Source organism: Hordeum vulgare, chromosome 2H (genome assembly GCF_904849725.1).
Source record: "Hordeum vulgare subsp. vulgare chromosome 2H, MorexV3_pseudomolecules_assembly, whole genome shotgun sequence".
NCBI classification, from domain to species: Eukaryota; Viridiplantae; Streptophyta; class Magnoliopsida; order Poales; family Poaceae; genus Hordeum; species Hordeum vulgare.
This window is the reverse complement of record NC_058519.1, coordinates 402571637-402643725: the sequence shown is the minus strand read 5'-3', so window position 1 is coordinate 402643725 and position 72089 is coordinate 402571637. Positions and strand designations below refer to the sequence as shown.

General features: G+C 45.6%; 1 protein-coding gene, 1 long non-coding RNA gene and 1 pseudogene across 3 annotated transcripts; 1 reads left to right on the top strand and 2 right to left on the bottom strand.

The window, feature by feature from the left end:
• Positions 1-3147: 3147 nt before the first annotated feature.
• Positions 3148-4529, bottom strand: LOC123430160. The gene is made up of 2 exons (XR_006622878.1): positions 3488-4529; positions 3148-3403 (listed from the first exon to the last, which is right to left on the bottom strand). It is a non-coding gene; the product is annotated as an uncharacterized LOC123430160 (long non-coding RNA).
• A 9098-nt stretch (positions 4530-13627) lies between these two features.
• On the bottom strand, positions 13628-27986 carry LOC123427625 (annotated as a pseudogene).
• A 28839-nt stretch (positions 27987-56825) lies between these two features.
• On the top strand, positions 56826-65065 carry LOC123430159 (transcription factor BHLH6-like). Of its 2 annotated transcripts, none has more exons than XM_045114056.1 (5): positions 56826-56987; positions 57090-57312; positions 57418-57663; positions 57774-57944; positions 64811-65065. In XM_045114056.1, exons 1-5 carry the CDS (start codon positions 56896-56898, stop codon positions 64877-64879), a joined length of 801 nt encoding a protein of 266 aa, XP_044969991.1. In that variant the 5' UTR covers positions 56826-56895; the 3' UTR covers positions 64880-65065. The 2 variants fall into 2 exon arrangements, with proteins under 2 accessions (XP_044969991.1, XP_044969993.1); XM_045114058.1 differs by having other exon boundaries at positions 56840-56987; positions 57108-57312.
• The last annotated feature ends 7024 nt before the right edge of the window (positions 65066-72089 follow it).

The window sequence follows — 72089 nt, the reverse complement described above, 5'->3', positions numbered from 1 at the left end:
TTTTACGTATTAAATAAGACAAAATTTATGGAACATAAAATTACGTTACACTGATGTTAAAATAGAGGGGTGAAGAATAACTATTCCTCACCAAGGGTGTATATATATATACAACCGCTCTATTCCGCTAATATTAGGAGAATAGTTATTCTCCTAACACTTCTCAACTGCACGATTAATGGTAGTGCACGGCATCCCTATCAAAACGAGCACTACAATATCACAAGAAAAAACTGCACGCGGCTTTTTGACACAGTTTTGGCTCCTGTTTTTAAACCGTCTGTTGGAACAAGGTGTTGTTGGAAATATGCCCTAGAGGCAATAATAATTAGTTATTATTATATTTCTTTGTTCATGATAATCGTTTATTATCCATGCTATAATTGTATTGATTGGAAACACAATACTTGTGTGGATACATAGACAAAACACTGTCCCTAGTAAGCCTCTAGTTGACTAGCTCGTTGATCAAAGATGGTCAAGGTTTCCTGGCCATAGGCAAGTGTTGTTACTTGATAACGGGATCACATCATTAGGAGAATCATGTGATGGACTAGACCCAAACTAATAGACGTAGCATGTTGATCGTGTCATTTTGTTGCTACTGTTTTCTGCGTGTCAAGTATTTGTTCCTATGACCATGAGATCATATAACTCACTGACACCGGAGGAATGCTTTGTGTGTGTCAAACGTCACAACGTAACTGGGTGACTATAAAGATGCTTTACAGGTATCTCCGAAGGTGTTCGTTGAGTTAGTATGGATCAAGACTGGGATTTGTCACTCCGTATGACGGAGAGGTATCTCGGGGCCCACTTGGTAATACAACATCACACACAAGCCTTGCAAGCAATGTGACTTAGTGTAAGTTGCGGTATCTTGTATTACGGAACGAGTAAAGAGACTTGCCGGTAAACAAGATTGAAATAGGTATGCGGATACTGACGATCGAATCTCAGGCAAGTAACATACCGAAGGACAAAGGGAATGACATACGGGATTATATGAATCCTTGGCACTGAAGTTCAAAGGATAAGATCTTCGTAGAATATGTAGGATCCAATATGGGCATCCAGCTCCTGCTATTGGATATTGACCGAGGAGTCTCTCGGGCCATGTCTACATAGTTCTCGAACCCGCAGGGTCTGCACACTTAAGGTTCGACGTTGTTTTATGCGTATTTGAGTTATATGGTTGGTTACCGAATGCTGTTCGGAGTCCCGAATTAGATCACGGACGTCACGAGGGTTTCCGGAATGGTCCGGAAACGAAGATTGATATATAGGATGACCTCATTTGGTTACCGGAAGGTTTTCGTGCATTAACGGAAAAGTTTCGGGCTCATCGGTAGTGTACTGGGAGTGCCGGGAGGGGCCGGGGACCATCAGGAGGGGTGTCACGCCCCAAGGGGTCTCATGAGCTATGGGAAGAGATAAGCCAGCCCCTAGTGGGCTAGAATAAGTTCACACTAAGGCCCATAAGGTTTGAGAAGGAAAAAACACAAGGTGGAAAGAGTTTCCAAGTGGGAAGGTGGAATCCTACTCCAAGTAGGGTTGAAGTAGGACTCCTCCACCTCCAATTTCGGCCAAACCTTTAGGTCTTGAGGCTGCCTCCTCCCCTCCCTCCCTCCTATATATAGTGGGGTTTTAGGGCTGATTTGAGACAACTTTTGCCACGGCAGCCCAACCACATACCTCCGCGGTTTTACCTCTAGATCGCGTTTCTGCGGAGCTCGGGCGGAGCCCTGCTGAGATTAGATCACCACCAACCTCCGGAGCGCCTTCATGCTGCCGGAGAACTCATCTACCTCTCCGTCTCTCTTGCTGGATCAAGAAGGCCGAGATCATCGTCGAGTTGTACGTGTGCTGAACGCGGAGGTGCCGTCCGTTCGGCACTAGATCAGAGCGGATCCTGGGACGGATCGTGGGACGGTTCGCGGGGCGGATCGAGGGACGTGAGGACGTTCCACTACATCAACCGCGTTTCTTAACGCTTCTGCTGTGCGATCTACAAGGGTACGTAGATCGGAAATCCCCTCTCGTAGATGGACATCACCATGATAGGTCTTCGTGCGCGTAGGAAAATTTTTGTTTTCCATGCGACGTTCCCCAACAGGTGTATAATATACCGTTGGATTGCTACAAAAATTCCCAACTTCGTATTGTTGAACACTTTTCGATATTCTTCGCAGTTTGAGAGCAGTTTCGAAAATAGTGGGCGCATGACGGTTTGCAGGGAGCATATTTTCGCATTTTTTTCTAATCCGCTCGTAGAAATGAAGCAAACAATATATGGAGTTGGAAAGACATCATTGAGATGCATATTTTTCATGTAGATTACTCTCTGTAATTCCTTACGGTTTGAGTGTAATTTCAAATTTACTAAAAAACGGCATTCTGTTTTTCAATTTTTTTGATTTTTTCTGTACGTTTTTTGCTGCAGTTTTTAAAGCGTTTGTTGGAATGAGGCGTATGATACGACGTTGAAAAGCTATGAAATAGGTGCAACTTTCATATGTTGGACATTTGTTGACATTCCTCGCGGGTTTAAATGAATTTTGAAAATGGTGTGGCTGCCTACTAGTGGAAGCGAGCGTATTTTCGTAAATTTGTCCAAACCGCTCGTTGGAACGATGCGAATGATATGTCATTGGAATGGTATTGACGGGTCACAACTTTTTCATGTAGAACTCCCTCCTAATTCCTTACGGTTTAAGAGCAGTTTTGAATTTACCAAAATGCGGACACTGTTTTTTGCGGCACCCAAATCGACACGTGAACTGTATTAGACAGAAGAACGCACAGTGTAGGACTGAAGGCTGCACTGCATCAAATGGGAAAATAAACTTCATGGTTTCTTTTATTCAGACAAGAAATTTTCCAAACGGAAAAGTTGGGTGCGCTTCACATCGGGCATAAGTGAACCGCAACACTATAAGAAGTGAACCTCGCAAGTTTATGTGTCGTTTTCGTAACATTACTTTTTGTTGTCTTTTTTCACACATAATATTTTTTACGCGTGTTGGCTGATTGAGTGGACTGCATAATTTCGGATTTATTTTTCTTTCTTACTACATGGGCAAAGATAGTGAGCTGCTCGGTGAGGAGTGTTTACACAGATGAAAAACATGAACCACACGGTCGAGAGAATTGAACCACAACACGGTGTTGGGAGGACTTCTTTTAAAACAAAATCATATACATGCACCTGAAAACAACACACAGTGTGCCTAAAAAATAAATTCCCAGAACCCTACAACTCAGCCCGTCGGCCGACTACAAATGGCTTGGTAACCGAACAAGGGCCGCCAAACTAAAACTAGTCTGCAATGACACTTCAAGTAGATTGCCCAAGAACAAAATAAGCTAGCTGCTCGTCCAGGGCTGCCAAATCGCAAGCGCACTGCAAATGAATGATAGCAAATAGTGAGCAACATTGCGCTTTGATTTTTCCAATATAAAGCACAAACAATGTTGTGTGCCACACCAAACCACACAAGGGCCATGACGAAGCATCTCGTCGATGTTTTGGAGTCTAGCCAGACGAGGTGCCCACCCCTGCTCTCGTTCTAGCCATGTTTACCACCACAACGAAGCACCTGCAGGTGTTCAGAGTGCCAAACCGCATTGCACGCCCTGCCACACCGCATGGCACGCCCAATCAAACTACACATTGGTTCCAGCGAACCCAAAAATGAGAAAATAAAATACTATTGCATGCATAGGAAACGAACTGCAACGATCCCTGTATGTGGATGGCGTAAATGGTGACTAAAACGAACTTCAAAGTGGGTGCATGGCGCCGTGGGTGAACTGCAAGGGTATGGAGTGAGATGCTCAAGTAGCAGGTGGGCTTGATGAGCTTCATGGCCGTGACCCCATATCGATGGGCGCACGTGGGGGATCCGGCTTCCTGGGCACAGATGCGACCACCGGCCCTCTCCCAACGCACGATCAGACCTTCACGGGCACGCGGGGCCGCTCGACGATGCGAAGCATGGCATGGGTGGGGCAAAGTTGTGGTCCATGATGACGACACAGCCGCCGCCATCCCTCCCGCGCACGCACAGCCTCAGATCCAGTCCCTCCCCCTGCCCATCCGCCTCCTCCTGCACCGCGATGAACGGGGCCGTCGACTGGTACTATTGCTTCTCCAGGGGTTGGTGGATGATGGGTGTAGGGGGGAGGGTGCGGGTGGGCGTTGGGGTCGATGAGGGAGACGTGGCCCTGGGAGAGGATCCGACACGGGTAGTCGTCGCTTCCGTGTGCCCTCACCGGCGAGGGATCCTAGCGCTGCTCCTTGCACTCGTTGGGGAGGGAGCGATGGTGGAGGGTGCGGTGATCGGGGCTGGGAGGGACGCCAGTGAAGGAGATGCACCAGCTGGCGACAGGGCCGCGGCGGTAGAGGTGGTCGAGGGGTGGTGGCGCGGGGAAGAGTGAGGGTGGTGAGGCGCCGTGGGGATGGGAGGTGGTGGCGCGTTGGAGGGGTTAGGGTGGTGCAACACCGCGGGCAGAGAGGTGGTTGTGAGTGGGAGATCGTGGGAGAGACAGGGAGGGGATAAGGTGGGGCAAAAATGATAGACTCACGGATTTGTTTTACAAAAAGTTACGGGCCTATATTTTTCCCTTCGGTAATCTTCCCCTTTGATTTTTACCGTGGGACCGGCCTCATCTAATCACCAATTAAAATAACCCAGCTCAGCCTCGTCCGTAGAAGTCCTGTAAAGCATCCGTAGATGTAGCAAAGCTCTAAGGTGGGGTGTTTTTTTTGCCTCATGCACTGCGGGTTAGATCGTGGACGAGAGGATAAGGTATCGTGGAAGTGTTAGCAGAATAAGAAAAGTGTTCTGAGAATAAGGTCTTAAGGGGATATATATATATATATATACATACATACATATATATATATATATATATATATATATATATATATATATATATATATATATATGTGTGTGTGTGTGTATATATATATGAAAATAGGATAGTACTCCTAGGAGTATGTACTCTCATGCCACCTGTCACGCCTTGCTTCAATTCCTATTTAAATCTAGTCAGCATTTAATTATGAGATAACAACCGAATAATATCCACATGCATAGATTATGTTTGTTTGAAAGTTTGTTAGCCTGTCCATGTTAATCGGGATTCTGGCAGCTCAAAAATCCTACGTCATATCTATTATTAAAAGGTAGAAGCCCTTCACGATAACTCCTTTTGCCATTAGAATCTCGTAACAAATAGACAGAGACGACATCGGCACCAGCGATGGCGACGGGGACGGCGAGGACGACAGCAATCGGTGACAACGTACAACGTTTCTATCCGGCAGACGAACGATAATATCCGGCATCTGGCTGCGTTTCATCTCGGCATGACGCCGACAACCATCCCTCAGTCGGCAGCGAGATGGCAAGCCACTCACCCCAGCCATGGCTAGCCCCATAGAATTGGTTTAACTAGATATGTCACATCTTACAACATTCTTAACCTATATCGATGCATTCAATCCATTGATATTCCCATGCATACGTCCAGTCGGTGAGAGGCAAGGTTATGATGAAGAGTTACTAGTTGCATGTGCATGTAGCTGTAGTGTCGTTCCAAAGATTAGACAATACTACTAGGTTGATGCACAATAGCAAAGCGGAATGACAACTAAAAATTATTTTCTCTCATTCTTTTGGTGGCAGGATGTGCATTATCAGCTACATTCATCCAAGGTGCACGGTAACTGGTGCTACTGACGTTATTTATGAAAAATGCCGTCAGATTGTGCTGATCTCCCGCAGCGGCCGCCGATTCTCCTCTGACTACTATCGCGACGATGGCATCAACTTTGTTGTACACACCGTCGAGACACATGACTGCTACCTGCAGGCGTACAACAACGTAGTTCTCAGTGTACATGCACGACCACTCTACATTAGTGCGTCTACATATACAAAGCAATAGTATATGGTCCATCAAGAAAATGTTGTATATACTCCATTCATACTCCTTTATATGGTATATATTCCTTCAAAGAAATGCAGTATATAATCCTTCAACACATATACTCATTTTCACAAAATTTGGTATATACTTCTTTCACAAAAGAAAGGTATATACATCCCAACAAAAAGGTGTATATATATATTGTTTTTGTAGAGTAAGTATATATATTGCATAACAATTGGTATATACTACTTCTTACCAAGTAGCTAGCTTTGTAAGTTACCAACAAAAACTTGCAATCGATTGGTATATACTTCTTCTAAAAAAATGGTACATACTTCCCCACAAAAAAGGCATACATACATACTATAAAAAATGGTATATGATTCATCATGAAAAAGTAACATATGCTACATTGTGAAAGTTTAGTATATGTTGTCCTAAAATTTTAATACGGACATGCTAATAAACTATAGACCACTTCATAAAAATACGCATCTTCTTCAGAGAGTCACGAAGACATTCCACATTGAGGTAGTATATGTACTTGAACATATACTCATTAATATATATCTCTTTAAAATATGGGCAGTATATAATCCCACAAACAGGTATGTACTCGTAAAAAGTGCAGTATATGGTCCTTCAAAACATAGGAAGTACATCATCCTAAAAAGAGTTACTATATGAGTATGTGTGTTCTTGAAATAATGATACGGTGTATAATATACTTCAAACGGAATGCAGTAGTATAAAATTGATATGACCCTCCTGCTGGTTTGTTATGCATGAAGTGGATTAAAACAAAAATATATTATTTCTTATAACAAATGAAGCCATTAGTTAAATCTAACTGATCGTGCCCATGCCTTATCGGTTAGGGTGTGTTTGGTTTGAGAACCAAAAGGCATGGCATGTCATGGTGTCGTTTTGAAGGAATGGGTTGGTTCCATTCTTGTGTTCGGTTGAAGATAAAAAACGTCACGGGTTCGTTCCATTCTTGTGTTTGGTCGGAGATATGAAATGAGAAAAATATGACTCAACTCACCTTGTGGGGTTTTTATTTTTCCTTTATCGATATATATTATATAAATTCCAGCAACATTTCCATTGTATTTTTGGTTTTAACAATTAGCAGGGGTATTTTCTTTTTTTCTTCTATCAATAAGAGAAGAATAACCAAGTGATTCCTTGGATTTAGTGGAATCGCTTGATGAAGCATATATAGGGAATATTCCTTTTCTGAGGATCACCCAGTTCCGGTTCCATCCTCAACTAAACACTGGAATGGTGGACTGGGGACGGAATGAACCAGTCTCGTGCCACTATATCCTCAAAGCAAACACACCCTTAGAGGGTGGGAATATGTACTCCTGGGAGTACGGAAAATGTATATATATATATATATATATATATATATATATATATATATATATATATATATGTATATATATATATATATATGTATATGTATATGTATATATATGTATATATATATATATACATCAACACTATTATGATCCTGGGATGAGAATAACTATTTTGATCCCACGCTGACTCATCCCAGAAGTAGCACTTGAACTTCCGAGGGTGCTCATTTAAACTTCCGTGAAAAGTGTCCAAATGGGGCTTGCGATATACCATTTGAAAGCTATGGACACCCTCGTAACGGCGTAGATTGAATTTTTATCAAAATGTTCACGGTTTAAGAGCGGTTTTGAAAACCGTGTTTGTTCATACAAAAAAACGTGAATCGTATTTTCGATCCTATTATAAACCATTTGTGGAAATGAGGCAAATGAGATGGCATTGAATAACTGTCGCAAATCCCCTTATTTCATATGTTAAAAGTTGTTCCAAATTCCCTACACTTAAAGAGGAATTTAAAAAATAACAGAATTTATGAAACAGGAGCAGTTGGGTTAGCATTTCGGGCTTAATTTCAAAATGGCTAGTCCAATTGATGCAAATGATATGGTGTTTCAAAACTTATGAAAATGCACAATTTTTCATATAAAAAATTTCTTCCAACTATTTACGGTTTAAAAGTAATTTAGAAAACACCAGAAGTTGTAGCAAGTTCGTATTTTTGCTTTAATTTCTCAATAGTTTGTTGGAATGGAGAATGGTATGGCTTTGGAAAGCTTGAGAAAATGGGAAAATTTTATATGTAGATTATTTTTTCCAATTCGTTACGGCTTTAGGTCAGTTTTAAAAATAACCAAAAACATTTTTTGGCCGTAGTTTTTACAAACTATATCAGAATGGAGCAAATAATATACCGTTCAAAAGCTATGAAAAATGTGAAACTTTTTTATGTAGATAGTTTCCTGTGATTCCTAAACATTTTGAAGCAATAACGAAAATAGCGAGATCACGTGTTCTGCCTTTTTCACGAAATGCATCCTTCAAAAATGTACCGCATAAAGAACTTGACTTTCTCGCCATGTCCACTTGAACTTCACTCTGTTTTCCACATGTTGTTTTTTGCTCGTAACACTCCATCCACTCACCCTGGTAATATTCTCCAAATGGGCTTGCGATATACCGTTTGAAAGACATGGACACCCTCGTAACATCCTAGGTTGAATTTGTGTAAAAATGTTCATGGTGTAAGAGCAGTTTCGAAAACCGTTTTTGTTAATACAAAAAAATGTAAATCATTTTTTTATCCTATTTCTAAACCGTTTTTGAGAATGAGGCGAATGAGATGGCATTGAATAGCTGCTGCAAATACTCACATTTCATAAGTTGAAAGTTTTACCAAAATGGCAGGATTTGTGAAACCAAATAGCCGGATTCGTATTTCGGGGTTAATTTGAAAACGGCTAGTCCGATCGATGCAAATGATATGGCGTTGGAAAGCTTATGAAAATGTGTAGTTTTTCATATAAAAAGTTTCTTCCAATTATTTACGATTTAAAAGTTAAATTGGAGAAATTGAACCGAGTTCGTATTTTCATGTTAATTTCTTAATGATTACTCGGAATGGAGCAAATGATATGGCGTTCGAAAGCTTGAACAAATGCAAAACTTTTATATGTATATTATTTTCCCAATTCATTACGGTTTTATGTCAGTTTTAAAAATGCCTAAAAATGTTTTTTGGTCGTAGTTTTTACAAACTTTATAGGAATGGGGCAGATAATATACCATTCAAAAGCTACGGCAAATGCAAAACATTTTCATGTAGAAGGTTTTCTCTGATTCCCAACCGTTTTCAAGCAGTTTCGAAAACACCGAGATCATGCGTTCTGCGTATAGCATGAAACAGATTCTTCGAAAATGCACCGCGTGAAGAACTTGACCTTCTCGGCTTGTCTCCAAGAATTTCACTCTGTTTTATTTTGGGTCGCTTTACACAACGAACTACTCCGTGTAAAGAATTTTGAACTTCTATGTATTTGTTTTATAAGTAGGGAAAATAAGCAAGGAAAATAATACTGGTCTGTTTTTCGTGTAAAGAATATCATGAGTTTAATTTCAACTTTTTTATTCTAACTTCTTCATTTTAATCTTTACTAACGAGAGAAAAAAACTGTTTTTTTACAAACTTTGAACTTCTATGCTATTTTAATTTTAACTTCTCAGCCTTTTTTATTTCAACTTCTTAAATTTTTTGTTTAGTAAAGAGAAAAAATCTGAGTTTTTTACATCCTTCAAACTTCTTTGTTATTTTAATTTGAACATCTTAGTCTTATTCTTGGGTAGGAAATATGTTTTCAATTAAGCGTCAATCATTTAAAAAAAATTGAACTTGTAGTTTTCTTTTTTCCTAAAAATGGAAATAATTTGAATTTTCCATTTACATCAAACTACTCCTTAATTTAATTTGAACTTCTACATTTCAATTCTTTAGTACCAAGGAAAATCTAAGTTTCTTATAAATATCGAACTTCTCTATTTTTGTAATTTGAACTTCTTGGTTTTCTTATTAGCATCAAATATCCTAGTTTTATAATACATATTGGACCGTTCATTATTTAAATTTGAACTTTTTTTAATTTTAGAAATGATAACAACCCTTTTTATGATTTTGGAATTTCTCTATTTTTAAAATTTAAACTTCTTGTTTTTTTATTGTTGAACTTCTCGGTTTTCATTTGGATTTTGTATAAATATTCAACTACTCCTTTGTTTATTTGGATTTCTTGGTGCCTTTTCAATTATTTATTTTTACATATAACTACTCATATTTATTTATTGGAACTTCAACGGAAAATTAATTATTGAACGAGTCCGTTATTAAATATGAACTTTTATATTTTTTTTCTTTAGAAATGGTGGAATATCTTTATGAATTTTGAGCTCCTCCATTTATAAAATTTCAACTTATTGGTTTTTTATTTATTTTTGACCATCTTGCACATGACACAGAACACATTCACACCCCTGCACACACGTTGCACACCAACTCAAGTGCTTTCGTACAGTAGCAAATCTCGGAGCTTCTTTTACAGATTGAACCTTTCACAATGTTAAGGGTGGACTTCATTGTTATACAACACACACTGGAAGAAGAGCACACAAACAATCATTTTTCCTGTTTGAGGGCATCTGGTGCTACACCGAAAGAGCAGAGCAAGAACAATTTCCATCAGTGAACCCCTTCTCATTTGCATTAATCGGTGAATCCAATCATGATGCCTAAGGACAAGAGAAATAACAGATCTTTAACGCATGAGGATCCAAAAAAAGAAGAAATCATGTGTATAAAACCAGAAAGAAAGAAAGGCACCTATAGTTTAGACGCTGGAGGAGGACGGACTTGGAGCCGTGTAGTGAGGCCAGCGACGACCTTGTTGAGGTAGATTAATGTGAGACTCAGAAACGATATAGATCACGGACTAATCGAATATAGTGGGAAAATCATGGCAGTTCATACATCATCTGGGTACAGGGGATGGTCTATAGCCACAGGCCCTGAATTACAGAGGAATCTGGGTTTCTATCTACTCCCTCCGTCTTAAAATAAGTGTCTCAAGCTTAGTACAAAGTTGAGACACTTATTTTGAGACGGAGGGAGTATTAGCTAAGGATAAGAATGAAATGGTAGATGCTCTCCCGATGCTGACCGAGTTGCCTTAAGGTGGTACTGGTAAAGCTACGGTAGTTTCTATAAAAGTAACTTTAATGACTGCTGGAACAGTAAGTAACAGTGAAGCCATGGTGACTGAATCTCGGGTGTTGATCATCTGTGAGGTTGTATCTTTTGATCTAGGCCGTTGCTTAATTTTGTCTTGGGTTCAGGTCCTGACAATGTCGCCGCCATGACAATCGTCTTGTCCTCGAGGCGAAAAATCTTGTGCCCTCGGAATGTCTTGTTCAGAAATGCAGCGTCTTCCCATGTTGCATCATCTGGTGCTAGGCTTTCCCATTGGACTAAACATTGCCCCACTGGTGCTTTGTTGCGTTGTATGACTCTTCTGTCCAAGACTGCCACTCGAATAGTCTTAACATACCCTTCAGGAGTGACTAGAGGTACAAATGGTAGTGGAACTGCTTGTAGTCCTACATGTTTCTTGAGCTGGCTTATGAGAAACACAGGATGAATGTTAGCCCCTTCAGGTAAGAGGAGTTTGTAAGACACTTCTCCCACTTTATCTATTACTTTGAAAGGCCCATAGAACTTTGATCTGAGTTTCAACGATCCAAGTTGATGACCTATATTACGTATGTTTTGTTCTCACAAGTGGCAGTTTCATCTGAGTTTTGAGTGTGGGCTGTTTGTTAAAAGTTCATATTCTCTTATGTAGGTAAAGAAAAATGGTCCTGCAGCAGCAACAAAGATGAACACTTGCACGGTCATGAAGTTGGAAGTTTGCAAATATGGTGAGAGTGGAGGTTGGGGCCCCATCAATAATGTAATGTCCAAAAGCATGTTGTAAGTTCAAGCACCTTTGTTCTATATTCAAAACTACAACAAATGTTAATCTAAAATGTTACATGTTTGTTTATTCTTCAACAAATTGTTTCTTCCATGATTAGTAAAGCTCAATTATAACAAGGCCATCTTTTGCATTTATCTTTAGTAAACTTTAGATCATATCAAGTTAATTTATTTGCTCTATAATGTGCAAGCTCATCTCTTTTTATTGTGTGTATAATGGATTTCTTTCCTGCTAGCATGTACACCTACTTGTTGCTAGTATAAACACCTATTTGCTCCTAGCGTATATGATGTACAAGTTACTGGTAGAAAATTTATGTCAAAGTGAGTTTCATGTGCACTTTCAAAAGGTATGCATGTTATAATATTGTGCTTTTGTTATCTTGTTTTTGTGTACTTTCACATTTTTCATTTCTTCATCATTTTAGCTGTGTGGGGACATGACGTGTGCTCATGGACGTTTTTTCACACAAGCACAAGTGGCGCTCCTCAAAAGTTACTTGCAGGCTTGCAACAATACATTCTGGATCCACATCCAGGCGACATCAACCATCATTGTGGCCATGTCTCGGCCCTTGATGGTGCCCTATCACTTTGTTGCGTCCAGCGGGGCATTGCTGGATCCGAGTTTAAATGTAGGCTGCCATTGTCGTGGACTGAACCAAGCTATTCTCAGGCTGTAATGGGATGTTAACGCTTCAGCTGTCAATTTAGGAGTCAAACAGAGTGTCTTTTGGACTTGCTTTCATATGATAAAATATAGTTGCAGCTCCCGCCGAGTTAAGAATTTTGTGAATTGGATGTGATCTTGTGAACATTGCGATATCAATAGATGTATTGTGATCTTGTGAACTATGAATGTCCTTTGACGTATTTGTTTGTGCAATAATATGAATGGCCATGACAAATGTTTGTTAGTTTTCATCTATTCTTTTGTACTGAATTTTGAATAATATTTCGACTTGTGGGTTGATAATCATACCTGAAGGTGATCACTAATCAGCTACAAGACAGTTAGGAGCATGTTTTTTTCCCTAACGGTCAAGTTTGTGACTGATGTTCCTGACAGTTGTGCCGTCAGGACAAGGAGTTCCATTGGCTCAGAGAGACCGTCAGGAATGTTATTCCTCAAGGTTACCTTTAGGAATGATGAATGTTCTTGATGAGATATTGCATACGGGAAATTCCCGACGGTAGAAAAAGTCTGTTTGGGGTAGTGATCGCATGCGAGCCGATGCCTCCAGTTGCAAACACATCGATGACATGGGCTCTTATTGGGATCACATGGGCGTCATTGCCACTGCCGATACGTCGGCATGACTAGTGCAATTTGAGGGCACTTTACATACTTGTTTCAGTTGGGTCTGGTTGGAAAAATAGACACTAAAAATCAATATTTGCATATAGTTTGGTTGTTTGCATTAGGCCTCTGTATGAGGGAATCAACTCGTCAACATGTTGTTTGGATGCCTGCATCGCTGTTGTTAAACAAGCAACACATTGTTTGGATGCATGCATCGCTGTTGTTAAACAAGCAACCATTGTTTGGTTGCAAACGGCTAAAGATGTGATCACCACTTCTCACAAGTGGTGATCTTACCACACACACACCGAACATTGTTTTGTCCTAGATAGAAAACAAATGGTAGTTTATCCTAGCTACTAGCAAATGATAGTACAAGTTATTAAGAGCCGGCATGGCTGAATAAGGATAGTTCAATGATACTAACTAAGGTGCTTCCTCTTCCTCGCTTCGGCTGTTGCTGCCTCTTTCTTCTTCTTTCTCTTAGTTCTTCTCCTTCAGATCCTTGGCTGACCTCTGTTATCCCACATTGCCTGAGCCCACTCCAACGTTTTGTTCTTCCATGCATCATTGTCGAACGCCTCCACACCATGGCCGGAGCTGATCACCTCATCAGGAATCACATCTTCCTCCTCCGGCACAAATTCATCAACTCTCGTTTGCAAGATCGAGTTGTGAATGATGCAACATGCAAGAACAAGCTTCACTTGGGTAGGGTAAGGGTGGAATGGCTTCTGATCCAGGATCTTAAACGCGTTCTTCACAGCTCCAAAGGCGCTCTCAACAGTCACTCTAAGGCTGGAGTGTCTGAGGTTGAACAGTTGCTGAGGAATCCTAGGATAGTTCCTACCAGCAAACTCATTCAGATGGTACCTGGTTTTCCTCAAGGGTGGAACAACATGTGGCCGACATGCATAGCCATCATCTCCAAGGTAGAACTTTCCATCGGGGATGTTGATGCCATCATGACGAATCATGTTGTCACTGAGAATGTTAGCATCATGTGCTGAACCTTCCCACCCAGCCAACACATATGTGAACTTCAGATTAAAGTCAACATGAGCTAGCACATTCTCACTTGTGTAGTGCTTCCTCCCCCTATATATTGCAGCTTGTGGCCTCGACACTTTGGCAGTGACGTCAGTACCATCTATTGCTCCAATGCAATCCTAGAATGCCATTACAATATGTTGTTACTCCACAGAAGGACGATAACAACATATCAAGGCATGAACTACATACTGTATAAGTGCTCACCTTGAAGTATGGGTACCATCTTAGGCTAGTGAGAATCTTGGTAGGAGTTCGCTCGGTTGGTGACCTGATCATCTCTTGTCTGAGCTCCCCAACAAGATACAACACTTGCCTGAAGTACGTGGAGATGGTCTCCATTGACTCCTAAAGGTGTTGTATACAACCCTGAACTTCTGGTTATGACCAACAACATGGAGGAACATGGCCACTTTCTCATCCACAATGGTGTTGATGCTATCTTGTAGCAGCCCCCCTACTCCTAAACGTATGCACACGTGTGTTGAAAGGAGCTCTTTTCATTCTAAGCATCCACAAAGCATGTGTGTCATTGCAGTTGTAGATGTATTTCAGATTGGCCATCCTCTCCTAATCCCGGATGAACATCGGACCATACCGGATGAGAGGTTCCTCATTCCGATGAACAACTCTCTTATGGACCAACAGGATCCAGGCCTAAATCACAGCTATCACCGATGCTGCCTGAACTAGAAGCTTCGTCCGTTCATCCACAACCTAAGCCACATCCATGATGCGTTCAGGGCGGGCGCTATTGCTCCTAAATGCTCCTATCGAACGACCTATCACATAACAGAGGAGAGGGAGGGGTAGCTTACCAGCTTCGGTGTCGGTGGATACATGGCGGAGACGAGGATGGCCAGACGGAGTCGAGGTAGAAGGGGAGAAGCACTTGCCACTGCCAGGGAAGGGTATTGCCGCTGCAGGTCATATCTTAGTCACAGCCGCCATCGAAGCCGCATATCTGAGTCGCCACCGCCATCAGTGTCACCAACAACAGAGGAGGGTTTATCCTAAAGCTAGAGGTGAGAAATTAAATGGGATGGTGAGGGTGTATTTAGTGCCACCTGATACGTCTCCAACGTATCTACTTTTCCAAACTCTTTTGCCCTTGTCTTGGACTCTAATTTGCATGATTTGAATGAAACTAACCCGGACTGACGCTGTTTTCAGCAGAACTGCAAGGGTGTTGTTTTTGTGCAGAAATAAAAGTTCTCGGAATGACCTGGAAACTTCCGAGGACTTTTATGGAATTTACAAAAAATACCAGAGAAAGAATCAATTGAAGATACGCTGCCAGTGGGCCACTAGCCCTGCACGCGCCCCCCCTAGGGCGCGCCTAGCAGGCTCGTGGAGCCCACATGGCTCCCCCGACTTCATATCCAACTCCATATAACCTCTCTCGCCCAGAAAAAAATAGGAGAGAAGAGTTCATCGCGTTTCATGATACGGAGCCGCCGCCACCACCTATTCTTCCTCGGGAGGGCAGATCTGGAGTCCGTTCTGGGCTCCGGAGAGGGGAAATCGACGCCGTTGTCATCATCAACCATTCTCCATCGCCAATTCCATGATGCTCTCCATCGTTCGTGAGTAATTTTATCGTAGGCTTGCTGGACGGTGATGGGTTGGATGAGATCAATCATGTAATCGAGTTAGTTTTGACGGGGTTCGATCCCTAGTATCCACTATGTTCTAAGATTGATGTTGCTACTACTTTGCTATGCTTAATGCTTGTCACTAGGGCCCGAGTGCCATGATTTCAGATCTGAACCTATTATGTTTTCATCAATATATGTGTGTTCTTGATCCTATCTTGCAAGTTGTAGTCACCTACTATGTGTTATGACCTGGCAACCCCGGAGTGACAATAGCCGGAACCACTCCCGGAGATGACCATAGTATGAGGATCCCATGTATTCACTATGTGCTAATGCTTTGTTCCGGTTCTCTATTGAAAGGAGACCTTAATATCCCTTAGTTTCCATTAGGATCCGGCTGCCACGGGAGGGTAGGACTAAATACGGAATACATGCCTACATTACATTGATGAACTGGAGCTAGTTACATATAACCCTATGTTACAACTGTTACATGATGAATGCCATTCGACATAATTATCCATCACCGATCCAATGCCTCCGAGCTTTTCCTATACTGGTCCTTGCTAAGTTACTTTACCGCTACTGCTGTCACACTTGCTATACAAATTACTATTGCTACTGTTACCGCCGCTACCATTACTATCATACTATTTTGCTACTAAAACTTTGCTGCTGATACTAAGTCTTTCAGGTGTGGTTGAATTGACAATTCAACTGCTAATACTCGAGAGTATTCTTTGGCTTCCCTTGTGTCGAATCAATAAATTTGGGTTGCATACTCTACCCTCAAAAACTGTTGCGATCCCCTATACTTGAGGGTTATCAAGACCTTTTTCTGGCGCCGTTGCCGGGGAGCATAGTTCTATTCTCTGAGTCACTTGGGATTTATATCTGTTGATCACTATGAGGAATCCGAGATATCCAAAAACTAAAGTCTTGCCCTCAACTACGAGGACAGGTAAGGAACTTCCATCTAGCTCTGCACTTGATTCACCTTCTGTTATGAGTAAATTTGCGACACCACCATCTACTAGTAATTCTGATATGTCGCATGTGCTTGATGATGCTACTTCTTCTATCCATGATGCTTATGATGATGCTTTGCTTGATAATGATATGCCACTGGGTGAATTTCTTGATGCACAAATTGCTAGAGTTATTGCTGAATCTGATGATACTTCTGAAACTGATGAAATTATTGAAGTTGAACCTGCTGTGACACCTGTTAGACCTAGCTCTCATAGATATGAATTTCCTAATATACCTAAGGGTTATGTTATGGAGGGAGAGGTAGTTCAAGACTTTCTTGCTTGTAAGGATAGCTATGATCTTGAGAATTTATTACGCAAGTGGAAATAAAAATCTCTAAATGCTAGAATAAAATATGATCTTAAGTTTGCTACTTCACTCATCTTTGTTACTGATAAGGATTATGAATTTTCTGTCGATCTTGAGTTAATCACTTTGGTTGAATCTGATCCTTTTCATGGTTATGAATCTAAAACTGTTGTAGCACATCTTACTAAACTGAATGATATAGCCACCCTATTCACTAATGAGGAAACAATTCGCTATTACTATATCCTTAAGTTGTTTCCTTTCTCACTAAAGGGTGATGCGAAAACTTGGTTTACTTCTCTTGCTCCTCGTTGTGTGCGTAGTCCCCAGGATATGATATACTACTTCTCTGAGAAATATTTTCCTGCCCATAAGAAACAAGCTGCCTTGCAGGATATATCTAAGTTTGTGCAAATTGAAGAGGAGAGTCTCCCATAAGCTTGGGGGAGGCTTGTCCAGTTACTTAATGTTGTGCATGATCAACCTCTTAAGAAAAATGAAATACTTGATATGTTGTGCATGATCAACCTCTTAAGAAAAATGAAATACTTGATATCTTTTATAATGGACTAACCGATGCTTCTAGGGACCACCTAGATAGTTGTGTTGGTTGTGTTTTCAGGGAACAAACTGTGGAACAAGCTGAAATTCTATTGAATACTATCTTGAGCAATGATAATGCTTGGACTATTCCCGAACCACCTCCGAAGCCAACTCCGAAGAAAAGAGGTATTCTATTCCTCAGTCCTGAAGATATGCAAGAAGCCAAGAAATATATGCAAGAGAAAGGTATTAAATCTGAAGATGCTAAGAATCTACCACCTATTGAAGAAATACATGGTCTTGATAACCCGCCACAAGTAGTAGAGGTAAATTCTCTTTGTAGATTCAATGAGAGTGATATTCCTTATGATAAACCTGCTAGCTTATGCTTAGATCAATTTGATAACTTTGTTGCCAAACAACAAAGTTTTAATGATTATGTTAGCAGACAACTAAAACAAAATACTCGTATGATTAATCATATAAGTGCTTGTGTGGATAGAAATGTTAATGATCTTAAGCTTATTGGTAAACATGCTTCTATGGTCACTACTCAAGTAGAACAAGTACTTCAGGCTCAAAATGACTTGCTTAATGAATTGAATGATAATTCTGTTAGAGTTGTTACTAGAGGTGGTAGAATGACTCAGGGACCTTTGTATCCTGAGGGCCATCCTAAGAGAATTGAACAAGATTCTCAAGGAGTTAATACTGATGCACTTAGTCATCCTGGTAATAGGAAGAAAAAGAAAGATGATAGGAACTTGCATGCTAGTAAACTTGTTGCTATTACACCTGAGAATCCAAATGATGTTTCTATTTCTGATGCCGAAACACAATCTGGTGATGAACATGAGCCTAGTGATAATATTGATAATGGTGTTCATGTTGATGCTCAACCTAGTAATGATAATGATGTGGAGATTGAACCTGTTGTTGATCTTGATAACCCACAACCTAAGAACAAGAGATATGATAAGAATGATTTTATTGCTAGGAAGCATGGTAAAGAAAGAGAACCATGGGTTCAGAAACCCTTGCCCTTTCCTCCCAAACCATCGAAGAAAAAGGATGATGAGGATTTTGAGCGCCTTTTTGAAATGAATAGACCTATCTTTTTGCAAATGAGTTTGACTGATATGCTTAAAATGTCTCCTTTTCCTAAGTACATGAAAGATATTGTGACTAATAAAACAAAGATACCTGATGTTGAGATTTCCACCATGCTTGCTAATTACACTTTTAAGGGTGGGACTCCTAAGAAACTAGGTGATCCCGGAGTGCCCTCTATACCTTGCTCCATTAAAGGAAATCATGTTAGAACTGCTTTATGTGATCTTGGAGCCGGTGTTAGTGTTATGCCTATCTCTTTATATCGTAGACTTGAATTGGATAAGTTGACACCTACTGAAATTTCTTTGCAAATGACCGACAAATCAACTGCTTTACCTATCGACATTTGCGAGGATGTGCCTGTTGTGGTTGCGAACGTTACTATCTTAACGGACTTTGTTATTCTTGATATTCCCGAGGATGATGCCATGGTGGTCATCCTTGGAAGACCATTTTTAAACACTGCAGGGGATGTTATTGATTGCAACAAAGGCAATGTCACTTTCCATGTTAATGGTAATGAGCACACGGTGCACTTTCCGAAGAAACAATATCGAGTTAATTGCATTAATGCTATTGAAAAATCTTCAGCAATTATTATTGGAAGCTTTGAATTCCCTATACCTACTGTCAAGATGAAATATGATATACTTGTTATTGGGGATATGCACACCCCCGTTGAGGTAACCTAGTGATTATTCGAAAATTCTCCGGTTTTATGTGATTCGAAAAAAAGTTTGTCAAGGAGACTTGATCAACCTCATTGACGGATTTCTTTTGATGACCATGAGATGGATGAATCTAGAAGTCACAACCTTCTGTTCCCAACTTTTACTTTTTGTTATTTAGTAGAAAAATAATAAATATAACATTATTTTCCTGTTTACTGCATTATCCGTTCAATAAAAAATGACATGAAAATAAAAGTTCTCCAAATGCCCTGAAATTCAAGTATGATTTTTTCTGGAATATTTAAGAATTTCTGAGATAGATAACTAGTAAGGGGGATGCACCACTCGGCCACGAGCCGAGGAGCCCACCCCCCCCGGCGCGCCTGGCAGGCTCGTGGGTCCCACGTGGCCCCCTCCACTTATTCCAGCACCCATCTTCTTTGTCTACCTCTAGAAAAAATCATTCAACAGCTCAAACCCGTGTTCTTGCTCATTTTGCTGCATTTTTCGATCTCCTTGTGCAAAGCCCCAATCACCAAACTGTTTTGGGGAATTGTTCCTCGGTATGTGACCCCTCCATTGGTCCAATTAGTTTTTATTCTAGTGCTTTATTCATTGCATATTATTGCTGCCTTGGTGACCCTATTCTTGAGCTTTGCATGTTAATTTTAATTGGTCCCAAGTAGTTTTGATGCATGATATGGCCTCTACGCACTTGTAGGAGTAGTTGCTATGAGTTTTGTTAAACTTTGTTCGCTTTTATTTTGAGTCACTAAAAATTTTAGAATTATTTCGGAATAAGGAAGATGTGTAGGAAGAACTATAATGGTGGTTCCTCAAGCAAAAGGGGTCCCCGTCTCGCGATTCGGGAGCCCGATCCTTATCAGCCGAGGAACGCACCGGTGCAACCATGTGAATGGCCTTCCGATGAATTCATGATTGATGCAGGTTTCAAGGACGAGTTTGATACATTTGTTCGCAACGCCGGGCTCGAAGAATTCATCTCCAATAAATGTGAACAGTATACTACACTCACTGCCTCTTTTGTTCGTAGATTCAAATTTTCAGTTGGTCGTGACACATCCATACTGTTTGATCTTTATGACAAATCGTATACTATGGAATTAGAGGATTTTCATAGATTATGCAGGATACATGATTGGGGTAGTCCCAATGACCCTCCTAAGTCTTTGGTTAGAGATTTTATTTCCAGTATAACTGTTGGAGAAACTAGAGATATTACACAGGCTACCATGGGGAGCATTCATTTTCCTGCCTTACATTATTCTGCCCTCTTCATAGGTAGATGCATTAATGGCAAGCATGACCATAGTCACCTCTGCGCACCTGACCTTAGTATTCTTAAGAGCGCAATAACGGGTGATAGAAATTTCAACATGGGAGCTATAATTGCTAGGAGGCTAAATAATAATGTAATGAAGGGGATTTCTTCGGTGGGATCTATGCCACTTGCATAGCAAATTCTCTTGGAATACCCATCCGCACAAGAGATCCCCCGCTCCACACAGCTTTCCTTGATCGCGCCGCTATGATACGTTATGAGTTCCTTGAGAGGGATAATGAATCCCTCCTATACCGGTTAATATTTAACCGACATCGTGTTTTCCATATTACCCTTCTTGCTCCTGCCTTCTTTGACTTTCAGGGAAAACAGAGATATTACATAACCAGAGGAGAGGCAGAGGAGTATGAGAGGGAGGTGAAGGCTGCTCGCCTCCGTGAGGCAGCTATTCACACGGTAGCTGCCGCGTCCCAGTACAACCCCCATTATAATTTTGGATATCGCCCGGACCAGCCGTGGAACTAGACCAACTTAGGCCAAAAGCCTAAGCTTGGGGGAGTACGTGTCTCTCACCGACTTTATATTCATGCTCACACATTCACTTTGATAGTCGGTGTTCACACTCTTCCATTGTATCATCCATGCTAGTTTATTTCTTTTTCTTGCATTCTTCTCGTGTGTTTGTTTAAAAATGAGAAAACCAAAAAATTAAGTTGTAAGTTTACTTTCCAACATGCTTAGTGGTAATTAAAAAGAAAACCCAAAAATATTTCCCTTTTTCTTTTGCTTGTTGGGATCTTTCCCGTGTAAATAGTTTTCTTTTTCTTTGGGTCGAGGTAGAAGACCCTGATTAAAATGATTAGTGGCTTTCATATGCATTATGGTTTATCCGTCAAAGAGCCATATTACTTTGTCTTCTCCTATGAATTTGCTTGCAGATTCCAGCTTAGTCCAATGCACGAACACTCTTATTATTATTCACATCATTCGGTCATGCAAGTGAAAGGCAATAATGACAATATATGATGAAGTGACTGAACCTCAAAAAGTTGGTATGAACTCGACCTATTTCGTTTTTGTAAATGTGACTAGCTCATCGTTCCTAATTCTGCATTGTTATAAGAGAAACATGTTTGCAATGACAACTTAGAGATCATAGTTTCTGATGCCATGCTTAATTAGCTAGGAGCTTATAATGGTTTGTCTTGGATGCCAACTTGAATTTCAAGATGATTATGATGTAGTATGATAGGATGCTATCCTCCTTTGAATGATTCAAGTGGCTTGACTTGGCACATGTCCACGCATGTAGTTGAAACAAAATCAACATAGCCTCTACGATATTCATGTTTATGGTGATTTATATCCTACTCATGCTTGCACTCAACATTGGTTAATTTCAATGCATATTGATGACTGTTGTCGCTCTCTAGTTGGTCGCTTCCCAGTCTTTTGCTAGCCTTCACTTGTACTAAGCGGGAATACTGCTTGTGCATCCACTTCCATAAACACAAAGTTGTTCGATATGAGTCCACCATACCTACCTATATGTGGTATCTACCTGCCGTTCCAAGTAAATTTGCATGTGCCACTCTCTAAATCTTCAAATAATAATCTGTTTTGTATGCCCCAACCACTCATGTGGTGACAAGGGGCGGTCAGTATCTTCCATGCTAGGCGTGTTATCCTCGATACGTGTTTATTCACTATCACTCACGAGAAAGGGGCCGGTAATCAGAATGCCCAGTTCCATGCACAAATCAAATCAAAAATATAATTGCAAACAAAACTCCCCCTGGATTGTTGTTGGTATGGACGGCACCCGAGGATTCGGCTAGTCGTGGAGTGTGATTGATCGGTGGCGGGGGAGTCAAAACTTTACTATTCTGTTTGGGAACCGCCTATAATATATGTAGCATGGAAGATGGTGAAAACTCTTGGTCATCGCGTTGACAATGAAAGTATGCCACCCAAAATTATTTATCTCTATTTTTAAAAGCTTGAGCTCTGGCACCTCTGCAAATCAATGCTTCCCTCTCCGAAGGGCCTATCTATTTACGTTTCTGTTGAGTCATCCTCTTCTTATTAAAAAGCACGAGTTAGAGAGCACCTCCGTCATTTATATGCTTTATTATTAATTGATATTGAGTATGACTATGACTGGATCCTCTTTGCCATGAATTATAATTTCCAGTCGGCCTTTGGTCTTTGAAGGTGTTGTGCATTTTTGTTTTGCGCTCTCAGAAAGTGCTAGCGAGATACCATTTATTCATATTGTATCATGATTATTTCGATTGAAGTGTTGATGTTTCAAACTTATTATTATGGCTCGCTAGTTAATTACGCCATTGATATGAGTATACCATGAGACCTAAATGCCATTGCTTATGTGGTTAGCTTACGATCTTGCTGAAAATCTGAATATGAGTTAGACATAATTACAACAACAAGATCAAACAAAGTTCGTAAAAGTTTTTGTTTTGTCTCTTTCAGTTTATCAACTGAATTGCTTGTGGACAAGCAAGGCTTTAAGCTTAAGGGAGTTGATACGTCTCCAACGTATCTACTTTTCCAAACTCTTTTGCCCTTGTCATGGACTCTACTTTGCATGATTTGAATGAAACTAACCCGTACTGACGCTGTTTTCAGCAGAACTTCCATGATGTTGTTCTTGTGAAGAAGTAAAAGTTCTCGGAATGACCTGGAAACTTACGAGGATTTTTTATGGACTATATATAAAATATCAGAGAAAGAATCAACTGAAGATACGCTGCCAATGGGCGACGAGCCCTGCAGGAGCCCCCTAGGGCGCGCCTAGCAGGCTCGTGGAGCCCACGTGGCTCCCCCGACTTCATCTCCAACTCCATATAACCTCTCTCGCCCAGAAAAAATAGGAGAGAAGAGTTCATCGCGTTTCACGATACGGAGCCGCCGCCATCGCCTGTTCTTCCTCGGGAGGGAAGATCTGGAGTCCGTTCTGGGCTCCGAAGAGGGGAAATAGACGCCGTCGTCATCATCACCCATCCTCCATCGCAAATTCCATGATGCTCTCCATCCTTCGTGAGTAATCTTATCGTAGGCTTGCTGGACGGTGATGGGTTGGATGAGATCTATCATGTAATCGAGTTAGTTTTGACGGGGTTTGATCCCTAGTATCCACAATGTTTTAAGATTGATGTTGCTACTACTTTGCTATGCTTAATGCTTGTCACTAGGGCCCGAGTGCCATGATGTCAGATCTGAACCTATTATGTTTTCATGAATATATGTGTGTTCCTGATACTATCTTGCAAGTTGTAGTCACCTACTATGTGTTATGACCTGGCAACCCCGGAGTGACAATAGCCGGAACCACTCCCGGAGATGACCATAGTATGAGGATCCCATGTATTCACTATGTGCTAATGCTTTGTTCCGGTTCTCTATTGAAAGGAGACCTTAATATCCCTTAGTTTCCATTAGGATCCGGCTGCCACGGGAGGGTAGGACTAAATACGGAATACATGCCTACATTACATTGATGAACTGGAGCTAGTTACATATAACCCTATGTTACAACTGTTACATGATGAATGCCATTCGACATAATTATCCATCACCGATCCAATGCCTCCGAGCTTTTCCTATACTGGTCCTTGCTAAGTTATTTTACCGCTACTGCTGTCACACTTGCTATACAAATTACTATTGCTACTGTTACCGCCGCTACCGTTACTATCATACTACTTTGCTACTAAAACTTTGCTGCAGATACTAAGTCTTTCAGGTGTTGTTGAATTGACAACTCAACTGCTAATTCTCGAGAGTATTCTTTGGCTCCCCTTGTGTCGAATCAATAAATTTGGGTTGAATACTCTACCCTCGAAAACTGTTGCGACGCCCTATACTTGTGGGTTATCACCACCCCGCCTCGACCGATTTTCGTCTCGCGCCATCTCCGCCCGTTTCCCCCTGCACCGCGCCCTACGCCGCTTTTTCATTTTCCGCCCGACTCAGCCTCGCTCGCTGGAAACGGCCGATTCGACCGTTCCCAGCGAGCCACGCTCTGAGGTGCTTTAAGTTTCGTGCAGATGCGAGCTAGGCCGGCCTGCACGCAACCAAACAAGACATTTTCATCCCGTCCGGGTCTGGTTGGGCTGTATGCAGCCAATCAAACGCGTCATTGAGTCCTCATCTCGTCCACCACCATCGTGTCATCCCTCTTGACATCTGATCTGCCGTGGCGCTGCCACAACATATTTTATGCATATCTTCTCTAGCGAGATGCCATCTCCGTGCTGATCTTCTCGACACCACCGCCATGGGCGCATCTGTGCGAGGTGTGTCTTCTCATGGCTAGGTGCGCACCTTCAGCAAGTCTCAGCCAGATGCGAGTCGATGCCCATGTGGACGAACTTCTTTGGGATGCATGCCTTCTACAAGAAAGAAGATAAAGTAGAGGAAAAAATGCCCTATTATGCCTCTTCCAACACGGCGTTGCCGTCGCCGACGTGTCCGTCGAGCCAGGCATAGTACCTCCTTCTCATCGACCGTGTGACACCACCACCTTGGGTCCCGTCCTGGGTGTGCACCTTCTCCATGTGTCCCACAGACGCTTCTCATGTTGGCGCAGGTTGTCTCCCCAGTGCACTACTAATAGAAATGGGGTTAGAGCAAGTACAATAGAGTTGAGTCAGCTGGCTATAAGGAATAAACTAATATATTTTTGTTTAGTTAGAGGAAAGAGAAAATGAGAGAGAAGGTAAGCGGGCTCTTAGCTAAGAGTCAGCTCTAGCACGTGCTCCTAGGCATATTGTGAGTATGAAAGGTGGACCATATAATAAAGAAGTAGTACATTTTGGCAATGAACTATTGTACACGTTGGCTATAAGGTGAGCTATAGATGACATGGCAATGGCTTATAGCCAACAGCTGGCTATACTATTGTACTTGCTCTTAGGGGGCGTGTGTTTTCGAGTGAGTACGCCGCCACCGCAGGCTTGCCCTCCATGCTGCCATCATAGGCGAAACTCCTTGGTGCACGTGTCGCCGTTGGATAGGGCGAGCGCACGTGCATGCTATTCAGTGAGCGCGCTCCCGCCGTGGGTGCATCCTTTCTTGGAGAAGATGTGTATCATGCACCTCGCGCCCCCGCACATGAAGAAGGGTGGAGTTGAGGGTGGGAAGAACATGAAATTAGCCAGAACTGTGAACCATTGCTGGACATTAACTGTGCTTCGCTTTTGCGTGGACAATAAAGAGTGCTTGGCACGCATCTACAAGTTACCAAGCGTTTTTATTGTTGGAGGCGACTTTGCCTTTTAGTTAGGAACTTAGGGCATAGTCTGCCCTTGCTCCATAGATCCGCCTTTATGTATAGACGTCACCATCGTGCTCATGCAGCAACAAATGTCCCCGACAATAGCAACATCTCATGGACACGAATTTGGCCTCCAATTCCTGACGACGATGAGGCAAATTAAAATTGCACCCAAGGATTAACACCATCTCATATTATTGGAGAATAATTGAAGATGAATTCGACGACCAATGTTGCGCAGCAAAGATGGGAGGAGAACCATGTCCCATCGGGCGTGCAAATTTGTTTGACACGGGAAAAATATCTAAAAAAACTCCGAGAGAAAGAAAGGGGAAGTGCATTTCTCTCTTGTGTCGGGAAAGGGAAAATGTAGTTTGCGGGCATGCCAATGTACTGTAGTACACAAAGAAAATAAGGTACGAAAACAAGTATTTCATTAATCTCATTGGATTTGCGGGCATGCACCTCGCGCCCACGCTTTTGAGTCAGAACTGTCCATTTGGGGGTGTTTTCAAGTTTACATTGTCAAACTTGTCCAATGGAGCTCAAATTTGACACAGCATCCTACTTTTGCCTAAAACCCAAATCTATTAACTTTCAGCATCATTGGTGGAGGTTAGCTACCCCAAACCCATATCAAACACCTTCAGCCAGAATGGTCAAACACCACCTAACACTCTCTATACCCACTCTCTTCGCATTAAACTCTTAGCTCAGGATGCCAAGACCACTCCACAATTGCAGACGAGTGCCTCCTTTCTGGTTCCAAGCACGTATGGCAAAATCACCAATTTAGTCTCTGATTCAAAGCTGACAGCATCTCCCAAAGCACTTCCCATTGACCAGCAATGAGTCTCTCGGCTCCTAACAGCTGAGGGGCATCTAAGCCAACCCCCGGACATGCCACACAGGGCCAAAGCACCCCAGAGTGTGCCAACATGCCTTGGCATGCCAAATCTGCGCTCTGGGTGCGCTACAGGGCGCACCCGAGGCAAAGGAGGCTAGCCCCGACCGGTTCTCACCACCCCTCGGTGTCCCTCCGCGTCTCCGACAAACCTCTTGACTCAAGGAAGCCTCAAGTCCAAATCTCTCCCTCTCTACTGATCCAGGCGACGTGTGCCCGCGCATACCCGATTCGGTTAGTCGTGTGCGGCCCCGCAGTACGCGCGCACTTAGCCCCCTCTCCATCTCGTTGAGTCTCTGGAGTCTCAAACCACGTCCGTGAAATCATGGTATCAACCCCAAGCTCTCTCTCCCTCTCCTGCAGTCGCGGTGAAACCACACGCACTCCCCGCTCGGTGCATCGTTGCTGGCCTATAAATAGTCCCTCCCCCTTCACTCCCGCACCTCACCCACTCCTCCAGGCCCTCAATCGAGCCCCTAGACACTCCATTCAAGCAACTAGAGCTCCGGTGCTTGAGATCGACCAAGGCCCCGCCGCTTCGGAGCTTCGTCAATCTCGGGCTACAGGGCAGCTATCATGCCCTCTCACCTCCTCCGTGACCGTAGTGAGCTCAAGAAGCCTCTCCACCTCTTCCCCGAGCCTTTCCCTGTCCATAGCACCCATCTCCACCACCACCCAAATCAGCTCCTCCGCGGCCACGTCATTGCGGGTGACCGAGGACCTCCCCGTCATTCATTCGACCACCAGCAGGTACGCGTCGATGCCACGATGCCATTCCTGCCATCTCCTCGTCACGAGGGCGTCGGAATCGCCACCGGCGTACCTCCCCTCTGTCCAGAGGTGGAAGATGACCCCGGCATGCATGCACCAACTGTCGGTGGCAGTCTCTCCCCGTCTCTCCTCTCTCTGCCGCTGACCGCACGGGCCCGCACATCTGGTTTAAACCCGACGGCGCGCGCGCACCTGGGCTGCTGGCTGGCTAACTGGCCGGTTGGCCAGCTAGGCCAGCCCAGCCAGTGGCCGAGCGAGGCCATGGTTCAGCCCTTTTTCTTTTTTCCTTTTAAAGCTATTTTTAAATCATTTTTGTAAGGTTAAATATTTAATCAAATTTAAATATTTTTCCACCACAATTCTTCTAAAAATGTGTAGAATTTATTAGTGTTGTTGTACTAATTTTTATAAAAACTTTTATACATAAACTTAATTAAAATTCCTAGTTTAAATATTTTAGCTCCTGTTAATTAGGTTTTAAAAATACCTTTTTACATCAAAACCAAAGACAAACATTTTTACAACTATAGTTAAGATTTCTCAGAATAGGTTAACATTTTTAAAGTGAGTTTGTGCTCTGTTTTTGAATGTGCTTCTTATTATTATTACTACTATTACGGCGATAGATCCCATGTTCGACGAAGGAATTGGACCTGAAGACCCGGAAGACCTCGGATACCTAGCTGATCAAGGCAAGCACCCCTTTGGCCATGTGTGAGAAAATGTTTATGCATGACATATTGATTACCTTATTCTGATGCATATAGTTAAGATTATTCGGTGACCCGGTATGGTGTTTCCGATGGCTCCTCCGGAGCATTTTCATTTAGCATGACCATACCATCTATGAGGGTCATGCTGACAAAAGTTGACAAGTAGTAGTGGTGCTACGCATGATGATGGTAACACAGAGATGAAATCAAAGGTTTTACGAAAACCCTGTCGGGTGCCACTAATGCTGGGGTGATGATGTTGAGTCAGGTGACCACTTGTGAAAGAAGTGGTGCACCGGGAATGTTTTGTGTGAGTGGTTTCGGAAATGGGATTAGATTTATGATGTGTCGCTTGTCCCAACATTACATGTACGACCACGATACCCCTTTATGGGATGGGGATTTGTTGATTACTTTGGTCGGTGCTAGCAAAGAGCCACATTACTTGTGGCGGGAGTGATATGTGGTCACTCTTGTGACGGGGTCGTACCAGGTAGGTCGACTATGCTGTTTTTACGTGTTCCTGGCACACCTTTGGTCCCTGCATGGATGATACGGTCTAGAGTCGATGCTCGTAAGACATGCATCAAGTGGGTTGGGTACCAATCGAGTGGACTCTTTGTCTAGTGTCGTTAGAGAAAGGCAATGATCGGGTACTTACCTCGGGTATGTTATATACCGCGAGTCGTGGATGACACAGAAGTTTCCCGGATCTCGTGGCTACAGCGTACAACCTCTGCAAAGTGTAAAACTATTCGAATAGTCGTGTCCACGATCAAGGACAGTTGGGTAATCATACTTAAACTACGTCGAGTCATTTACGCATAAACCAAGTGTGTGAGTGTTCACAAGTGTTATCTGAAAGAGGTGATATTGTCAAGTTCGGTGACCTGGCATATAGGGTGAACCCGAAGTGTTCAACCCTCAACATATATGTTGATATCTGTAACCTGTTCTTATGATTACCATCTAGCTTAGGATGCATATCTATACAACTAATTGACCATGCATATTCCTAAGTACAAAACTTGCTTTCCACAAATGTTGCATATTACTTATTATCGTACCAACTGCATTATGCACATCATGGGCCATTTGCGAGTACATTCAAAGTACTCACTGGCTTGCCACTGGTTATGTTATATACCACAGATGGAGGAACCGGAGTTCGGAGAAGAATTCATCATCAGAGACGGACACACGAACTAGGATGCTTCCCAGTCAGAATGCCTGTTGGTGAAGGCTGATGGCATGGGTTCCTGTTTATTGCCAAGTTTTCCGCTAGTAGATGTATTGGCGTGATTGGCCTTATATGCCCTACCTATGTGGGACTCGACCATGATGGTCATTTGCTGTATCAAATGGTATGTGTCGGATTTCGGGCTCCGCAAAACCCTAAAGATTCGAACTCAGGGGCGTGTACGAAGATCTCTCGCGGGATCGCCTCACCTAACTCGCTACTCGCTGGGGATGACAGAGAACTCACCCGATGGTGAGGAAGACATAAAACACGACAGTTTACCCACGTTCGAGCCGCTGAGAAGCGTAATACCCTACTCCTCCTTTGTGGATTGCCTCTCGTGGAGGTTGGTGGATGAACTAGTATAGTGTTCGAGGGCCTCCGGAGGCTGGGTGGCCTTTTTGTGGTGCCCGTGGGCGAATGGATGGATCGAATCCCCCCTATGAAGTAACCTACTCTCTATGTATATAGTGGTTGCCCCGGTCCTCTTCCCTTGTCGTTTTGGCGGGAAGGGATCCCACAACGGCTAATTTTGAAGGGGAACATGGGAACATGCTCCCTTGCCCAAAGGTAGTCTTTGACTACAAAGTGGCTGTCAGCGTTGCAGGGACGGGTCCAGGGATGACTATGTCCTGCTGGCGGGCGGTGATGGCCTTGTTGCACCAAAAAGGAAACCTTTGGAAGATGCCGTGGGAACCCCAGTTCGTCCTTGCCCCCTTTGCACTAAAGGGGAAACTGCTCCGTCCTGGTGTCTGCTACTCGCTTGTCCTTCCTCCGCGTCATCCTTGACTCCTGAGGCGGGGTCTCACCTTGGAATATCCGCCGCTCCAGAGGGGTCCTGATGAGGCCCCCTGTGGGTCTTGATGTTGTTCCTCCTCGCGAGGCTTGGCCCCTCGGGAGGACCTTGCCTTGAGTGGTGCCACGCCCGATTGTGCTTGCTTGATGAAGTGGGCCAGCCCTGGGCCGCACGCAGGCAGGTCTGGGTACCCCCATTCCTAGCACGCCGACATTAGCCCCCGGGCCCAAGGCGCGCCTGGACTGGCATCTCGGCAAAGCCTTGAGGGCGTCCTGAAGCTTCGCGGGACCCAAATGCCTGCGGGACAGACCGGTGCGCGTCACGCAGCTGATGTCGGGTCTCCCTTGTCTTGTGCCTTCGCCCGGGTTATCGGGAATCTGACTCGTTGTGTTGGTCCCTTATTGCTTTCCTTTCTCCTGCACTCGATCTTGCTCCTTGGTCTCCAACTCCATCCGGCATATCCCTGATCCAGCGCCACGTCGTTCCCTCGTGACATTGCCTCCCTGATGACACCGCCCGCAACAGCACTAGAGACTCCTCAGGGGGAGATCCACAGGACTCCGGTATACGTCCAGGGCATCCTGAACAAGGCCTTCGATGCCCTGGGCAAGGTCGCGTCGTGGTGGCGGAGGGCGAGAAGGAGGCCAAGGTCGCTCACGCTGCGTGCGAGGAGGCGCTGGAGGAAGCCGAATCCGCTTGCGCCGTGCGTGAGGAGGAGATGAAGGAAGCCAAATCCGTTCGCGCCGCGCATGAGGATGCGATCAAAGGAGTTGCGACGGCTACCAAACGTTGGGAAGAGGCGGAGGCTCATGTGAAGGCCTTCCAATAAGAACAAGCCAAGCTAGCCGAGCAGCTTCGCCTGCAGGAGGAAGAACTCGAGGCCCGCAAGACCAAGGTCGCCGCCCCGGAAGAAGAGTTGTCCCACGAGGAAACTCTCCTGGGCGCGAAGCAGGCGCGCTCGGACGAACACGAGAAGGAGATCGCCATGAAGACGACCCTTCTCGATGCCAAGGGGGAAGCTCTAGCCGCGGCTGAGAAGAAAAAGGCTGCGGACCAGGTCGGCTTCCCTAACGTTGAGCTCAGGCTTCGCATGGCGCTCCACACCCTCTGTCGGGACGGGTTCGACGAGCCTCTGGCCACCCTAGAGGGCGGCTTCGCTGTGCTCGCGACGGAGCTCGCCGTGGCGTTGGAGGACGCCGTCATCCTGGTGGATAAGATCTTGGACAGTGAGTGCCACGGCCTCTTTTCTGAGGCCGTGACACGCGTCTTCAGTCAACTTCATCTTCGTGAGCCGGGGTTTGACTTCAGCTCTGTGATCCTGCCGGTCCCTATTGAGGCCCGAGATAGCACTGTAGAGGCGGTGAAGGGCCCCGTAGAGGCGTTGGTGAAGAGGTTCGCCCGCGTCGCAGTTCCCCCATCTCCGGATGCCGCTGAAGTTGACGACTCGGAATACGACGCCACTTACACCGACGACAAGCCTCGTGAAGATGGAGCATCTGGTTGCGGCGGTTCCTCCTGATTTCTTCCCCCTGTTTTTTTCCTGCAATGCACATCGTGCCTCGTGGAGGCGTCAAACTCCTTTGCGTTTTCAAGAACTTGTTATGGCTTGTAATAACTAGCTGATTGCTTGAATGTTTTCTTTGCCTCGTTTCTCTCATCTTTGTTGTGAAACTCTGCGTTGGCAGGGCCCGGCCCGCGCATACCTCAGCCGCCATTGAACCGACCGGATTCCAGGACGACCCAAGAGGTGAGGGGCTACGGGTCCAGTTAGGCTCCTGAGTCGCGATGCTCAGCAGTCCCCCTTGACGTGCGAGCAGCCCTTATGAGGGGAACGTGGCGACGATTTTGAAACTTTAGAACACCTTCAACACTCTGCATGGGAAGGGCCCGCCCCGCGCTTACCTTCGCCGCTGAGTTAGGCCCAAGGGGGACAGGGCTATGAGCAAAGTTAGGCCCCTGAGTCGCGATGCTCAGGAGTCCCCCTTGACGTATGAGCAACTCCAATGTCCCTCCTAAGAAACTTACAATTTGAGACTCCCAAACTCCTTCAGCACTCTGCATCAGCAGGGCCCACCCCGCGCGTACCATCGCTGCCATTTGGCTGCCTGGGCAGCCCAAGAGGGAAGGGGCTACGAGCGTAGTTCAGGCTCCTGATTCGCAATGCTCAGGAGTCCCCCTTGACGTACGAGTGACTCTAGCGCTCTCCCTAAGAGATTTCAAGTGGCTTGTTGAGCACACTAGGCTCTGCGTCGGCAGGGCCTGCCCCGCTCGTACCTCCACCGCCGTTCAACCGACCGGATTCCAGGACGGCCCAAGAGGGAAGGGGCTACGAGCGCAGTTAGGCCCCTGAGTTGCGATGCTCAGGGGTCCCCCTTGACGTACGAGCGGCCCCGTACCTCCAGTTGTGTGTCCCCCGCACTGGCGTGGGCGTAGTCGGAGGTGGACTGGGTTAACTTTCTGGCCAGCTGTGGGCATAGTCATTGGTGGACTGTGTTTATTTCCTTGCCAGCTGCGGGCATAGTCATTGTTGGACTGTGTTGATTTCCATGCCGGCTGCGGGTATAGTCATTGGCAGACTGAGTTGATTGCCTTACCAGCTGCGGGCATAGTCATTGGCGGACTGAGTTGATTGCCCGTGTCTTCTCACCAGTGCGGAGAGTAGATGTGACGCCCAAGATGCGACCCTATCCTTATTTTTGCTTGAGGGCCTCGACAGGGACAAAAGCGCATCTCGTCGTTTCGCAAGAATGGATATCGTTACAAGTACATGTACTAAAAAGATGAGTATCTTACACTCGCCACAAGCTACATCAGAGTCACATCAGTACAATACATAATCATCATGAATAAGAGCAAGGTCCGACTATGGACAAAAACAAACGATAAAAGAACGACGTCCATTCTTGCTATCCCAGGCTGCCGGCCTGGAACCCATCCTAGATCGACGAATAAGACGAAGAAACTCCAAATGAACAATCATCGCGCTCACGTCTTAATATCACCTTACTTGTACCTGCAACTGGTGTTGTAGTAATCTGTGAGCCACAGAGGACTCAGCAATCTCATTTACAAAGGTATCAAGACTAGCAAAGCTTAATGGGTGAGGTAAGGTTAAGTGGCGAGGCTGCAGCAAGCGACTAAGCATATATTTAGTGGCTAACTTACGAGTAAAAAGAATAAAGAGGGGGATGATCTACGCATAGCGGACGTGAAATACTTGTGATCAAATGAATGATACTGAACACCTACTTACGTTAGACATAACCCCACCGTGTCCTCAATCGGAGAAGGAGCTCACGAAAGAGACAATCGCAGTTACGCACTCACTTGGCATATTTTAATTAAGCTTACTTCGAGTTATCTAGAACCGGATGTTAAACAAAGTTTCCACGTTGCCACATAACCGCGGGCACGGCTTTCCGAAAGATTTAACCCTGCGGGGGTGCTCCAACTAGTCCATCACAAATTACCAGAAGCCGCATAGAAATCCTCGATCACGAAACTCGTGATCTCGTCGGACTCCTTAGTGGAAAACCTCAACTCTGAGATTACCCAAAGCATCACCGGAATCCCGATGCACAAGACATTCGTCGAAGGTAAAACTAATCCAGCAAGGCCACTCGGTGTGTCGACAAACCCAATAGGAGTCGCGTATCTCGTTCTCAGGACACAACCGTCTATGCATAGTGGACGATAGCCAAAGGCTCAAGTTGCCCCGAGGTGGCACCGCCGACTGCTAGGTGGGTGGACCAACACTCATGAGGAGCACTGGCCCGGGGGTTGATTAATTATCCGTGAGTGCCGGCGGGTCCCTATGTTATTTATTAGTTATTATGGAAATGTAGAACCAAAGTTGGGCCTTGCCAGACCAGTTTTAATCTAAGACGAATATCAAGGCGGTCACCATAACAACCCCGATCGTGTTAGGAGCGCTCAATTATGGAATGTAACACCGGTAGACGAAACTAAGGGGGGCAAAGATGGAACAAAACACCAGGCTAGAAAGGCCGAGCCTTCCACCTTTTACCAAGTATATAGGTGCATTGAATTAAATAGCATTAATAGGGTGATATAATAAGGAACCCATGTTATCACAATGAAGCAACTTCACCTACAACTAGAAACACTAACTCACGGTTAAGCAAGCGGTAACATTGCCAATCAGTGGTTTGCTAGGTTGTGAACAGGTTGAGGGTTTTCATGGCAATTTTGAGAGGCTAATATTTAACAGGTGGTAAGCAGCGAGACATAACGAAAGAAACGAGACAACTAGCATGGCAATGATAGTAATGGTATCTAGGGAAATGGTCATCTTGCCTGAGATCCGCTTGAAGGAAGAATGACTCTGTGAAGCAGACGAACTGATGTAGTCGAACAGGTCCTCACTTTCCGACACGCTTGTGGAACTCTATCGAGACGAAGCAAACCGGAAACAAGAATCAACACACAATATTCACCACGCGATGCACAACAAAAATGATGCATGAGCGGTTACATTTATGCACGGTATGACACGCAATTCACTCCAATCAAACACTACACATTAAGTGAAGTTCAATATGCAACGGATTGCATATTGATGAAACTCCACATACATATTATTTAGTTCTAGCCCGATTAGGTACACGGCAATATTAATTGTGGTTTAACATGTCAAGAGGTGAAGCATAATTAATGTACATATCTAGGCATTTTAAATGAGGTCGGAAAAGAATTATAGCATCTCCAAACTGACCCCACGTGTTACTTTGTAATTCTGACAAGATCTGAAGTAACACATTTTAATATTTGTTAAACAGAAAAGTAAACAGGTTCACGTGAAACTACACGTCGTTCAAGTCCATTTACATATATGGAACATCTCCAACGGAGCTACGGTTCAAATGATATGATCACCGCAAGATATGATGGCATGAATGCAATATGTGTGCAACGACAGTCACAAGCATTCCAAAACATACAAACAGCAAGGTAATATGAACCTACACAAGATTCTAAGCAAGTTTCATGTAGGATACAATCAAAACGGAGCAACGGTTCAACAACTACAAACTAAACTAGAAATAGCTACAATCTACCCAAAACAGCAACATGGCATTTTCTATACCCTAAAACAACAAGCTAAATAATTCTAAAATGCTCAAACAAGACATGAGGCAGTAGTGGTCAAGATGCACAACAACACCCTACTAAAAACAACTAGCATGGAAGCTTGTATCACTAGGGAAAGAACTCACGAAATGGCAACTAGCAAGCAGTTTCAGACTTAGTGAAAATAACACTTTGATAGTACAGTTCTCAATCTGAAGGCATATTGACAGCAGTAAAACTATATGCTACCTGGCACCGAATGACATGAAACTCTACAACATGCTAGAGAATCATAAGTACTACAAATAACTCCATTGCACTAACCCCAAAGGAGTTGTACATTACTAGGAAAACTCATGGCAAGACAGCAACAAAATATAACAGATTTCGGACTTAGAAATATTTCAGCATCTCCAAATCAGCACTATTTCTTAGCATGTTGGCGACAAGTAAACAACACCTAAACATGGATTTCTAAAGCAACCAAAATTACCAGGGGCTAGAATACCTACCAAAGGGCATATCTCTAGTTCAAAACTAACTCATATCACGCACGGAATAAATTACACAAAATAAACAAGAGGGCAACATGGCAAAATATCATGAGCACTAACTTGCTCGAAAGACAAAACTAAATGCACAGTTAAATTCTATGGATTTTTCTACCCCGAAACATATATAATATGTGGGGTTGAAAAATAAAACTAACGTCAAACATATATGCGAGAATATGTCCTAAACACGACATAGCAAACTATTGACAGCTCCTACATGCAAAAAATGCAAGCAACTACTTTAAAATACATGGCAAAGGGCCATGAACATCGTGAACATTTTATCTATGGGATTTGAACAATCCGGACGCACACAAAAATATCTACGCGACAATTAGCCTAATAGGATAGCACGTAAATCTAGGCAAACGGCGGTTCAAACTACTTCAAATATGCATGCAAGTTGCAAAATAATGTTCTACGTGGAAAATAATCAAGTTACATATCTAAATCGTTGCGATCCCATGCACAGTTTAATACCTACGGACGTTTGAAATATCTATATTTCCTGAAAATATTAATAAATCCGAAAACCTAAATAAAAACTAAACGGGCCGAATCCAGGTGCGCAAGATACTACCTAGCGCCTTGTGCGAACAAAATAGAGGCGGCACGAGAGGTTTACCTCGGGCCGAGACCCGGTCTCGAGAGGCTGCAGATGGGTCGAGGGGGAGATGGGCCTGGCCTTGGCGCGCTGAAGAGGGAGGCCGGGGCTAGGCAATGGGCCGGCGGGGCTGGCAGGCCTGGTCGACGCGGCTCGGCCTCGGTGCGCTGGCGCGACCCACGTGGGAGGTGGCGGCCCAAGGCGGCGCGGTCAACGCCAGGGCGGCGGCGGATCAATCTGGATCCGATCCAGGGCGCGACGAGGCGGAGGCGCTTCGCGAGCAGGTAGCTGTGGCGTCCCTCGCCAGCGGGAGGCAACCGGCGACGAGAGCTGCAGGCTCGAGGAGGCGGCGCTCCGGCGAGGGACCGGCCGGACCGAGGCACCCGACGGCGGATCCGGCCTCGGGGCTACCGGATCTGGCCAAGGGACGCTGCAGGCGACGGGGCTAGCGAGGCGGCTGCATAGTGCGGTGGCGCGGGACGGGATCCGGCGGCGAGGCAGGGAGCGACAGATCAGGCGGGGCATGCGGGGCTTAGGGCAATGGCGTACCGGCCCGATCCGGTGGTAGCGCTGCTCGGAAGGCCATCGCCGACGGAGGTGCAGCACGAGGCGGCATCTTGGAGAGGGGGAAGGCCGGAGCTGCGGGCGTAGACGGGCTCGGGCATCAATTCGGCGGGCTAGCCGTGGGCCTGGCGGGCCGACGGCGGCTGGTGGGAGACAGGGCGCTGGGAGTGGCTGGCTAGGGTTAGGTTTTTAGTGGGCACGGATTCCGGGGCAAGGGAGTTGGTTGTCCAAATCGGTAGGAGAGGGAGATTAATAAGAAAGGGGCTAGGGTTATCCGAATCCACTTCTGATTTCGACCATGGGATCGCGATTGGACGGCCACGGATTTGGGAATGGAATAGATGGGCTAGGCGGGTTGAGTAAACCAAGACGGGTTAAGAGAAGAGAGGGGTTTGGCAGCCCGACACGATATTTTAACACACCGAAAAATGTCCTACGAAATACCGATGAAGGTGCCGCTACAGACGACCGTTCGGGTACCAGACGGACTCTGATTGCGACGAAAATTGGCAGGCGGCCTTCCTATATCTAAATAAGACCGCACGCTAAGTTTCCTCCCAATCCAAGAATATTTTATACACAGTTTTAAAAACAAGATTTAAACGATGTCGCGGGTGCGTGCTGAGTGGTCGGGCTCAACACGGTCAAAGAACGGAGAGAACCGGCAACTAATAATGGATGAAAGTTTTGAAACCTGGCGGCAACATAGTGCCGATGCAATGCAGATGATGCGATGATGAGTGCTAGAAAAAACGAAGAACACGACGGGAATGGAATAAAAGGGGAATCTTCTAGAGCGTCGGTCTCGGGCTGTCACAGTAGAGCTGCCAATAGGCACGGGAGGGACCCCTCCGCGTCCTCGGGGGACCCGGGCGTATCCAGCCGCAACTCGTTATTACATGAGAGTGTCACGGTCTTCTCCCCAGCACGGAGCATAGGGTTGCCACTAGGCGTGGGAGGGACCCCTCCGCGTCCTCGAGGGCCCCCGAGCATATACAGCCACAACTCGTTATTACGTGAGAGTGTCACGGGGGGGGGGGGGGGGTTGTATCTCGGAGGTCGCGATGACACTTTGGCCTCGCGAGTATCCCTACCCTTGAGGCATAGGCGATTGATTCATTTTGGGTCATTGGTAAACCCTACTGACTTCTTCTTCAGGAGTGAGGCAGGGTGTCTGCTGCCTCAGGAGGCCTGCAAGGATAAGCTTCGGTCGGAGCCCCCAACCGGGGGGCCGACCGCCCAAAGATGCAAGCAAGGTAGAACGTCAGGGTTCGAAATGGGCGCGACAGAAACAACTGAAGGATGCGTAAATGAAAGTGGCGGCTGGGGAGTGCCCTGAACTCCTGGAGGCCACATGGCCCTGTGGGCATCCTCAGACAGAGTGAGCTAAAAAGTTACCTCGTAGTAGCCAACAAAAAGTCACCTGGCAGCCATGCCGTTGAAGTGCCGAGGGCGCCGTCGTCGCCCGATCTCCTGCTTGCATGATCGTGACCCTCACGGGTTCGCCGTGTCCTGAGGCTCGGGACCTTCGCTTGGCCCGAGTATCTCCTCCTCTTCCTCACCACGCCCCAACAGGCAAGGCATGAGCATAGCCTGTTGGAGCCACCGGTAGGTAGCAGCCGCGTTCCCTAGCCCAAAGGGCATGAGGGTGCCGGCGCCCGGGCACACCCACCGATGGCCAGTTCCCGCGGGCCAGAAGGGGCCTTGAGCCGCGGCTTTGTTGATTAAGAGCGCATTGATGCAGATGCGGGACCGATAGACTGTGCCGACAATGGCGACTGCGATTGGTGATGCAGGGCAGTCCCCGCCTCGCACGGCCTGGGCCTCTCAAAGTTCTTGGATTTCTCTGATGACAAACTCACATGAGCTGGGAGGACGCGTGCCGGAGTGCACCCTCGGGTTGTGCTCGAGCGCCACCCTCGCCTCACTGGTCAGGCCGGGAACCTCCCCGGTGGGAGCCCCCAGTCCTGACCCAAGAGGGGCACCGAGCGCGCCTTCCTATGCGATGGGAGGCATGACCCCGTCCCCGGGCACGGGGCCCGATGTCCCAGGGCGCTCCATGGGGAGGAGCTGCTTCTTCTTCTTGTGTGGGTCCTCGCGAGGTGGCTCGTCTTCTTCGTCGTCCGAGCATTCTGCTGCCGCGGCGCGGTAGGCGCACTCGAGTGTACAGATGGCATCCTTCTCTTCCCAGGCGATGGTGATGACGCCGCCGCTCTCTGGCATCTTGAGGATGTTGTAGCCATGGTGGGTCACTGCCATGAACTTGGCGAGAGCCCGGTACCCAAGGATCACGGTTTACGGCAGGTGGATGTGCACGATGTTGAAGACGATGATCTGAATGTGGTAGTTCTTGCGCCCGCCGAAGGTCACTGGCAGACGCACCTGCCCGATGGGCACGGTGGACCCTTCCGTGACTCCTAAGAAGGGATTGGTCGGCATGAGCTGTTCGTATGGCAGATGGAGTGTCTCGATGGTCTTGGCCGGGAGGACATTGAGCCCCTCTCCACTATTGATAAGGGTCTTGGTGACGAGGACGTTGCTGATGGTCAAGGTGCACATCATGGGGAGCTTGCCGGCCATGAACGAGCACCTGAGATGATCACTTGGGTCGAAGGTGATGGTGGTCTGGGACCAGTTGAGGGGGCGCGTCGCTTCAGGCTTCAGGAGAGCGGCATTCACCTGCTGGGCGAACTTCTTGAACGTGCGGTTCAAGGCCGGGGTCTGGGTGCCGCCCAGGATGGAGGCCACCGCCCTGATCTCCTAGAAGCCCCCAGCCCCGTCATTCTGCCTGTCTTCATCCCTTCTTCTAGGTGGCGTAGGCATCGGAGGCAGGCCAGCCTCACGAGGGCGAGCCTCACGAGGCTGACCATGTCGTTGCTGCTCCAGAAGGTCATCGCGTCAGCGGTCGTCCCGAGCCTGGTCGCGCCAGTGGTCCTCCTGAGGCTGGCCGTGCCAATATTCTTCATGAGGGTGTTCATGCCACCCCTGACGCGGCTCCCGGTTATCCCACCGGCCTCCACTACGACCACCGACGGGTGCGGGGCCTCTGTCTCCCCGTCCGAGGCACCTGCTAAAGTGCTCGACACAGACCGGTCGAAGCTCGTGGCACTTGGAGGTATCATGATCACTGGTGCCATGGAAGATGCATGTTGGCCCCCCTCCTGACGGAAGCTCTCCCCCTCGGCCGTGCTTGGCGCCAGGCTCGGCAGCGAGTACCGCCGAATCCTTGCGCTTCGTCTCCTTGGCCTTGGTCTTCTTCTCTTCTCGTTCCGCCGCCTGGGGCCCGAGGAGCGACACACGACCTTCTGCAGCCGTGGCGCACTCGTTAGCCAGGTTGAACATCTCCAGTGCAGTTCTCATTTCGTCTCTCATGGCGAGCTCCTCCTTCATCTTAAGGTCGGTGACTCCGTCGGAGAAGGCCGAGATGACGGCCTCGTCCGACGCCTTGGGGATCTTGAGGCGCATGGCCGTGAAGCACTGTATGAACTTGTGCAGGGTCTACTCCTCTTGCTGCTAGATGCGTCGCAGGTTGTTCACAGTGGGAGCGCGGTCGTGGGTGCCTTGGAAGTTGGCGATGAATCGTTCGCGTAGATCATCCCAGGAGGTGATGGACGCCCTTGGGAGGTTGAGGAGCCAAGAGAGCGCACCACTCTTGAGTACCATGGGGAACCAGCACGTCATGACCTTTTTGCCCCCTCCTGCCGCCCTCATACTCAGCGTGTAGAGTTGCAGGTACTCGGCCAGGTCCAGGGTGCCGTCGTACCATGGGGGTAGGTCGGGCTTGAACTTGCAGGGCCATGCAGTTGGGTAGAGCTCAGCGGCGATGGCGAGGCACCCCACCGGCCCGACGGGTGCACTGCGCGCGAGGGCGACCTAGTCCTGTTGCTCCAATGGGTCCGCTTCGAGCGGGGCATGCTCGCGGCGCGAGATTTGCAGCGCCGGGAGCGCGCACGCGTCGGCGCATGGCCGAGGAACAACCCGATAACTTGCTTCAGCTCCTGGCCTCACCCTAGGTTCGCGAGGCCGGTCACGGGGACACGCTTCCTGCCTAAGCTCGGTGTGCACGCCACGCTGCAGAGGTGGGGGTGAAAGTTCTTTCTCCTCGTCGTTTGCCAGGGACGGTTGGGGTTGAAACGAGCAGGAGAGCGCCGCGGGATCACCGACAACGGTGACGAGCTCCTCGATGCGTTGGAGCCAGTCCTTGTGGCGGGCAAGGGCGGGCCGGTAGGGGAGTAGCTCGGTGGACATGGCAAGCGCGCGCCGGCCATGCGGCATCTCCGTCCGGGAACGCGAGGCTGACCGAAAGCCGGGACGAGTGACGAGTGGCAGTGCGGCCGTCGGGAAGGAACCTTGTTGTTCTCGAGCCTCGGGGCCCGTGGCTGCGTTCACCATGGGCGATGGTGACCGGCGCGCGTCGGCGGAGCCCATGGGCGTCATCTGAGCAACGCGGGTGGCGCAGTGCTCTGTGCGAGCCCAGCGAGCGTCAGCCATCGGAGCGATGAAACTTGGTGAAGGCGGAGCTTGGAGGAAACCTTGACCCGCCCCTACCTGGCACGCCAAATGTCGGTTCTCGGGCTCCACAAAACCATAAGGACTCTAACTCACGGGCGTGTGCAAAGATCTCTCGCGGGCTCGCCTCACCTAACTCGCTACTCGCTGGGGATGGCAGGGAACTCACTCGATGGTGAGGAAGACACAAAACACGACAATTTACCCAGGTTTGGGCCGCTGAGAAGCGTAATACCCTACTCATGCTTTGGTGGATTGCCTCTCGTGGAGGTTGGTGGATGAACTAGTACAGTGTTCGAGGGTCTCCGGAGGTTGGGTGGCCTTTTTGTGGTCCCCGTGGGCGAATGGATGGATCGGATCCCCCTATGAAGTAACCTACTCTCTCTATATATAGTGGTAGCCCCGATCCTCTTCCCTTATCTTTTCAGCGGGAAGGGATCCCACAACGACCAATTTTGAAGGGGAACAGGGGAACATGCTCCCCCGCCCAAAGGTAGTATTTGTCTGCAAAGTGGCTGCCAGCGCTGCCGGGACGGGTCCAGGGATGACGTATGTCGTGCTGGTGGGCGGCGATGGCCTTGTTGTACCAGAAAGGAAACCTTTGGAAGATGCCTTTGGAACACCTGTTCGTCCTTGCCCCCTTTGCACTAAAGGGGAAACTGCTCCGTCCTGTTCTCTGCTGCTCGCCTATCCTTTCTCAGCGTCATCCTTGACTCCTGAGGTCTGATCTCGCCTCGGAATATCCGCCGTTGCGGAGGGGTCCTAATGAGCCCCCTGCCGGTCTTGATTATGTTCCTCCTCGCGAGGACCTTGCCTTGAGTGGTGTCGCGCCCGATTGTGCTTGCTTGATGAAGTGGGCTAGCATGGTCCGCAGGAAGGCAGGTCTGGGTACTGCCATTCCCAGAACACCGACAATATGTAAGGATGTGAGACTCTTAATATTCAGTATCTTGTGTTCGGTGAGCATTGATGTCTAGGATCACTGAGCACGATCATTCCGTGATTTTGATTCGTAAGTCGGGGTCCCCATAATAGTCAAGGCGTCGCCGTTGTTGTCGTTGAAGTCACGTCTTGTCGCCTCGCCATCGTGCCTTGTCTTCGTGTAGCATCAGCTTGCTCTACTCCGGCATCCGATGAGCGAGACGCGGGTGGCCACGACACCATGGCGGGGGCGCTATCTTTCACATCCCGCTCCGTTTCATCGTCTTGTATGGCGCGGTGGTGCAATGGGCGTGAGTGATGATGGTGACCTTGGTGTCGTCGACCTCTATGATGACGTCGGTCATGGGCGATACGATGAGGGGCTCCATGTCATCGTGTTCCGCAGTACCATCATGGTGAAGCAGACGAGAGCAGTGGTGGTGGCCTCGTTGTCGTCGACCTTCATGGCAATGTCGGCGACGTGCGGCACAATGGCGGGCTCCATGCCATTGTCTTCCACGACACCTTCGTGATGAAGTAGAGGAGAACATTGTTGGTGAGCTTGGTGTCATCGACCTCCACAACGCCGTCATGTGAGGAAGTATAGGAGAGCGGTGGTGGAGACCTCGGTGTCGTCAACCTCCATGGCAACGTCGGCGATGGGTGGCACGATGGCGGGCTCCATGTCATTGTCTTTTGGAGAACCTTCGTGATGAAGTAGAGGAGATCAGCGGTGGCGACGTCAGTGTCATCAAACTCCACGACGTCGTCGTGACGAAGTAGAGGAGAACGGCGGTGACGACCTCGGTGTCGCCGAACTTCATGGCAATGTTGGTGATTGGCGGCACTATGGTGGGCTCCATACCGTCCTCTTCCGCAGCACCTTCGTGATGAAGTAGAAGAGAGAAGTGGTGGCGACCCCGGTGTCATCGACCTCCAAGGCATCGTCGGGATGAAATAGATGAGAACATAGGTGGAGACCTTGGTGTCGTCGACCTTCATGGCAACATCACAATGGGCGGCATGATGGTGGGCTCCATGTCATCGTCTTCCGCAGCACCTTCGTGATGAAGTAGAGGACAACAGCGGTGTCGACCTCGGTGTAGTCGACCTCCATGGCGCCGTCATGACGAAGTAGAGGAAAACGGCGATGGCGACCTCGGTGTCGTCAATCTAATGGCAACGTCAGTGATGGGAGGCACGACGGCGGGCTCCATGTTGTCATCTTCTGCAACACCTTCATGATGAAGTAGAGGAGAGCAGTGATGACGACCTTAGTGTAGTCGACCTCCATGGTGTCGGCTTGGCGACATCGATGGTGGGCAGCGTCCTGGCGAGCTTCGTGCCGTCGTCCTCCACGATGCCGTCGTGACGGAGCGAGCGAGTGGTGATGATGACCTCTTCGGTATCGACCTCCATGGCACCAGCTTGGCGACTTCGACGGTGGGCAGCGCTTTGGCGAGCTCCGTGTTGTCGTCCTCCACGGTGCCGTCATGACGGAGCGGGCGAATGGTGATGACGATCTCCTCGGCATCGACCTCCATGGCATCGGCTTGTTGACGTTGACGGTGGGCAGCGTCTTGGTGAGCTCCGTGTTGTCATCCTCCACGGCGCCATCGTGACAGAGCAGACGAGTGGTGATGGCGACCTCCTTGGGATCAACCTCCGTGGCGCCGGCTTGGTAACTTCGATGGTGGGCAACGTCTTGGCGAGCGCCATGTCATCATCCTCCATGGCTCCGTCGTTATGGAGCGGGCGAGTGATGATGAAGATGTCCACAGCATCGACCTTCATAGCACCGGTTTGGCGACGTTGTCGCACGGCAGCGTCTTGGCGATCTCCATGTCGTCGTCCTCCACGGTGCCGTCCTGATGAAATGGGCAAGTGGTGATGGTGATCTCCTTCGCATCGACCTCAATGGCACCGGCTTGACAACGTCGACGGTGGGCATCATCTTGACAAGGTCCATGTCATCGTCCTCCATGGCACCGTCGTGATGAAGTGGACGAAGGCGGTGGTAACGATCTCGATGACGACGACCTTCATGACGCCGTCATGAAGTAGGCGGCGTCTCGGCGATCTTGGTGTCTTCGTCCATCTTCGACGGCAGCCCGACCATACCCGCGTCATCTTCGATGGCTCATGAGTGATGTCCGGCTTGTGGGCGTGCATGCTACTAACTCCGTTCCTAATATAAGTCTTTTTAGAGATTTTACAAGGAGACCATATACGAAACAAAATGAGGGAGTATATGTGTGGAAGAAAAAACATCTTACCATCCGGGAACATGAATTTGGCCTTCATAGACTCTGATTCGAGGTATACGAGTATACGGATATATATGTGCGCTTGCCGCCGGCCGCATGTAGAGACTAAATTGGTGCATGTATGCATTACTATATGTAGGCGGGTGTGCATGCATGCATTACTATATATGTGGGCATGCATTACTCACGGCCATTGCTCCCGTGTGAAGGACCCTCAGGCCACGAGCCCATGGCAATTGTTGAAATATTTTTTTTATCAGTTTAGACTTTTGAACCAACTTATTAGAGCATGAATTTAATATAGTAGTCAAGCCAAAAAGTCTTGAACTCGAAATAATGCCAGCGCAATATTAAACTAAAAATATTATGTGGTCTACATCGATTCGTCATGTGTCAACTAAATAAGCCAATACATGAAGGAAACACTAGTAGAAAAAACCTTATAGGTAGGAGCCTAATAGTAGTGGTGGAAAATAGCCAGCGCTGCTACTACGTAGCATGAGTGCTGGAAATATATAGCACTGCTGCTAATGGCCTTAGCAGTAGCGCTGGAACAATTTGCAGGGCTACTGCTAAAAGGGCCCAACGAGGCCATCGACAGTAGCTGTAGTAGCAACGCGCGCTTGTGTGAAGCGCTACTACTAAGTGCCATAGCACTAGCGCCCCTCTGGAACCAACGCTACTGCTATTGCACCCACTTAGCAGTAGCGCTTGCTTGAGAAAAAGCGCTACTGTTACACATGGCTGTGGGCAACTTTTCACCCACACAACCCCTCTCCCCCGTCCACCCCCTTTGCCCTCTCTCCTCCTTTCTCCTTTCCTCTCTCTAAGTTACTTCTCCATCATTGTTGCGCTTCTTCTCTCTTCCTTCTACCTATCTTCTCTCCCCATTAATGCCCCCTCCATCCTAATTAATTCTCCTCCATAAATATGGTCTTCTCACTCTAGCTACCTTCCAGACTTATTTGGTTCTCCCTGTTGGGTAACGTGGCATAATTTCAAAGAATTTCCTACGCATATTCAGATCTTCCTATGGAGAGACCGGCAACAAGAGAGGGGTGAGTGCATCTTCATACCTTTGAAGATCACTAAGCGGAAGCGTTGCTATAACGCGGTTGATGGAGTCGTACTCACGGCGATTCAGATCGCGGTGTGATTCCGATCTAGTGTCGAACCACGGCACGTCCGCATTCAACACACGTGCAGCCCGGTGATGTCTCCCGCACCTTGATCCAGCAAGGAGGAGGGAGAGGTTGGGGAAGATCTCCGGCAGCACGACGGCGTGGTGTCGATGGAGAGACGAGGTCTCTCGGTAGGGCTTCGCCAAGCACCGTGGGAGAGGAGGAAGAAGGGGGGCAGGGCTGCGCCGAGGGAGATGGAAAACTGTGTGCAAAACAGCCCCAAAACCCCCACTATATATAGGAGGAGGGGAGGGGGGTTCCCACCCTAGGTAGTGCGGTAGCCCCCCCAGATGGGAGGTGCGGCGGCCAGGGCAGGGGGAGGGGGTGGCGCACCCCTAGGTGAGCCTTAGGCCCACCAGCGCCTAGAGTTCCCCCCCTCTCCACCTCCTGCACCTTGGGCCTCCTTGTGGGAGGCGCACCAGCCCACTTTGGGCTGGTTGCCCTCCCTCTTTTGGCCCATGCTACCTCTTGGGGCTGGTGGCCCCTCCCGGTGGACCCCCGGGACCATTTCCGCTGGTCTCGGTGGTCCCGGTACATTACCGGTGACGCCCGAAACATTTTTGGTGTCCAAAACCATCCATCCTATATATCAATCTTTACCTACGGACCATTCCGGAGATCCTCGTGACGTCCGGGATCTCATCCGGGACTCCGAACAACTTTCAGTAACCTCGTATAACAATTCCCTATAACCCTAGCGTCATCGAACCTTAAGTGTGTAGACCCTACGGGTTCGGGAGACAGGCAGACATGACCGAGACACCTCTCCGGCCAATAACCATCAGCGGGGTCTAGATACCCATGGTGTCTCCCACTTTCTCCACGATGATCTCATCGGATGAACCACGATGTCAAGGATTCAATCAATCCCGTATACAATTCCCTTTGTCTGTCGGTATAGAACTTGCCCGAGATTCGATCGTCGGTATACCTATACCTTGTTCAATATCGTTACCGGTAAGTCTCTTTACTCGTTCCGTAGCACGTCATCGTGTGACTAACTCCTTAGTCACATTGAGCTCATGATGATGTTCTACCGAGTGGGCCCAGAGATACCTCTCCGTCACGCGGAGTGATAAATCAAGATCTCGATTCATACCAACCCAACACACACTTTCGGAGGTACCCGTAGTGCACCTTTATAGTCACCCAGTTACGTTGTGACGTTTGATACACCCAAAGCACTCCTACGGTATCCGAGAGTTGTACAATCTTACGGTCGAAGGAAAAGACACTTGACATTAGAAAAGCTTTAGCATACGAACAATACGATCTAGTGCTATGCTTAGGATTTGATCTTGTCCATCACATCATTCTCCCAATGATGTGATCCCTTTATCAATGACATCTAATGCCCATGATCAGGAAACCATGATCATCTATTGATCAACGAGCTAGCCAACTAGAGGTTTGCTAGGGACACATTGTTATCTATTTATTCACACATGTATTACTGTTTCCTGTTAATACAATTATAGCATGAACAATAGACGATTATCATGAACAAGGAAATATGATAATAACCATTTTATTATTGCCTCTAGGGCATATTTCCAACACTCCATCCTTCAATACATATAGATCTAGCTAGCTAGGTCATCTCTTTCCCTCTCCCCTAGTTAGCTAGAGTCATCTCTCCTCACAACAACTAGATCTAGCTATTTATTTAGCTGTGCACAATCTCTCTCGGGATATATATATATATATATATATATATATATATATATATATATATATATATATAGATGAGTAAAAAGTTGTGCATTTCAATAATGGGAATATGTGTGTTTGCGATGTGAAGGGATTTGTGTGAGTGACATCACCCGTGAGTTACATATGCTTTGCCGAAATATCGATTTATTTCCGTTTCGGCAAATTTCGAGCAATCTCGATATGTCCTATTTTTAGGCAAGGTCATGACAAATTTTTATATGCATGCATTTTGTTTATGACCCTTTTGCTTATTATACCTTGCAGTCATGAAGGTGAGTGGTAGGAAGGTGGAGTGATACTTGCAATCGGTGGTGCTGGACATGTATGCAAATAAACAGACTGGGATTAGATGTCCGTGTACAAAATGCAAAGAAGGAGTAATTTTCGACCCTTTTGATGGTGGAAGTTTGAAGGCCCACTTGCTGATCAATGGTTTCATGGATGGCTATACTCTTTGGATAAGTGAATATGATGACGAGGATGTCCACATGGCAGGGAATAACGACATCGGTATAGACGAAAAGATCACCGATCGACACAAAGACAATGGGGCCGGACACGACGGTGGTGAAGAGTCCGAACACGGCGGCGGGGAAGAGTTCGGACACGGCGACGGGGAAGAGTCCGGACATGGCGTCCGAGAAGACTTTGGACACAATGAAGAACCAGAGTCCGGACATGGCGGAGAAGAGGCGATGGACACGCCACAGAGTTCGATGCTACTAAGTTCAGTCATGCAGGACGCTCATGTTCGAGACCTCCTTCGCAAGAGTACGAATAGCGGCAAAGTTGCTTCTAGAGAGGAGGCCAAGCTGGCGCAACTTGAAGTAGACTCAAAGACTCCATTATAGGACAGTTGCGATCCCGAGGTTACCCACTTGAGTTTCACGCTCGAACTTCTAAAGACAACGCCAAAAACAAATGGACAGACAAGAGCCTCGGTGAGCATTTAAAGTATCTACATAATAATGTTCTTCCCGCAGGGAACCTGTGTTAGTGTCGATGAGGCCAAGAAAATCGTTTGCCCTCTTGATCTACTGCACAGTAGATACCATGCATGCATCAACGATTGCATCATTTATTTGGGGAGCACTCGGAAAAAACCAGGTGTCCAGAGTGCAATGCTTCTCGATACAAGAAGGCAGGAAAGAAAGCTCCTCGGAAAGTTGTATGGTACTTTCCGATCACTCCCGTCTACAACGGTATTTCGTAGATCCTAAGGAAGCAAAGCTCATGCGCTGGCACGCAGAGAGGAAGAAGCCCAATGATGGAGATGATCCGAAGCTGAGACACCTCGCAGATGCTAGCCAGTGGAGAGCATTCAATGTCGAATATCATTTTTTCAGAGAAGATGCAAGGAACATCGTGCTTGGTGCGTGTACCGATGACATGAATCCGTTTGAAAACCAGAGCACCAACCACAACACATGGCCCGTCTTTGTATGGATGTACAACCTCCCCCCATGGAAGTGCATGAAGATAAAGTACATACACATGAGCATGCTGAGTCAAGGGCCGAAACAACTGGGAAATAATTTTAACCTATATATGGGGCTTCTGAAAGAGGAGCTAGACACATTATGGAAATCGCCGGTCAAGACATGGGACACGAGCACAAGAGATTATTTCTATATGAGAACTGCGCTGATGACGACGGTGCATGACTATCTCGGTTATGGGTACACCTCACGCCAGGTGTGCCACAGATACTTTGTATGCACCAGGTGCATGGATGATACAATGTCTCACCAGCTTAAGTCAACGAAAAATGGCGAGTCTGGGAAAATCGTGTACATGGGGCATCGTAGATGGCTCGAAAAGGATGACCCGTGGAGCAAACGTGGAGATCTATTCAATGGTTTGGCTGAGCATCGAGGACCTCCACATAAGAGGAGCGGTGCCAAAATCAATGAGCTATTGAATAACTGGCAACAGTGCCCCGCACCGGGAAAGATGGAAAAGGCGCCCGAGCCGCTGCTGAAGGTATGGAAAACGATGTATGTTTTCTAGGACTTGGAGTACTTGCCCAATCACGACACGCCTCATTGCCTTGATAAAATGCATATCACGAAGAATGTCCTCGAGAGCTTGCTTGGCACACTGATGAATATGCCGGAGAAGACCAAGGATGGGCTGAAGGCAAGGAAAGACTTGGAGGATTTGGAGATCAGGGGGGGTCTCCACATGCCCCGTAAAAAGTCGACGGAGAAGACGAAGACGGAGACGGTGGCGGGGCCAAGGGGAAGAAAAGTCAACAAGAAGGAGGAGAATTGCTTCCCCCCTTCTTGCTTCACCTTAAGTCTGAAGGAGATCGATCAATTCATCAAGTGCTTTACGGGAATCAAAGTCAGTTTCGGTTACTGTGGGAAGATAAGCAGATTTCTAGACACCAAGAAGAAAGGTTCAACGGGATGAAGTATCATGACTTTCACGTGATGATGATGCAGATACTCCCGGTTGCCATTAGAGGGATAATGGATAAGCACGTCTATGAGACGCTTACTGGTCTCTGCAACTTCTTCGATGTTATCTCTCGAAAGTCCATTAGTGTGAAGCAGCTCCGAAGGATACAGGAAGAGATCGTTGTCATAGTATGTGAGCTTGAGATGTACTTCCAGCCCGCGTTCTTTGACGTCATGGTGCATATGTGTGTCCACATCGTGGACAACATCATCGACCTCGAGCCGACATTCCTTCATAGCATGATGTCGTTTGAGAGGATGAATGGGGTCATCAAAGGATTCGTTTGTAACATGTCCCGTCCCAAGGGGAGCATCGTCCAGGGGTATATGACCCAAGAGTGAATCTCCTTTTGTGAGAGTTATATGGGCAAAGAAGACCCTGTTGTTGGTTTGCCCGTCAACAAGCACCATGGGAGGCTCAGAGAATAAGGTCACAGCAACGGCCGGAGGGAATTACACGTGGACTACTCGGATCGACGGGACGACTTTGATAGGGCTAACTTAGTAGTGCTACAACACTTAGATGTGGTAGATGATTATGTGACACTGCACAAAGAAATCATCGCAAAGAAGTACGGTGATCAGGGGATGCGCAAGACGGACGGCGAAGTTACTATAGAGCACAACGCCACTTTCATGCGTTGGTTCAAAGAGCAGGTTCGTGCTAATCCCCCCGAAGAGGTCAGTGCGGACGGGTTTCTCATACACGTGTTAGCACAGGTCCCCACGCCCAAACTCGTGTCCTATGAGGCATACGATATCAATGGGTACACGTTTTACATGGAGGCCAAAGACATGGATAGTAATTACCAGAACTCAGGGGTGATGATTGAATGCGTGACCGACTCCAACGACACAACTGAAAGATTCTATGAAAGGGTCGAAGAGATGTGGGAGCTTAACTATTCTGGAAAGCACGATGCGATGATGTTCTGTGTCAGGTGAGCTAAGGTCTTCGTAAGAGAAAACAAGTATTTCACTACCATGTCTATACCCGACGCAAAGAGCGCTACCGTGAACGTTAACGTCATCGCCAAAACTGAGCCATGGATACACGCTAAGCACGTGACACAATGCTTCTTCATAACCGACCCGACCAATCCCAACCGTGTTGTCGTCAGGAGAGGCAAAAGGAACATCGTCGGAATGGACGGAGTCTCCAACGAGGTAGACTACGACCAACACGGCAACCCGATGAGGGAAGATGACAATGTCGATGAAGCATACGTGAAAAGAAGAATCAAGACTACATTACCTAAGAAAGATCGTACTCCATGGTGTCGGAAAATAAAAATCAACACAACGAACAAGAAAGGATAGAAGCTCAATGTGAAACGTCTTCGACGCAACTGAAAAAGAATCATATATATATATATACGAAACAACACATGGTTCCGGTACTATTCGCGCAGTGTGGCCGGGAGGGAGACGTTCTCGTCGTCGATTGCGTGCGAGGCCGTCGGGATAAAAACAAAAAGGAGAAAGCAATACAAAAGTAAAACACAAGTAAACAGAAAAAGAAAGAAAAATAATAAAAATAATAAGAAAAAAAATAATAATAAAGAAAAATAATAAAGAAAATAATGTTATCAGTTGCGCTGGATTTGTCCCGGCGCTACTGCTAAGTGCCCTAGGGGATTTATCAGTAGCGCTGGATCGGAACCAGCACTACTACTAAGTTAGCAGTAGCGCTGGCCTAAATCCAACGCTACTGCTACGTTTACTAAACCGGCGAAAAAAAATCCTCTCCCTCCACTCCTGCCTCCAACTTCCTCCTACAGTCGCCGCCGCCCCCTCCTGTAGTCGCCGCCGCCGCCGGACACCGACGCCCCTCTCTCCCGCTCCAGGTAACCCTGCCCCTATTCCTACACTGCTGCTATAGAATATGAGGAGAAGAAGAAGAGGAGGACATGAAGAAGAGGAGGAGGAGAAGAGAAAGGAGAGGAAGAAGAGCAAGAGATGAACAAAAGAAGAAGAAGGAGATGGAGAAGAGGAAGAAGAGGAAGAGGAGGAGGAAGGAGAGGGAATAATGTTTTTAAATTTTGTTTTAGATTAATTCTGTTTTTTGTTAGAATTATTAGGGTTAGTAATATTTAGAATTAGGTTTTAGGTTAATTCTGTTTTAGAATTATTAGAGGAAGATGAGGAGAGGAAGAAGAGGATGAAAAGAAGAAGAAGAAGGAGAATAAGAAGAGGAGGGGAAGGGAAGAAGAGGAAAAATAGAAGAAGAGGAGAAGTAGAAGAAGAGGAGAAGTAGAAGAAAAAGAGGAGAACAAAAGAAGAGGAGGGGGAGAAGAAAATAAGAGGAGGAGGATAAGAAAAGAAGAGGAGGAGGAGAGGAAGAAGAGGAGGATAAGAAGAAGAGGAGGAGAGGAAGAGGAGGAGGAGAAGAAGAGGGGATGGGATACTTTTGTCATTTAATTGCTATTGTTATTAGGTAATCCAATGTGCTCTATTTGTGCTAAGTTTGTGGCAAGTTTTGTCGGAATGTCCGAGTGGCCTATGTTTTGCCGGAATGTTGATTCATTTCCGTTCCGAAAAATTTCAGGCGCTCCATATGTGCACTTTTTAGCAAAGGTCATGCCGAAAAATTCCGTGAATTTCGACATGACTAGTGCTAGAAACTAGGACATATGGAGTGTCCGGGAATTCCCGGAAAGGGGAATGAATCAACATTCCGACCAAATATAGCCCCCTTTTATTACTCATGCTTCTGTTTATATATAGATGTTCAATTCTTTAGATATAGTGTCACGGTTGTTGCTTATGCATTTACAAACATGTTCCACGGATTGTAAGTTAAATTACCATATTAAAACAGGAAATGTGTGACGATGATTATTGGAAGTGTGAATATTGCGGCGACTATGGTTTTTTTTGCGACATGCCTCACTTGCGAGACGACAAGTTCTTCAGCATCAAGCTTGACGAGACATTCAAAGTTTCTATTGTATGCAACGATGACAAGTGTTTTTTCGTAATTAAGCATGCATGACTTCTGTTTCTTTGCTTCAACGTGTAATTTTTGTTTTATACAATTCGACTAGTTCCTCCCTTGCCATGCAAGAAGATATGTGTTGGAGAGGCTCGGTTTCAAAGACCACGAGAGTATGGAGACTAGGAGAGCTAACGCGAGGACTATACATGGTCACACATTTCTGTCAAAGCAATGAATTCAATTTTTAACATAGAAATAGGGTGTCCAAATTGGGAATATCTTTGCAAGGTATATGGATTTCAGGAGGGTATGGTAATAACCTTCGATCTTCGTCCTAAAGATAATATGCCAGGCAACATCGATATTTGGGTGGTTGTCGATATGCTTCCTTTTTTACCTCCATGTGAATTCCTCAACCATATTTGTCAAGTAATTTTCATTCTATATTTAAAAATAATTGGTGTTCATCCATATACTAATTTTTTTAAATTATAATTTACAGCTTATTTTGTTTCTTCGAGTGAATTACGGAAATTAATTGACACGACACACTACACGTATGGATCACATCTAACTTGGGAGGAGAAGGATGTTCTTCTCTACTTTCCTGTTGGTGTCCTCGTTTGGAGGGATAACTTCTTGTATAATTTGGGAATTGACCCAAATTATACATTTCACATGCCACTAGTGCATAGGTTGAGGACGGATGACATTCACAGAAATATCTTGGTAAGTGTTTGCTAATTAAGTACGCTCTACTATTGCATAAATGGTGTTGATTACATTGCTAACTAGGTTATTATTATATTCTCCAACAACAACTGCCAAATGATGTAGTGCCTCTCTTGATGCACCCAGAAGGTCATATGAAAATTAAAAGCCTGCTGAGGGTTGAGTTCGATGCTCCATACTCGAGTAACCACAAATCAAAAAGGCTTCCAATTGAAGCATGGAGAGAAATAAAGAAGGATCGCAAGCCACAAGTTGGAGACCGTTGGATCTTTGTGCTTCATCACGGAGACATAGGCGTTATTCTGTTTTATGACATTACACCTAGGAGCGAGGACTAGATCTTATTTTTCCTAGTTTATATTAACTTGGCATGATCGATTAGGATCTATGCATATGACGACTATTATGATGTTTTTGTGTTTTATGAGATCTTAACTTGGTATATCATTAAGATGATGATGAGTTGTTAGATGAGTACGTAAGATGATGATTATATGACATGATACTTTATGTGTATGATATGATGAGAATAATGCATGTTTATTATGATACGATGAAACTATTGTTTAGAGCATGCACAAATACGTAGAGGGGGCATAAATATGACATGAATTAAATATTGAAAGCAGGAATATTAGCAGTAGCGTTCGAATATCAGCAGTAGCGCTGGCTTAGGAGTAGCGCTTTATTTTTTCCAATACTACTGCTAATGTGGATACTAGTGGCGCTTTTAATCCAGCGCTACTGCTAACAGGTTAGCTGTAGCGTGCTAGCAGTAGCGCTGGCCCCAGCGCAACTTGTAAGGCTAAAGCCAGCGCTATTGGTAGCCTTTCTCCTACTAGTGAAAGTGTTGAAATATATTATCCTTCTTTCTCCATCAATTCAAACTTTTGGACCAATTAACTAAAGCATGAACTCACTAGCACTTACGTGTTAACGGATTCTTCCTCGGACTTGTGCGTGAGTTAAGAGGGTGCAAGAGAGATAGAAAGAAGAACGACAAAGAAGCTGAATGTCAGGTGGATGATGATGTGGCATGATCAGTGTTGAAAACAATGCAACATCCACACAAAACGCGTGAAGCGGTTTAAGGGACGATAAATATCCGATTTTGACAATTGAGGGACTAGGTTTTTTGGTTTTGAAATTGATGAACCAAATTATATATACCATGATAAAGTAAAGGCGGTTGCTATAAATCATCCGGTTGATCTTAGAAAAAGACCAACCGCCTGGATAGCCGTTCGATCTAATACTCGTGGTCGTTCGATGCATGCTCGCAGCAACGCACAACGTGTCTTCATCCTCTCGCTTGTACGACCCTCTGCTCCCTCCTAGTAGTGCTCACTTCGTCGGAGCAGCTGCCCCGGTAGGAGCTCCCATCACCGGAGTGTTGATCCTCTATCACAGCAACCCAACCGAAGCCGCCGATGACCGCTGCATTGCAGCACCAGGAGCCACCCTGCTCAAAAAAAGGCAACGTCGACCGCGCCAAAAAATCTTCAACGCAACAACTTCCAAGGCAGCTCAGGGTGGTGTGAAGCACCGGCTCGTCCGCCGGCACTCCATTGCAGCCCCAGTGACCCTCCATTGCAATCCCGGACGGTGCTCCGTTGCATCCCCTGACGAGCTTCAACGACCCCATGCGCGCTTCATTGCAGCTCCGGCGTGCTTCAATGCAACTCCGACCTGCTTCATTGTAGCTCCGGTGGCGCTTCATTGTAGCCCCGACGGAGCTCAACGACCCCGCGCAATGCTCCATTACAGCCTCCCACTGTGCTTCATTACAGCTGTGTGCACTTCACTACAGCATCGCGAGGGAAGCACGTCGCGTCAGGACGCAGGTACAACATCACGAGTGGGTTGCACCGAATACCGCTTTGCAGCAGCACGAGCGTCGGCGTCCCGACAAGATCAACGGCTAGTCGTTGATGCAAGACCGACTGCGACCTGCCTGCTGCAAGGGGTCAGCACACCGGTGCACCGAGGCCACCGCAGCTCGAGTGGAAAGAAGAAAGAGAGAGGGGATTCTTCGATCATAAGGATGAGAGCAAGGCGCGAGAAGCAGAGGCGATTTGATGGAGAAGAAAAAGGATCGGCTCATTTGATGAACAAGAAAAGAAGATGACCAGAGAAGAAAGGATAAGGCGTGGGCGGGTGGGTGGTCCTGTCAAGGACGCGTGAGGCGCCACAGACACGGCTTAGATCCTGAGAAATCAGTCGGTAAATTTTAATTATTTTCCTAAAGTAAAAGTATATTTGTCGTCCATGACCTTTTTCGTCCGGAAGAAAAACATCGCACAAGATTATGAGCCCCCACACGAAGATGCAGCTGCCCGCTGCCAAACATACATCATACATGGCCTGGACGGATCACATGCAAGGCGATGGATCCATACGTTGACAAGAAGGGGACAGCAGCGCATAGGCACAGATTCGATCTCGAATGGAACGGGAACCGAGAATGGAAAAACAGCCAATGGCTATTTGGCACGCACGACGTCTAGGCCGAGAAGGCGCCAGGTGCCATCACGTAGGGTGGTCTCGCTCGCATGTCGGCCCCCGCCACACAGCGACGCAGATCTACCATCCTCAATACGCTGCCACTTGTGCTAACGAATTCAGGCTATCCACACGCAGTCACATCCTGATCGCATCCTACAAGTAGTACTATTCCATGCTTCTGCATAAAGCATCTGGGTGCTGATTAGCGAGTGTACTAGTTAGTGAGGCATCAAGTACCCCTGGCAGAACAAAACTCCTCGCTATAAACAAGCGCCAGTACAGAACAGAGAGAGAGAGGGGGGGGGGGGGGGGGGGGGAGAGAGAGAGAGTTCAACAACCATCTGTGCGAGCAGATCGACCCGTTGTCTCGTTCCAAATTCCAATGGAGGCCGACATGGACATGAGCTTGGACTTCTCTTGGGAGACGCCTAATTTCTTCGAGGCCCAGGTGCTCGAGCTCGCCGTCGTCGACAGGTGAGCCTGCACATTCAAGTGCGCCACTCTGCTTTCTGATCATGGGGCAATCCATCGCCCGTGATTGTTCGATCCTTCCGTGCCTATTAACCGTTGGATTAGCCTTGTTGATTGTTGCAGTATGTACCTGTCGGCTGAGGACTCGCTGTCCGGTCTGTACTCCTGCTACGACGACTCGAGCTCGCCGGACGGCGCCAGCTCGTGGTCGACGGCCACGACGAGGGCAACCCGGGCGAGCAAGAACATAATCATGGAGAGGGACCGTCGCAGGAGGCTCAACGAGAAGCTTTACAACCTCCGCGGCGTCGTTCCAAACATCAGCAAGGTGAGCGCGCCCTGCCGCCCGCCCGCGTGGGACTGAGCAATTAGATCACTATACAACAAGAGAACCTGTGTGTTTAATTTACTTGCGTTTGTGCGGCGACGTTAGATGGACAAGGCGTCCATCATCCAGGACGCCATCGCGTACATCGAGGCGCTGCAGGAGCAGGAGCGGCAGCTTCTAGCCGAGATATCCGACCTCGAAACTCACAACTGCACCGCCTCCGTCGGGAGCCAGGCGGAGGAAGACAGCGCGGACTTGCCACGGCGACGGAAGATGAGGAGGACTAGCTCCGCCTCCTCCATCAACGACGCCATCACTTCCCCAGTCGCGTATCCCGTCGAAATCCTCGAGGTAAAATATCAACCTTCCGGGCAACCTTATGAAACGACACCATGCAATGCAATTGCAAAGACGTAAGTAGTACAGTCGATCGAATGAGAGTGCGGTTACGGTCTGTGCAGCTGGATGTGACGAATGTGTCGGAGAAGCTGTCGGTGGTGAGCCTGAGGCACGGCAAGGCGCGGGACGCCATGGCCAAGGTGTGCGGGGCGCTGCAGTCGCTGTGTCTCAAGGTGATCACGGCAAGTGTCACCACCGTGGCCGGCAGCATGGTCCATACCATATTCGTCGAGGTAACCATCCATCGGTTCGCTGTCTTTCCCACACAATCAATTGCTCCTCTCCCTCTATCCTGATTTCACCAACGAAAAGGATTTGCTTCTGTCCCTTTTACTTGGTTGCTCACGAATTTCTTTCATGACATCACCTCTGATGACGTCACATAAATGACCTCACATGTGACATGGCTCGGTTCAGGAAGAACGTACGCTGGGTTTCTTCATGAACTCGATAGATTCTTTAGTTTTGTTTGACTGAACTAGTAGATTCAACTCAGAAGTAGTAGCAAATATGGTCGTGTGTTGCAATATAAAAATAAATAAATCATTCTTTTGCACACACTGGACGATATCAGCAAATACCTTGAGATCTTCACACAACAAACAACATGATAAGTAGTGTTTTGTACAAAGGTAATGATTGGATAATTTGTTTAATTGTACTCAAGGTGTTTCTAAAAATCTTATGGCACAATCTTAAAAATATATGGATATTAATATTAAGCCACTTGTTTACATAAAGCTCGTATCAATAATTTATTGTACATCATCGTATATTGTCGGTTATTATGCACGATGAAAAATAGGATGAATGTGTACCTATTTCAACATTTAGCATAGTGTAGCTAGTATAAATCAACATCCGCTATAGTGTCAATACTATCTTTTATGAGAGTATTAAACTATCGTATCTGCTCAAGTTAAATGGGATAAGAAACTTATGTAATAGCCATTTTCAAAATAACCAATATAGAGAAGTTATTAATTAAGTTTGCACTATAAACTTTCTTTTAGAAATGAGTAACATTCAAGATAATAGCATATTTCAAAGGGTTGATCTCACGTCAGCTAGGTGGAACAGTAAAGTTTTGACCAATGGGCTAGCTGTGTTATGTATTTAATTTGGGTATGCATGGTATATAAACCAAAGAAAACGACATTGTAGCAAATCAATCCATCTTTACTTATGGGTGACATGATGGGTAATTTGTGTCAATTTTGGGGGTAGTTTTAATAATCGACATGCAAAAGCAATAGTATCTTTATTAGTAGGTATAGACATAGATAATTAGACGGGCAATGTATTTCAAAGTAAGACAGTTAACATCCTATCAATACTCTTAAATTTGCTTCTTTTGACCACAATTATAATCGGACACCAATGAAAATTCCCAGCAATAAGCCTTTGAAGCCGCATCGCCACTTGATCCTCCCACACAGAGACATACGTTATGTCTATCCCTTGTCCGTGCATTTCGAAGTCATGGACGACTTGAGTTGGGACACTTTTCTTTCAAAAAACATGAGTCTCAAACTGCAAACACAATATGTCATCACCACTGACTTGATCATCGAAAGAACCGCACAATCATCACAATTGTGTTCCAGCTTTAAACAACTACTACCACATATACTTAAACATTGTCTTCATGATATTATTTTTGTTATGTAAATTTATATTTTATTAGTTAAAATCATGATCATAATATGACCCAAAATACGAGGGGTACAAGTAAACCAGGACGGAGGTAGTATCGCATGGCTCAACTGTGGAGTCTATGGCAAAGTGTCCAATAAGACCACAATTGAAACAATAATTTTGTTCTTTTTTCCTCGTGAAGTCGGCTTTGAGGTCCACACCCGCTACAAATAAAGATTAACTCTCCATGGGATCGTACCCAGCTCAGATACTGCTACAAGCGTCGCCGCAGGGAGGTAAGATACCAGAGGTGTCTAACCCGACTTAAGGATATGAGCCTACGAGGGGTTCTAGGGCACGGTCAGCCGTTACCTCAGTAGTAGCATGAGGAGGGGGGACATTACTGCAACCCCTGCCACCTCGTCCACCCCTAGGGATGAAACCAGATACATTTGCAACGTCCTTGACTGTCCACGATGAAAGAATGTGGATGTGCCTAGAGGGGGTGAATAGACGCTTTAAAATAATTACGATTTAGGCTGGAACAAATGCGGAATAAAACTAACGTTTAATATGTCAAGCACAAAATCGAAAACAACTAGGCTCACCTATGTTCACCAACAACTTATGCTAAGCAAGATAAACAACTAAGGGTTAGCAAGATATATAAGAAGAGACGATGTGACTATCACAAAGTAAAGTGCAAAAGTAAAGGGCCCGGGTAAGAGATAACTCAAGCATGCAGAGACGATGATGTATCTTGAAGTTCACACCCTTGTGGATGCTAATCTCTGTTTTGCAGCGGTGTGGACGCATAATGCTCCCCAAGAAGCCACTAGGGCCACGATAATCTCCTCACGCCCTCGCACAATGCACGATGTCATGATTCCACTGAGGGACCCTTGAGGGCGGTCACCAAACCCGTACAAATGGCAACCCTTGGGGGCGGTCACCGAACCAGTATAAATTGCTCTGAGCAATCTCCAAAGTCTAATTGGAGACCCCGACGCTTGCTCTGAGCTTTACACCACAATGATTGAGCCCCAAGGCACGACCAAGCATCTAGGGCGCCAAAGCACCCAAGATTAACAAGATCTAGGATACCAAGTACCCAAGAGTAATAAGCTTCTCAACTTTACACTTCCATGTATCATCGTGGATAACTCAAACCTATGCACCAAATGCAATGGCAAGGGCACACAGAGTGCTAAGTCCTTCTGTCCCAAATCCCACCACAACAAGTAATGCTATGGAAGAAAATGAGAAGAAGAATGAAGAAGAACACGAATAACTCCAAGACCTAGATCCAAGGGGTTCCCCTCACATAGAGGAGAAAGTGATTGGTGGAAATGTGGATCTAGATATCCTCCCTCTTTTCTCTCAAGAATTAGCAAGAATCATTGGAGGGGTTGAGAGTTAGCAAGCTCGAAGAAGATCAACAATGGGGGAAGAACACGAGCTCAAAGGGTGGGAACCATTGGGGAAGAAAACCCCCTTAAATAGGTTCCCTCAAATCCAATCGTTATGCACTCAGCCCGCGCGTAAGCGGCAGTACAGCTGGGGGCAGCGGTACTTCCGCTAGAACGGTACTTCCTCTCAAGCACCGCCTAGAAAACCAACCTATCGAGAAGCAAAATATAAGCGAAAGTAGGAGCGGTAGTACACAGTGGAAGTACCGCCCAAGCAGTACTACCGCGTGATCACACAGAATTGCTCCGATAGTAAAACGACCATAACTTCTGCATACGAGCTTTGAATTGAGCAAACTCAAACTTGTTGGATAGCAGACGAAAAGTACTGTCCGAACATATCGAGATGTGAAACCTCTATGAATGAAGAACTGACAAAAACTGCAACATCGAAAACATCATAGAAGATGCATATGGACTCCAATTTTTATGAACTCAAGCTTGTCATAAAGATGCCCGTAAGCTCTAAAACTCACAAAGAGAAACACCAAACAAGAACTAAGAAAGATTATGCAAGGGTGCAAAAGGTTTGAGCTTTCAATGAACGATACAATCAAGGTACTCACTTGGGAGGCCACGTCCCCCCTTGATAGTACGACCATCGATCCTATAACCCAGTCTCCCCACTATCGCCATGAGACTGGTAAAATAGAAAACCTACCAAGGGCAAACCTATACCTTACACATAGTACACTTGAGCTAGATGATGACGATCTTGACTTCCTCAATATGGACCACCTTTCTTGATTGTGTTGGCTCGATGTAGACTAGTTGATTGCTCCCCTATACTCCACTGTGGGTGAGACACATTTCGACACATCTTCACAAGTCCATTGTCACCACAATGGATGGCAAGCTTCAAGCATGATCTCGCTGTGATGCTTCACTTGAACTTGCACACCACAATCTTGACGACGATCACCACTTGATCTCATCCTCCATGGGTTGTATGGGATCTTCCTCTTGATAAAATCCCATGGAAATATACCATACCATGGGATTATTTGATCCCACTCGGTACATCTTTTGCGCTCTGTGGGTTGATAAACTTGATTCACTCTTTGACTTAGTCTTGATCAACCTTGTGTCTTATCTTCTCTCTTCATAAAGATGATGTCTTGAAGATAAACATGAATGTTCACACAATCTTCTTCTTCAAGACATGTCTGCAATAAGCTCAACTCTCACATGATCAATATTTGGATAAACCCTTGAATACCACCTTGGTTATCATATAAACTCCTTGAAATCAATAGATGGACTTCAAGAAGTGCTTATGGACAAATCCTTCGAATATAACTCAAGGAAACCATTAGACCATAACGATTGTCATCAATCAAAACCACACATGGTGAAATACGCTCTTACACATGGAGCCCAATTTAAGCTAATAATCGCTACTTTAATAATGATGCAAATGTAAAATCCATTAGACCTTGCTGGCTTAATGGACACATTCATCGAACCCCCTGCTACCCCCAGCACTTTCCACAAGGAAACGTTGTCACACAGTTGTAGCTATCCATGAGCCCCGAAAATCCCTCAACAAAATCTCAATAGGCACACAAAAGTTCTGCATGTCATAATGAGCCACATAACCATTACCACGAGTATACTCCTCCCCGAACCTTGGTAACCACGGTCGCCACAATAATTCCGTCGCTAATATTCGCTGCCAAGCTACGATGAAGACCATTTGTAACAATCATCCTCATATACACCATCTCCATCATAGTCAAACTCTAAATTGTAAACATTCCTTCGGCCCGCGCCTTACCCAATCTGACTACGGTTAGCCCCAAAACCACTGCACCCCATGTGTGTTCTTTATATCTCTATCATCTTGATGATCTATTGTTTTTGCAATAAAAGGTGAATTTGTTTGTTTAAAATTGAGCATCAAGATGATACAAACACAAAGAGCACACACCCGGTCTTTGCGTAGTTAGGATGCACATAACCAACATCGACTCACGCACACAGAAACACGTCAGATAATAGTAAATTCGTATAAGACCAAAGCTATGCATATGCGATGAAAAGGGTAATACTCAAACCTATCAAATCCGCGATCCACAAACTAGATCAATGACCATAACCGCACTAACCATTTGATGACACCACACACATGACAACAAGATTCTCTAACAGCAATGCCTTCAAGAAGGGAACAACGCGCAAGCGTCGTCGTCACTAGACCCAACAAATATTGGCATTAAACCAACATGGTAGGCCTAGGCTTTCACCCTGGAACTCGAGACTGACGTCACTTATGTGTCGTCGTCATCACATTTTCGCGATCCCATCCACGACACAACCATCCATCTGCGCCCAAGCTATCATCCATAGTTTATATCTCCCTGCCAAATTCAACCAACGATTCTCGAGAGAGGAATCCTCACAAATACCTTTCGGTGGCCACCACATTCCATCATGATTCCACCGCCGCATGCTCGTGAGGTCGCCATAAGGACCACTACCAATGGTGGGACCCAACACCGACGACTACCACCTCACCAGCAAGAGCCCTACTCAGGCCTGTCAGTCTAGAAGGAGAAATGGCCGGAACCGGAGCATAAAAGGCACAACAGTATCGCCCACATGGAGCGCATTCGCCGCTAGATCAGGAGCACACAACCACCAGATTCAACGTCGTGCCTCTCGATCAATGACGACAAGAACCAATGCCGCATTTCCAAATAGTGCCACCACCACGTGCATCGATATTGTGGCCTCCACTGTAAAGCTAGGTTGCCATCCTCGGGCTATCCACCAAACGGCACTAGGAAGTAGCTGTTTCCGCGCAGCAAAAGCCACAAGAACGACACGCCTCGTGGTCACCTTGTTTGAGTTGTTCAAGGCTTTTCCTGTGAGCTCTTGAGTGACAGTGATGTGTTGGGAAGAGGAGTAGCACCGTAGCGGTAGCCATGATGAGGGTTTCCCCATATCATAGGAGGTGACGCAAGGGATACGGTTGTTCTGTTCTTTTCTAAGCCGTCGTCGACCTAGGAACAATTGTTTTTAGTGAGTAAGAATAGAACTATAAGTTTCAAGATATGAAAGTTGGTATAAGCCTCGTTGTGGACATAATATCGCAATCTTTTGGCCAATATTAATAGTCATTTATTTTACAAGTGCACTAAGTAGCAGCATCACATATTGGGCTTGCAGTGCGGCACCTCCCCCCCCCCCACTCTCTCATGCATGCATGCATTCATATATAAAAACATGATTTCAATAAAGCATTACCTCAAATTTGAATTTGAAAAAGCCTTCATATCTTAGATCGTCGACCATATTAATGATCCACTTTCACAAGCATTCTGGTGGCGAAATATTCAAAATTAGATCCCATATATGTTTCAACTTTTTTTCAATGAGTACTAGCCAGATTAGTGTAACTTACTTACCCATCTATTAGCTACTAAGTTGTCAGATTAAATTAACTTAGTTTCCTGATTTCTGGAAGTCGAGATACACTCTAAAAGCTTGCTTCGTGGTGCTTATGTTAGTTCATGTCTCTTCCTACTAATTGTTAGTCGCTGAATACTCACTCTCTGGCTATGCATACCATTGTAGTTTCCCAAAACATACGAAAGTATTGCTTGATAGCTATACAATCATCATTGCAACTGTTCATCGTTAAAGATCGAAACTAGGATAACATAATTGACAATAGATGGCGACTAAAAAATTCGCTGAAGAATGCCAACATGAGATCTTGTTTTGAAGCCCTTGTGGACACAAATCCAACCGTGTAGACGAGTCGCTAATTGGATTAACAATTTGTGACATAAATTATTTCAAAAGATCAAAAAATGTCATTAATGTGATGAAATTAACATTAGGTGAAAGTTTCCTTCATACATGTGTGTGCTCTTTCTACAAATGAAAAAACCCATTGCAAGGTGGTAGCATCAAAAGGCACATGCACACATTGCTACACATATTTGCCCTTAATTTTACTCATAAAATCTAGTTCAATTTTTCAGACGGAAGGGGTGGATGGTCCTCATACAATCAAGGAGATGATACAGCTTGCACTCCACCATCTCATGTGAGAAGAAACCCATCGACGTCCATGAGTTACTGATGATGCAAACGATACAGTGATGTCTGACGGGATCCCAACTTCTACCTATAGTATATCATGTTCACTACATCATGGTAGGAGAGGCCTATGAGTCCACCTTAGTACTAATGTATTCATCTAATAACACCATAAAGATTGCAATTATTAAGCATAATCACTTGCAAAAGGGTACCACATGGGTTAGTCGGGCGTGGCTCCATGTTGGGCATGGAGGTCGTTTAGGAGTAACGCTCCACACGGGGTTTTATAGAGGATTTACAAGGTGGTTAGGATCTGATTGGCTGAGATTTAATAAAATGAGACGGGTCCACTAGTGAAAAACAAGGGGGCAATTAGGCCCTTCCCAGTGCTCCATGGTGGACAGGTGCTAAGCATGCCACATAAGCAAAAAATGACATGGCATAGCAATTAAGGAGGAAAGAGAACACTTTGGTGACCCTGGGAAGAACCAATGCCATACATGTGAACCTAGGCCAACCAATTAAATGAAAAAAGATGACCAATGCATGAGAGAGTTTAGGTGCTAAATCATTAAATAGAGTGAGCTTAGCAACAACAAGTTAAGCACCTATGCATGGGAAGTTGAGTTGCTAAGCTATTTAATGCTCTTAGCACCACATCTTAGAACCTTTGCATCGGAAGAAGCCTTAGAGGAAGGAGCGCACATGTTTCCGTAAAAGTTTGTTGTTCGTTGCCCGTGAATCTAGTATTACTCATTGTTTTAGTGGGATTTCTACCATGATCCGCATGGGTGGGTTATTCACTTGTGGTACGTGCATTTATTCTTCAAGATTCAAAATACAAACTAAATATACCAAGGGTCCAAAGTATAAATTGTATTCACCGTAGTGTTACTTACATTGATATCTTCAAAATTAGGTACCATTTGAATAGGTTTGGCCATTTTTCTACATGAGGTATACCATAATCCTATTAGACTTTTTTTTTGAACGATTTGAATGATTACCGTGTAGCAACCACAGCGAGCAATCTTCAAATCATTCAAATATGCCTATTAGACCTGTAAAGGACTACTCGCGTTAGGTAGTTAGTATGTGTACATTATTAGGTATTATGGGTCTGGGCCCACTAAGTTTTGTACCTCGGCCCAACTATATTCTGAAATCATAAAGGCCAACTTAACTTGCATGGCAAGTGTGTAAGCTTAGTCTTGTACTACTGGTTGAGAAACAATAGCGTCGATATATAAGGGCATCTCCAATGGTTGTAAGATAGTTGTTGGTAGATTTGACACATGGGATTTTTGATGATGTGTCATGCAATAAATGAGGAAAGAGATCAAGGTTGTATGTATATTAACCAATATCCTTGCACAAGCCCCAATGTAGAATGAGAGAGCACCTTATTTATTATCTGACATTCATAACCCACAAGTATAGGGGATCGCAACAGTTTTCGAGGGTAGCGTATTCAACCCAAATTTGTTGATTCGACACAAGGGGAAGCGAAAGAATATTCTCGAGTATTAGCAGTTGAGTTTTCAATTCAACCACACCTGAAAGACTTAGTATCTGCAGAAAAGTTTCAGTAGCAAAGTAGTGTGATAGTAACGGTAGCAGTAGTGACAGCAGCAGCAGTGACAACAGTAGTAGTGACAGTAGTAGCGGTAAAGTAACTTAGCAAGGACCAGTAGGAAAAGCTCGTAGGCATTGGATATGTTATGGATAATTATGCTGGGTGACATTAATCATGCAACAATTATAACATAGGGTGATATGTAACTAGCTCATGTTCGTCAATGTAATGTAGGCATGTATTCCATATTTAGTCATACGTGCTAATGGAAAAGAACTTGCATGACATCAATTGTCCATCCCTCCCATGGCAGCGGGTCCTAAGGGAAACTTAGGGATATTAAGGTCTCCTTTTAATAGAGAACCGGAACAAAGCATTAGCACATAGTGAATACATGAACTCGTCATACTATGGTCATGTCCGGGAGTGGTTCCGGCTATTGTCACTCCCGGGTTGCCGGGTCATAACACATAGTAGGTGACTACAACTTGCAAGATAGCATCAAGAACAAACATATATTGATGAAAACATAATAGGTTCAAATGTGAGATCATGGCACTCAGGCCCTAGTTACAAGCATTAAGCATAGCAAAGTAGTAGCAACATCAATCTCAGAACATAGTGCATACTAGGGATCAAACCCTATCAAAACTAACTCGATTACATGATAGATCTCATCCAACCCATCACCGTCCAGCAAGCCTACGATGAGATTACTCACGAACGGTGAAGAGCATCATGGAATTGGCGATAAAGGATGGTTGGTGATGACGACGGCGTCGATTTCCCCTCTCCGGAGCCCAGAACGGACTCTAGATCTGCCCTCCAGAGGAAGAACAGGAGGTGGCGGCGGCTCCATATCATAAAACGCGATGAAATCTTCTCTCTTAATTTTTTCTGGGAAAAAGAGAATATATAGAGCTGGAGTTGGAGGCTGCGGAGCCACGAGGGCCTCACAAGCCTGCCAGGCGCAGCCAGGGGGGTTGGCCCGTGCCTCCTGGGCTTGTGGGCTCCTGGCTCCACGTCTCGATCGAGGTGATTCTTGCGCCAGTATTTTTTATATATTCCACAAAAAATCCTCGTAAATTTCCAGGTCATTTCGAGAACTTTTATTTTCTGCGCAAAAATAACACCATGGCAATTCTGGTGAAAACAACGTCAGTCCGGATTAGTTCCATTCAAATCATGCAAATTAGAGTCCAAAACAAGGGCAAAAGAGTTTGGAAAATTAGATACAATGGAGACGTATCAACTCCCCCAAGCTTAAAGCCTTGCTTGTCCTCAAGCAATTCAGTTGACAAACTGAAAGAGACAAAAAAAACTTTTATGAACTCTATTTGATCTTGTTGTTGTAATTATGTCTATCTCATATTCAGATTTTCAGCAAGATCATAAGCTAACCACAAAAGCAATAACATTTAGGTCACAAGGTATACTCATATCAATGGCATAATCAACTAGCGAGCAATAATGATAGGTTTCAAACGTCAACACTTCAATCAAAACAAACATGAAAACAATATGAAGAGATGATATCTCGCTAGACCTTTCTGAGACTGCAAAACATAAATGCAGAGCACCTTCAAAGACCAAGGGCTGACTGAACATTGTAATTCATGGCAAAGAAGATCCAGTCACAATCATACTCAATATCGATTAATAGCAAAGCATAAAAATGACGGAGGTAATCTCTAACTGGTGCCCTTTTATAAGAAGAGGATGACACAACAAAAACGTAAATAGATAGGCCCTTCGCAGAGGGAAGCATTGATTTGCAGAGGTGATAGAGCTCAAGCTTTTAAAAGTAGAGATCAATAATTTTGGGTGGCATGCTTTCATTGTCAACGCGATGACCAAGAGTTTTCACCATCTTCCATGCTACACAAATTAAAGGCGGTTCCCAAACAGAAAAGTAAAGTTTTGACTCCCCCACCACCGATCAATCACACTCCACAACTAGCCGAATCCTCGGGTGCCGTCCATACCAACAACAATCCAGGGGGAGTTTTGTTTGCAATTATATTTTCGATTTGAGCATGGAACTGGGCATTCCGACTACCGGACCCTTTCTCGTGAGTGATAGTGAATAAACACATATCGAGGATAACACGCCTAGCATGGAAGATACTGACCGCCGCTTGTCACCACATGAGCGGTTCGGGCATACAAAACAAATTATTTCTTGAAGATTTAGAGAGTGCCACATGCAAATTTACTTGGAAAGGCATGTAGATACCGTATATAGGTAGGTATGGTGGACTCATATGGAACAACTTTGGGTTTATGGAAGTGGATGCACAAGCAGTATTCCCGCTTAGTACAAGTGAAGGCTAGCAAAAGACTGGGAGGCGACCGACTAGAGAGCGACAACAGTCATCAATATGCATTGAAATTAACCAACATTGAGTGCAAGCATGAGTAGGATATAAATCACCATAAACATGAATATCATAGAGGCTATGTTGATTTTGTTTCAATTACATGCGTGAACATGCGCCAAGTCAAGCCACTTGAATCATTCAAAGGGAGATACCATCCTATCATACTACATCATAATCATCTTAAAATTCATGTTGGCATCCAAGACAAACCATTATAAGCTCCTAGATAATTAAGCATGGCATCAGAAACTATGATCTCTAAGTTGTCATTGCAAACATGTTTCTCTCATAACAAAGCTGAATTAGGAACGATGAGCTAGTCATATTTACAAAAACAAAATAGGTCGAGTTCATACCAGCTTTTACAGGCTCAGTCACTTCATCATGTATCTTCATTATTGCCTTTCACTTGCACGACCAAATGATGTGTATAATAATGAGAGTGTTCGTGCATTGGACTAAGCTGGAATCTGCAAGCAAACTCAAAGGAGAAGACAAAGTAATATGGCTCTTTGACGGATAAACAATTATGCATGTGAGAGCCACTAAAACATTTAAATCATGGTCTTCTACCTTGACCCAAAGACAAAGAAAACTATTTACATGGGAAAGCTCCCAACAAGAAAAAGAAGAACGAGAAATATTTTTGGGCTTCCCTTTTTAAAAACCACTAAACAAACTGGAAAGTAAACTTACAACTAATTTTTTTTGTTTTTCTCAAATTTAAACAAACACACAAGAAGAAAGCGAGAAAAAGAAATAAACTAGCATGGATGATACAGTGGCAAGGTGTGAACACCGACTATCAAAGTGAAAGTGTGAGCATGAATATAAAGTCGGTGAGAAACACGTACTCCCCCAAGCTTAGGCTTTTGGCCTAAGTTGGTCTACTCCCAAGGAGGGAAGTAACCGTCTCTATGGTACTCCGGAGTGTACTGAGGGTGCCACCGCTGGGTGAGCTCCTCTGCCTCCCACTGATAAACTTGCGTCTGGTACTCGACTGGTACCTCGGGCACGGGTGCCTGTGGTGGTGCTATGCCCCAATATGCGTAGATGTCCAAGGGCATAATAATGTACCTGCCTAGATGAAGATTGAACAAAGAAGTAGGAGGCAAAGTAATAGTCTCACGAGTACCGTGGCTAAATACCAAGTTATAAATCATCCTCTTATTCATATCTTTATCAAGAAAGTCATGGCGGACCATGCTATCATAATCTAAATATCTCTCAGGAAGAAGCATCTCTTCTTCCTCGTACAGTCTAATAGGTATCTCAAAACGTTTAGCAAGACGGGTAGCATAGATACCTGCATAAACAACGCCTTTAGTATGGTTCGTGTTCAATCGTTGAGCCACTATAGAGCCCAAGCTATAAGTTTTATCATTATAAAGAGCTTCGCGCAAAACCTCAAGATCTGGGGAGCTAAGAGCCCCAGCTTTCCCACGGCCAATCAAACATTTTCCCATGAATAAAGAGAGATACCGAAGTACAGGAAAATGTACGCTAGCAACTCTAGTGCAAGATACTCCTCTCTCCTCTCCTACAACAATAGTACCAATGAAATCCTCCAAGTACCATGGACGAGGTTCATGAATAACCCCAACATAAGGTAAATTGCAAACATTGCAAAAATCCTGAAGTGACATGCGTTGGGGGATATCATATAACTTGAACTCAACCATAGGAGGACTCTTCCTTGGATAAAAATTAAAGCTTTGCATGAAAATATTAGTGAGGAGGAGGTATTGTGGACACTTATCTTCGACAAATGCGGTAAGGCCTGCGTTCTCCACCAAATAATAAAAATCCTCATAAAGACCGGCGGAACGTAAGAACACATCGCTTGGCCACTCGCACGCTCGAACTTCCGCAACTCGGGGGACCGGATACTTGGGTTTCTTCTTCTCATTTTCATCTTCCTTGGGGTCACGGCTTGAAGAGCCTCTTAGGAACCACCTCATCTTTTCCTTTTCTTTCTCAAGGAATAGTCCCCCAAAACAGTTTGGTGAATGGGGCTTTGCACAAGGAGATCAAAAAATGCAGCAAGAAGAGCAAGAACACGAGTTTGAGCTGTAGAATGAATTTTTATGGAGGTAGGAGAAGGAGAAGGGACCTGGAATAAGTGGAGGGGGGCCACGTGGGCCCGGCAAGCTTGCCAGGCGCGGCCAGGGGGGTGCCCGCGCTTCCTGGGCTTGTGGCCCACTGGTGCATCCCCCTGACTAGCTCTCCATCGCAGAATTTTTCTAATATTCCAGAAAAATCATACTTGAATTTCAGGGCATTTGGAGAACTTCTATTTTCGGGACACTTTTCTAAGGGACGGAAAAAGCAGAAAACAGGAGAAACTAAAGCTAAATTTATCATTTTTCTTCTAAACAACAAAAAGTAGAAGTTGAGAGCACAAGGTTGTGACTCCTAGATTCATCCATCTCATGGTCATCAAAAGAAATCCGTCAATGAGGTTGATCAAGTCTCCTTGACAAACTTTTTTCGAATCACATAAAACTGGAGAATTTTCGAATAATCACTAGGTTACCTCAATGGGGATGTGCATATCCCCAACAAGTAAATCATACTTCATCTTGATAGTAGGTATAGGGCATTCAAAGCTCCCAATAAGAATTGATGAAGTTTTTTCATTAGCATTGATACAATGAACTCGATATTGTTTCTTCGGAAAGTGCACCGTATGCTCATTACCATTGACATGGAAAGTGACATTGCCTTTGTTTCAATCAATAACAACCCCTGCAGTGTTTAAAAAGGGTCTTCCAAGGATGACCGCCATGGCATCATCCTCGGGAATATCCAGAATAACAAAGTCCGTTATATAGTAACGTTAGCAACTACAACAGGCACATCCTCGCAAATGACGATAGGAAAAGCAGTTGATTTGTCGACCATTTGCAAAGACATTTCAGTAGGTGTCAACTTATCCAACTCAAGTCTATGATATAAAGAGAGAGGCATAACACTAACACTGGCTCCAAGATCGCATAAAGCAGTTCTAACCTAGTTTCCTTTAATGGAGCAAGGTATAAGATCACCTAGTTTCTTAGGAGTTCCACCCTTGAAGGTGTAATTAGCGAGCATGATGGAAATCTCAACCTCAGGTATCCTCCTTTTATTAGTCACAATATATTTCATGTACTTAGCATAAGGAGACATTTTGAGCATATTTGTCAAACACATTTGCAAAAAGACAAGTCTAATCATTTCAACAAAGCGCTCAAAATCCTCATCATCCTTTTTCTTGGATGG

Excerpts from the sequence above, each read along its gene's own strand:
- LOC123430159 (XM_045114056.1), top strand. The coding sequence starts at position 56,896 with ATGGAGGCCGACATGGACATGAGCTTGGACTTCTCTTGGGAGACGCCT. Across the intron at positions 57,664-57,773 it reads ATCCCGTCGAAATCCTCGAG|CTGGATGTGACGAATGTGTC; the intron begins GTAAAATATCAA and ends CGGTCTGTGCAG. Across the intron at positions 57,945-64,810 it reads TCCATACCATATTCGTCGAG|ACGGAAGGGGTGGATGGTCC; the intron begins GTAACCATCCAT and ends TCAATTTTTCAG.